Source organism: Cornus florida, unplaced genomic scaffold (genome assembly GCF_030987335.1).
Source record: "Cornus florida cultivar Cherokee Brave unplaced genomic scaffold, ASM3098733v1 CherokeeBrave_3.0.0_Hap2_Chr06, whole genome shotgun sequence".
NCBI lineage: Eukaryota > Viridiplantae > Streptophyta > Magnoliopsida > Cornales > Cornaceae > Cornus > Cornus florida.
Genome location: NW_026775576.1, coordinates 23358738 through 23430654, shown reverse-complemented (window position 1 = coordinate 23430654; position 71917 = coordinate 23358738). Strand labels below are relative to the sequence as shown.

Here is a 71917-nt window from a genome sequence, read left to right as displayed (position 1 = left end):
AGCTAAAGATTATCAAGCCCTTAATTAAATGATGAGAGCACACAAAGTTAAGAATCAAGTATAAACCATCAAAGGGCATCCTAAGCAATGATTTATCAAAGTTCTCAAACTCCATGCCATTAAAACCATTCTATGATCTAACTTCCATTGTCACTATGGAAATGCAAGCAATATGATTAGGAAGAGAAACCATCTAAGACAAGATGAATAGCTCAAAATAATCATGTATAGACATTAGAATTCATTATAACACATATGATGCTCTAGATCATAAAATCACCAACAATAATACATTGAAATCCCAAAAGTAAAATCTACACTAGAACATGCTTACAAGGGAGGGGCTTCATCACCTCCCTAGAGAAGATTTAGTTACCCATAGGAGCAATGGAAGAAGAAGAAGCTTGAAGACCTCCTCCATTTTCGTGCTCCCTTCTTCAAGCTTGAAGAACTCTATCTCCTTGCTCTCTTCTCTCCCCAAAATCTGATCAAAACTTGCTTAATGATATGTGTGGCCTTGCTTCCCTTCTCTTGTATAGATAAGGCTCTAAAAACCCCCACCAACCAACATCTCCAACCAACCATTAAAGAGAGAAATTAGAATTGAGGAACCCAAGATGCAAGTGGCTAAAAATGGGCCATTTCCGGATGCAATTCTGCCCTAATTTCGAGCACTCGAAATAAGGGCTCGAGCACTCGAAATTGGAGCAGAATGCTCCATTCTTGCCTTGCTCCGCCCGGACCTACTTTGATGAAATGGCCATAACTTTGCGCTCCAAACTCCGAATGACGAACCGTTTGAATATTTGGAGAGATAATTCAGAGTTTTAAATACTTCATGTTTTGGTAGAGATCCAATTCTCAAGGATGGTTGGTCAAAAATGAAGATCAATGCAGAATTTCATTACTGTCAGGCAGTTCTGCACACCTCTGGTAACAAGGCCATAACTCTCTGCTCCGAGCTCCGAATGATAAACCGTTTGAAGATTTAGAAAGTTAATTCAGAGCTATAAATCTTTCATGTTATGATGGAAGTCCAGTTCTTGAGTTTGCTAGGTCGAAAATGGCGACAAAAGTCAGGTTCCACTGCTGCCAGAAATTCAGCCTTGTGCCTTTTGATGGCCAAAACTCTACAAAGCCTTGATTTTGCTCCTTTTTTTGCAAATGGACCTGAAAATATATACATACACACAAATGAAGATATTCTACTAAAATAATCAAATGATGGACTTAACTAATGCAATTTAGGGCGCTTGAATATACAATATTCGGCGCTTATCAAGTGTGTACATGAGTGCACTCCTTACAATGTATTCAACATGTATAAGATGAGGCCGGAGGCCAATGTCATGTATTTTGTATCCTATGAGACTTATGATTTCATGACATATTATGAAAATATTGAAAAATGCCAAGTAATAGTTTCACCATGTTTGCATCGGGTGTGGGAATTCCATTTTTATTCTTTCATAAGGTCTCATTAATCATGTATGAAGTGTGGCCAAGGGCCAAGTGGTCATTTGAAGTCATTTGTTGATTTTGGTTTTCAAAGTTTCCATTTTAAGTTCATTTTTGCCTTTTTGGCCGTCGGGGGTTTGGATTTTGACTCGGCCATTTTAGGGAGCCGTGGACCATTCCCGCGAGCTCAAAATCACTATTTACATTTGCGTGAATGATTGTTTTCATAAAAAAAAAACCCTTTCGTTTGTGTTTTGAGCCTCCTATGGACTCATTTCACCTTTTTGTTGAAAAATTCAGCTTAAGGGCATTTTGGGAATTTTCTTTGGGAAATAAATTCCGTTCTTGACTCTATCACATAGAAAATGTCATTTTAGGGGGAGTCTCTTCACAATATTTTTCCTAAAAATGTTATCTTGACCTCGAAAATCGTGTCGTAAACTCATTTTTCTGTTAAAACACTATTTCTACTGCATTTTGGGTGTTCTGTTCAAGTTGAACCGGTTCAAGAATAGTTGAACCGGTTCAAGGTGTCATTTTGGTTCAGCTTGGGCGTACTGCCGATGTTGAACCGGTTCAAGTCTTCCAGAGTTTTCAGTTTTGGACTTCCAACTTCAAACTAATGTAACTTCTTCGTTTTAACTTCAAATTGGTCCGTTCTTGAGTCTAAACTAACCGTGTCAAAATACGCTTTCCAATGGTATGAATTTCAATTTGAGATTCTTTTCCTAGGTCATGATATCCTCGTTTTAGTGAGAGGGTGTCGGATTTGGTTCAAACCGAGATAGGGTTCTTCTAGGATTTCATTTCCTTTGGCCTTGAAACTTCATGTGAAGTTACCAAAGGATGTTTTTGGATGTTTTTTTATCTCATTTGACTTGTTGAAAGTTAAATTCCTTCCTCTTAGGGTAAAATGACCATTTTACCCCTGGCTCCTCTCTTGTAGGGTTTTGATGCCCTTCTCATCATTTTGTTTCTGTTGAGTCTCGAAACTCTTTGAGAGTCCATTCTTGTGCTCTAGGGATGATGTACATCTCTAAGGACTTGTCTTTGTTTTGCTTTCGCACTTTATTCATTTAAATTCCGTGGCTTCATAGGGAGTCATCGTGTTGCCTAGGGATGGCATACACCTCTTAAGGCCATTTTGCTTCTTTTACTTCCGCATCTTGGATCTGGTTCGGGTCACAACAGGATACACTGGGTTAAAAAATCCAGGGTCATCACAGGTGGTATCAGAGCTCCTAGGTTTGAATACCTTGGACGACGGGTTTTGGGTGCATATCATACTTATGTTGTCATGCTTTATGTGCTTATATGCTTCATGATAACATGTTTTAGTTTGATAACATGTTTATGTGCTTATGTGCTAGATGTGGTATGCTAACTGTATAGCTTGCTTGGATTCCATTGAAAAGAGTATGACATATGATGTATGCTAGATTAGATTTGTATATGCATAACTGTGTTGCATATTTGGCATGACACGGGTTTGGTCATTGAGGCACGAGTTGAGGTTGATGGTGATTGTAGTCACAGTTTCGTGGTAGTGTAGGTTATTGTCGACCTAGCATTGGTTTTGAGGTAGGATGTGAGACACCTTTTGTTTAGGCTCTCGTGAGGTGAGTCATTTGGCGTTGCTGTAGCACTGGATTTGTTGGTTTTGGGCCATGATGAGGTTATGGACCTCTTAGGATCCCTGATTGTTTAGGATGATTCCTCTGGGATTGCGTTTTTCGTGGGCGGGTACGTTGTGGACGGGTGTATGGCACTGTCATGCTACCGTACTGGCTAGCTAGAAATACAGTTCGAATGGAATTGATGTTGGTTTTGTTTTGATAGGCGCTGTCCTTTTGATCGATGATAATGATAGTTGTTTTGAGGATCAGTCGTGATGATTGATTTGGTTGTTGTTGGTTTGGCTATAGTTGCCCTTTTCTTTGAGAAGTCCTTGCGTGATGACACTTTTGGGATCAGGTCGATTGATTGATGTTTCAGGTAGAGAGAGCATTGCATTGTTAGTGTCACTTGTAGTGATACTCTAGATTCGGAGATGGATTGTTAGAGTCTTACCATTGTGGTAAAGGCTCACGTTTATTTTGAGATTGGTTGTTGTCACATTGGTTTTGGAGTCAGTTTATGGCTAGGACTGGTCTTCCTTTTACCTAGACACTCTAGGACATGATGTCCATAGGGTTCATTGTTGCATCATTTTTATTTTATGCAGTTTCGTTTACTACTATGTTGGTAGTATGATGTATGATATTGTGATGCATGAGTAGGTGGAAGTGTATCCACATTTGTCTTTTTGTTGAGTGGCATTAGCATATTTTCTTTATATGCTTAGAGATGCCATGTTGTACTGTGTTTTAATGACATATTTTTGTGCTTACGTGGAGACGTGCTACATGTACCCTTGATTTCATCTATGTGAGTAGATTTGCCTTCATGGTAGTTGCATTTCCTTATTATTTGCATGACTTCCATGTTTTATTTTCCCTTTTTGCTCCATTTTCCTATGTGTCGTGTTAACATTTGTGTGAGAATAGGGTTCATTCTCTTTTTTGGTTCGAGTAAGGGATTTCACAAGGAGTGAGTCTCTTCTCTTCGTTGCAGTATGTACAGTTTTGGGGTTGGTTGGTCCGTGAGGATCACCATTGTTGTTTTGAGTCCTTGGTGAGGATTTGGTTGATTTTGGTCGACTTACTTCCATGCAGGGGGTGAAGTTTTTGACCTTGTTGTCTCTCATTTTGGAGATGGAGTCTTGGTGTTGTCCTTCTTAGGACTGGTGATTCCCTTTCTTTCGTGTCTTCCCTTGGGGAGTTTTGCCATGGTTGTTGATGGAGTTGTGGTGCTCAGAATGAGTGGATTGGTGTGAGATCATTTTACGAGGACTTGTGTCCATTTCATCGAGGATTTGTTTGATTCATAAGGTGAGCTTGATGCTTTTTTGAGAATGTCTTTTGGAGACCTGGATATGGTTGACTCTTAGGAGGAGTTTTAAAAGATCGTTGTTGGATCTGGCTTGTTTGTGGAGTTTTCCCATCCTAGTTATGACTAGGCGTGGTTTTGAGGAATCGTAGTTCCAGTAGTTGTTTATGGATCGATGGAAATTGAGCAATTTTGATTTAGATTGGTTGTCAGGGTTTTGATGTATGTGCCACTTAGTAGACTTATATTTCGAGGATTTAGTTATCCATGATAGGGATATGGATCCGATGTTTGATTACGGTGTGATTTTGTAATTGATCTGTTTCAGGGATATATGAAGGACTTTCGATGAAATGCCTTGTAATGAGATTCATTTTGGTTTCTGGATGTTTTGACTTGTTTTTCAAGCTTGGGACTCTTGATTGATGTTATTATAGAAGTATTTTGAAACATTGGAATTGTCAGCTTTGTTGTATTGAGGATTTAAGGCCTCAAGCGTAGCGGTACCTATGGCATTGTTGTCAGAGTTTGGGATTGGCCAAGATGGTCCGGCCGGACATCTTTGGACCATATCTCAACTCTCATAAAATATTGGTCTCCGTAGTGCTTTTGGTAATGATCATTTTTGACATTGATGTCATTGGTATCAAGAGGTTTCATGGGTAGACCTAGTGGGGGGCAGGTTATGAACTAGTGCCTTATACCGTCATGCTACAGTACAAAGTTATGTGTTGTGGGCGAGTGCTAGTTACCATCGATGCTACCTTACTGACGAGTAAGTGTGGGCGGGCACTAGGTACTGTCATTGCTACCACATATTTGAGTACGTCGTGGGTTCTGGTCGCTATTTGTACTGCCATATCATCTTTGTTCAGTACCTTGAATTGATACGTAGATATCTTGGAGTTCTTTTGGTGGTTGTTTTCAGATCCGTATGATGGTTCATCAAGAAGGATACTTACGGTTGTGGCCTTTCGTTCCTTTGTTTGACCTTGGGTTCTGTGTCTGAGTTTCGACTTGTGGTGTGGCCATGTAGTCACTTTTTCTTTGGGAGGTTGTCTTTTCATGAGCACGTGGGTGCAAATGACACTGGGTTGTGGGGTTCCTTTCAGCTTTGAGGTTGCTGGTGTAACGTGTTTAGGGATGGCAATGGGGCAGTTTGGGGCGGGTTTTCCGTTCCCCATCCCCGCCCCCGTTTAATTTTGGTACCCCCAAAACCGCCCCATAACCGTTTAAGTTTTTGCTTCTAATCCCCATAACCGCCCCCGCCCCTGCCCTATAACCGGTTAAATTTAAAAATTCCAATTTTTTTGATTTTTTGATTCTACACAAGTTCTGCAGAACCACATAAATCTGAGAAAGAAAATGGAAATAGATTCACATCATCGTCGTATCAATCTGCAGAACCACATCATCGTCGTATCAATCTGCAGAACCACATCATCATCGTATCAATCCCACAATAAAATCAGCCATAAAATAAATAAATTAAAAAAAGAAACCCCTAAGTTGTCATAGATTGAGAAAGAAAATGGAAATAGATTCATAAAATGGAAACAATATTCAGAAACCCCAACTTATCGAGAAAAAAAAGGAATGTTCTATCAGACTATTTTAGATAGAGATATCAAGAAGAAGATGCAAACATATTTAATATATATATAGAACTATTGGATCTCTGTGTATAGAGAGAGAAAGATATACGCAATAGCTAGATGAAGACAATATCTAACCTTAACCCAAGTATCTCTTTAAATCCTCCAGACAAAGGTGGAAAACACTGAATCAAACCAATTAAATCCATGTAGGTGAGTTCAATCTTTATTATATAAACAGATCAAAAAATGAGAGAGACAGAAATTCTATGTATAAAAATTACCAATCTATGAAGCCAAAACCTAAAAAGAGTAGCAAATCTGAGAGGATCTTAGAGGAATACCTTTTGGGATAAGCTTCGACCACTAAGAAACCATAGATACTGGGATTTTGTGAAGAATCGAATCAATCGATGGTCAGATCTATCAGTGCCGACTGCCGCCTCACTAGTGAAGTCTGAAACTAGAAGTGAAATCTAGGGTTTCAATATATATATATATATATATATATATATATGGTGAAGGTTAATTTTGTAAATATATTAACATGGAAATGTATACTAGTAATTTAGTATATTAATCGGGGCCGGTTTTGGGCGGATGCGGGGCGGGGATCTGAGTCCCCCACAACCGCCCCAAAACCAGCAGGTTTTTTTCTTTTAACCCCCATCCCCACCCCATTTAAGTAAACGGTTCTCCAAACCCGCTTTAAATGGGGCGGGGGCGAGGCGGTTCCCCACCGGGTTGGGGATTTTTGCCACCCCTAAGCGTGTTGTGTGGGATACTTGGAGATGTACTCTGTAGTTTTCCTGATTTCGCCTTTTGTTGGTTAGGGCTGAATTTTGGGGACGAAATTCCTTTAAGGTGGGAAGGTTGTAATAACCCGGTCATTTTCATTCCTTTCCTTTTCTCAGATTTTCACGGATATTTTTTTTTTCCGTTGATCTTTTCCTTTCTGAGTTCGGTTTCTCATCACTTAATGTCATCTTAAGTGCTCGGGGATGGTTTCAGAGACTCTTTTCCTTGGATTAACGACTTCCTTTGAGGACCGAGTCATTTTCACATTTCCACTTTTGTGACACTATTTACTTTTCGTCTTTTTCTCGGTTATCACTTTGTTGGCATCACTTCACTTTTCGTGTTCGGATTTGATTCCGGTTTTGCATGCATCCACGATATTTAAATTCCATACTATGTGTATTTTCACTTTCGTAGAAAAACATGCTAAGTGCTTACTTTTCTTGTAAAGGGTATAGACGCATAACCTTTTTGTAATATTCTAAACTTTTGGGGTTTTTGTTTAATTACTATAAAGTAATTATTTTTCGTCTTAGAAACCATTTTGCAATTTTATTTGGAAGATATTTTCAAAAATGACCTTTTTGCAATTTTTGGAAAGTGTAACAAGTGTCACACTCTCATGGAGCCACTTGTTGGCATTGAGGTGGAGGGACTTGGAGGCATCATCTTGTGACATTTGGAGGGTGGAGATTCACCCACTTTTTGGCCTAAGATTGGTGCACTTGTTGGTTTGGATGGTTGACAAGTGTAGGTATGGGATTAAGTCTTGTAAATTACTTTTGGGACACTTTGGGATTATAGTTTTAAGGAAGGGTTTTTGTGCAATTGACCATAGTTGTGTGTGTTGACTATGGTGTAGGAACACATAGTGAGTGGAGGATTTCTATTTCCTCCACTCACCCATTTTTCACCTTATGTCATTTTCTTTCTCATCACAAACCCTAGCCTCTATGGATGGAGCTTGAAACCTTAGGCCTTGACATTGATTTTTGATGGACTTCCACTCACCTTAGACCTTGAAGCTTGGAACACATTTTGTTCCCCTCATCCTCCTCTACATAACCCTAGAAGGGTTTGCCATTTTGTGTTGATTTGCCTTAGATTCTAGAGAAACTCTTCTCTAGTGAGGTAGGGGATGTTATAGGGTTATATTTTTGTTTCTTGCATGCTATTGATGCTTTTATAAATTGTATGCATGTCTTTTGTTAATTTGAGAAATTAGTGATTTATCATATCTTGCATATAACTCATTTTAGACTTGGTAAATGGCCATGAGTTGATCTTTGATATATATTAATTTGGGTTGATTTAGATGAATTTTCAATTCTAGAGATAAAATAGATTTAATTTGATTTAAATTCTAGTAAATTATATTTTACTTGTATTCTATTTTAGACTTGAGATATGGTATGACCAAGATTTGGTGCTTGATATATGTTAATTAAGGATCATTTGAATAACTTTTGAAATCTAGAGATTTGATTAATTTAAATTAATTAAATTCTATATGATGCTATCTTGCTCATTTGACACTTTTGATTTGATATATGTAATGAGCATGTTATGTTGTTTAACATATATTAATTTAAGGTTATTCGAATTTGATTTGAAATCTAAAGAATTTGATTATCTTGTTTAATTAAATTCTATCTAATGGCTCCATGGATCTATTGGTATTTTAGAAGTTGTTTCTATATTCAAATCATGGACTTGAACTTGTTATGTATTCACTTTGTGGTGTTTTAAGCATTGGACAACTTTGTTGTTATATTTATATTCATGAGAACATGTTTTCTTTATGGAATATATTGATGTCATGTGTAATGAATTGCACACTTTGTAATTGACATTATATATGCCATTTTAGAATTGAAACTCTAAGGCATGGATTGTGTGGTTTCAACCTACTTGTGCATAGAAGGTGGTTTTCGTGCATTATATAAATTATGTATAAGCTGTGAACTTATTTGATTATTTTGGAGTCTTGGGATATTGTTACAAGTGACATGACTAGAGTTTGGCTCTAGTGCGGAAGGTATGAGTTCTCCCTAATTGAGATAGTGCGCACTAGGGTGGTCTTCCCAACAGGTCAATGCCCGAAATAACCATTTAGTTCTCGGCGGAAATCCGAGACGTGATGTCCAAGTCTTCCACTCTTTAATTTCGCATTCAATTCCAAGTTGACAATCATGTTTAATTGTGACTTGTGGTTTTGGCTATTGGCGATTGATGTTGTTAAGTACATCCATACTAAATTGTTATAACTTAGATTTCAAGTTGACAACTTAGAGAATCTATGTCTTGATGTATGGTATTTGAAATTCTAATTGTACTAAATTGTTATATTTAATTGTTATTGCATTTTAGATTTCAAGATGGTAACCTTGAGAATCTATATCTTGATATTTGTGTAGCATGCTTCTATGTTGGTTAATTGTGTAGATATTGTGATTTGTGCTTTGTTGTTCAAATGTGACTTTAGAATGATCATATAGATTCATTTGGAACCTAGACTTTAGGTGGCATGATCTACTATAATTGTTTTAGCATTTTAGATTTCAAGTTAGTGACCTTGAGAATCTACATCTTGTTGCTTTGTATAGCATGCTCCCATGTTACTTGAATTGCATGAATGATGTGATTTGTGCTAGAAATGATCTTTGGTAGTTTAGGATGCTCCCTGGGTCACATTTTGACATAGACGTTAGGTGGCATGAGCCCCTTTAACATGTTTCACCTTAAGGTGATAAAATTGTAAAAAGTTAGGTCGTGCATGCTCATCTCCCACGAGTAACTTTATGTTACTCACCGACGTTGTGGGGACATTTTTCAGGTACAGGAATTAAAGTTGAGACTCTCATTATGCTTGGATGGTTTGTGGACTTGAAGTTTTCCATCTTTGTGAAGGTTGGCTTGGAATGCCATTTGTAACCTTATTTGTCAAAATGTGTATATTTGATTCCATATATGTAGTGTGTACATGAATATACTCCTTACAATGTATTCAACATGTATAAGATGAGGCCGGAGGCTAATGTCATGTATTTTGTATCCTATGAGACTTATGATTTCATGACATATTATGAAAATATTGAAAAATGCCAAGTAATAGTTTCACCATGTTTGCATCGGGTGTGGGAATTCTATTTTTATTCTTTCATAAGGTCTCATTAATCATGTACGAAGTATGGCCAAGGGCCAAGCGGTCATTTGAAGTCATTTGTTGATTTTGGTTTTCAAAGTTTCCATTTTAAGTTTATTTTCGCATTTTTGGCCATCGGGGGGTCGGATTTTGACTCGGCCATTTTTGGGAGCCACGGACGATTCCCGCGAGCTCAAAATCACTATTTACGTCTGCGTGAATGATCGTTTTCACGATAACCCCTTTCGTTTGTGTTTTGAGCCTCCTATGGACTCATTTCACCTTTTTTGTTGAAAAATTCAGCTTAAGGGCATTTTGGGAATTTTTTTGGGAAATAAGTTCCGTTCTTAACTCCGTCACATAGAAAATGTGATTTTAGGGGGAGTTTCTTCATGACATTTTTTCGAAAAATGTCATTTTGACCTCGAAAACCGTGTCACAAACTCATTTTTCTGCTAAAACACAGTTTCTGCTGCATTTTGGGTGTTCTGTTCAAGTTGAACTGGTTCAAGGTGTCATTTTGGTTCAGCTTAGGCATACTGCCAATGTTGAACCGGTTCAAGTCTTCCAGAGTTTTCAGTTTTGGACTTCCAACTTCAAACTGATGTAACTTCTTCGTTTTAACTCCGAATTGGTCCGTTCTTCAATCTAAACTAACCGCGTCGAAATAAGATTTCTAATGGTATGAATTTTAGTTTTAGATTCTTTTCCTAGCTCATGATATCCTCGTTTTAGTGAGAGGGTGTCGGATTTTGTTCGAACCGGGATAGGGTTCTTCTGGGATTTCATTTCCTTTAGCCTTGAGACTTCATGTGAAGTTACCAAAGGATGTTTTTGGATGTTTTTGATCTCATTTGACTTGTTGAAAGTTAAATTCCTTCCTCTTAGGGTAAAATGACCATTTTACCCCTGGCTCTTCTCTTGTAGGGTTTTGATGCCCTTCTCATCATTTTGTTTCCGTTGAGTCTCGAAACTCTTTGAGAGTCCATTCTTGTGCTCTAGGGATGATGTACATCTCTAATGACTTGTCTTTATTTTGCTTCTGCACTTTATTCATTTGAATTCCGTGGCTTCATAGGGAGTCATCGTGGTGCCTAAGGATGGCGTATATCTCTTGAGGCCATTTTGCTTCTTTTACTTCCGCATCTTGGATTCATTTCGGGTCATCACAGGACACACTGGGTTGAAAAATCCAGGGTCGTCACAGGCTCTATCTTTTTCCCCTTGGTCTTCTTGGTAGAAACCCTAGAGATGTTCATGTTCTTGCTTCTTTTCTTCACAAAACCCTAATTCTAGAGAGAGAGAAACTATGTAATTAAAAGCTAACTAGATGCAATAATGGCCAACAATAAGAGTGCAAAACAAGTCAGAAAAATGAGCCCTAAATGATTTAATCTCATAGCCACTTGGTAGGTGAAGTTCAGGTGAAGCCGGGAATAAAACAGCTCATTGCCAGTAGAGTTATGATTGATCGTGGGATTCTACGATCGGTCGTGGATAACTGCGATCGAACGTAGCCGACATGGTAGTCTCATCTTGACACTGGCTGCCTTATCTGTTGAGCTGGCGCTGACGTGACACTACGAACGATCGCACTTTGTCTAGGATCGATCGTGAATTGAATGAATGATGATGTGGCAGCCTTATTCAATGCTGATGTGGTTACGAATGATGACGTGGCTTGCAATCAATCGTGAAGAATTTGCGATCGATCGTGAATGTTCCAGGGCAATTTTCTGAACTTTTTTCGGATTTTCTACTTGACTCCAAAAAGGCTTTAATAGACTGTTTTTAGTCCGTATAAACCTTATTGACCTAAAATAGACAAAAACACGAATTAGAACTAAAACGAGAAAGTAAGATAGATAAAGGGACTAAACTACCCTAACTTAGGTGTTAAAATGTGCAACATTTGAGCACTTATCACTTACCTACAACTGGTGATGAAGAACCAGAGGAGGAAGTTCAGCCAGTGCAGACTGGAAGTTCTAATCCTGGCCCTGAAGAATCAGGAGTATGTGTTGAGATGCAATCGCTGGTTGCACCATTGGCCAAGGCATTGGGTAGATTGACTGCCCACCTTAATGACATAGAACATAAAATCTCTTAGAATTACTCTCAACTATTAGCCATTGTTTATAATCGAACGGCTCAAGCTAAAAGTTCAAATGCTCAAAAATCAGTACCCCAATCGATTCCCAGTACTCCACTAGTGGTGTCTGGTCAGCCAATTCCTACGGTGAGTCTTCCACAAAACTTGCCAGCAGTTTCGCCAGAACTTCCACTATTTCCATAGCCACCAGTGGCTACTCAGCCGATCCATCAACTTCTACAAGCAATAACTTTCTAACCACTTCCAATGGCAAGTTTTTCACAAAATTTGCCAATAACTTGGCCTGAAGTTTCACTGCAATATACAATTATGCCGTTCCAGCATCTATTGGTGAAACCACCTCCTACGCAGCTACTGTATTAGCTATGTGGGCCACTAACACGGCTACATGTATTTCTTCAAAATGTATTTGGGAGGGAACCTCTCGACCCATGGGGCAATCAAGTTAGGTGGAAAAACAATCAACTCTTTGCCCAAACGCCGTAACTTGCGGTACTCAAGAGGCAATCAATGACCAATCTTCCACAAGCTTAGCCAAAAAACCATCAATCACCTGTGGCAAATCAGCCGCCAGTGATAAATCAGACACCATAACATAGTCGGTTCTTACCAAATTTTCTGCCAAATCAATCAAAGATTTGGGAAGAAATCACCAGCATAGCATTTTAAACGTCATAACTTTCATGGCCGTAGAAAATTCTTACACAGGTAATTCAGACTTCATCACAACCAAGTCTTCCACAACCAGTCGTTCAAGTTGTATCACAAGTTCCTCTTCCAGATAAACCTCCTGGTCAAGTTAGATGTAAGGATCCAAATTCTTTTTATGACCCTACACCACATCATATGTTGTTAAGGGGGAAGGACTGACCAATACACCAAATTGGTCTGAATTTAGTCCTCAACCATAAGTTCATTAGCTAGACCATCAAGTTGTACTTTATCAGAAAACATTGGCTACTATCTTCAGACAAGAATTTAAGAAGAAGCTGAAAGTTATGGTTGATATTAGTAATTCATTTTCAACCACGATGAGTAAAAATGATGTTGGATATTCTTCCAATCATCCTATAGAGCAAATGGGTTCAGAAGAAAACATATATGCGAATGAAAGAAAGCAAGAGAGTCTACAAGAAATACCATCTGCCAATCAAGGCAGGAAGATAATGGAAGAACTTCATAAGCAGTTTAGAGAAGTTCAACTCGCTTTCAATCAACATGGTTGCTGCCTTGAATATAAAGGAACTAACTAAGGTAAATAATGGCCTAAGTACCAGAAAACTTGGCTGAGAGTGATATCTAATTCTCAGCCAAGACAATCATTGGCTGAAAAGATTCTTCTTAGTCATCATCCTTAACCTTATTGTAGAAAAAGAACACAAAAGAGGAAACGGCCATGGAAAATGGCTAAAGTGAAAGAAAAAGTTAAGAGGCTTGACAAATCAAAAAGAACCAATTCTAGATTAGTTGATGACCACAAACAAGAAGAAACTAGCTTAACCAGAGATATGATGGAACTTTTAGTTTCTTCCAAAGGAGAGTTTTCTTTTCAGAAGGAAAATATTGACCAACCAAAGAGCATATTTTTGGAGATTCAGAGTTCTTCTGAACAAAAAGGGATTAGTGGAAATATCCCTTATGAGTTTGCAAAGCAAGATCCAGTTTATGAAGTCATAGGAATCGACAGTGGTCCTTTTTCGACCATTGTCGCCAGTAACATGATCAACCTTAGGAAAGCTGATATTGGGGAAGAAAAGAAGGATTTCAAAGATTCAGAAATTACACCATCAACCAATCCTGATATTCAGATGGTGAAAGAATTGGAAAGAAAATTATGAGAGGCTCAGATAGCTCTCATTAATCACTGTTATTGTCCAAACTGTAGGAGCCGTGATATCAGAAAAAACGACCACTTCCATAGGAGAAATTTTCACTATTTCCAAAGAAGTGTTCATGATAGAGTGACCTTTCAACAAGGTCCAGTAAACAATCAGTAAAGATCAAATTAGCCGAAAGGAGTGACAATTATACACATTGAAAGACAAGCAACATAAAAGATTCTTCCAAAGAAATGCACACAACATAACTTCAAAAGAAGGCCTAAAATAGAATCTAAAGTCTGGATCTCGAAGGAAAATATTTTACACAAATTTAAAATGGTGAGACCACCAGTTACTCCATATGAGAAATAGAGGAGATTTGAACATCTGAAATTTCTGAAAGAAAGATACTCGACCAGGTATACACTCACTCAGACCTAGAAAAGAATATTACAATGCAAAAAAGCTGAGTCAAGGAAGAAAGAAAAATCTCAAAACAACTGTTCTCAATCAGCCGAATGTAAGGATAGAAAGATGAAGAATCAACCGGAGGATATGAACATAGATATTTTTTTCGGTAATGATGAGGCCGTACTCGAGGGGCAAGACAAAGACACAGATGTGGATTCAAAGCATGCTCCTAAGTATAAATTTTGCTTTGGAAGTTTTCCCGATGAATTTGTTTGCAATATGGCCTTTGTGTTACTGGCTATCTTTGGGGATACTGCTCGTCATCCAATGACTTTGGAAGAATGCTTCAAGATGGAAGAGCCGCCTAAAGCCACAAATGAAGACATAATAGTAGTTGAAATGGCGGCTGAGAAGATATACCCAGCTAAGTGGGGATGGATTACAACAAAAGGGACGTATGATATTGATAAAGTGGTATTTGATAAACTGTCTTTGGCCATGACCCAACAACTAAGGCCATCATATGCAAAAGTGTGGGTGGAAGGCCAACCAGTCAACAGGGTGCTGGAAGATAAAGAATCAGCCATCAACACCATTCCTGTCATAACATTGAGGTTACTAGGCCAAACTTGGATCCATCTAAATTTTTATACTTTTTCTATTCTTCATCAATTATCAATATTTTTTTTTATGGAGATGAAGTTAAGTCTATTGAAGAAATTACATCGGCCATCCAGTGAAAAGTCTCATATAGCCAATGTAACTCTCTATGGTGAGAATCATAAGTTTATAAAGTTCATGGACATAAATGAAATGAGGCGACCAACTTCCGCCACTATGAAAAGAAGTATGGTTGATCCGGACTTTACCGAGTTTCTCAAAGAAGTTTCATGGTAGATGATAAAACTTCCACGACCAGTTATTGAAATCCAAACAGTTGATGATGGAGGAAGAACCTAATAAAGAATTAATGAGGGAGTAGGCCTTCCTGGCGGCTTCCATTAAGCTAAAAGCTTGCTCGGTTGAGAAACAATTGGCCATTAGAGAAATTCTATTGCAAATTTTTTCTGTCGATATGGCTGAAATTATTAAAGAAGATGAAACTCCAAAGACTTGGCATGAATTGCTATCAAAAGCTTTATGGGCACACAGAAATTTAAGAAGACCAGGCACTGAAATAACTCCATACTGGCACGATGTCATTCTTCCAGTAGAGATTACAATACGATCGGCCAGAATGACGCTACATAACAACTTGATTCCAGTCGATCATGATCATGCCTTATTAGTAGTGTTTGAAAGATTTGATGTTGAAGTCCATCATGGGTTCACAAATAGCTAATATCTTTATCGGCCAAATTTATTGGAAGTTATGGAAAAACCTTGATCGGCCAGTGCAGTAGGCTGATATGGAATAAAGACTATCTTAGTGGTGGTTCAAAATAAAGGAAGTTCATGATTGCTTGGAGTTCGTTTATTTACCATTTTATTCCTACTATTAGTTCAACCATTCTTATGAAAATTCCCTTACTTATATTTTAAATTTCAAAAATCTTATCAGCTTAGATAACTGTAAGACTTTGAAATTTGGGGGGCGTTGACACACAAAAATGGCAGCCATTTTGGCATCCACGTGAACAAATGAAAGAGAGACAAGCGGACCAAATTATGGTCCAATAGTGTGGTGACACATGGCATTTGTTGGAGGATTACACCTTGTAGAATTGAAATAGGGACAGCTGGCCATTTTAATTCAGCTGAATAATGGGTACAACTAGCCATTTTTATTCAGCCATGTAACATGCCTTGTGTGGCCCGAAAAAGGTCAGAATATGAATAATGGATAAGGTAGGTGCTATAATTAAGGAGGTGAGTGTGATATATAGATACATACAAAAACCTCGTAATTACGTGGCCATCAAATTGCTATAAAGAAGGAGGAGGTTATTTGATTTGCTAAAAACTTGGAAGGAGGGAAGTTAATTTGGGACACTTGTCATGTGTTGGTTTTAAAAGGAAATTTCATAAATGAACGAGGACAAGGAACATGGCTACATTTATTATAACTGGAACACATACATATATATACTGATGAATATATGACATCTTCATATTCAAATTGAAAAATTGAACGTTGGTTGAGAACGTGGGACACATGGCATTGCTGGAAGAAGATTGTAGTTCGTGGGTCTAGAAGTCGAGCTTCTGTCGGAGATGATGAAAGGGAAGGTGTTGGCCTAAAGATTTTATCTAAAGGTCAATCTTATGTTTTGATGATTACAAACCATTAATGATGTTTAAGTACTAATGTTTTAATTGAGTGATATATAGTTGATCAACATTCAATCCTCAATGATGAGCTAGAAGATCCATTCCAAGCATTCCAAAGCATTCCAAACATTCAAGCAATGGATTCAAGGAAGCATCAAAGTTGCAAGAAATCAAAGAAAAACTTGGACTTCAAAGATCACACAAAGTATTTCAAAGAAAGAAAGCAAGTCTTCATCAAGCCTAAATGATCATGGTCAAAGAATGAAGAAAAGGGTAGATAGGATGGTGAGAGCTTAAGATTCAATGTCAAAGTATATTTGAATATTTTTTGAAGCTCAAAATTATAGGACCATGCATATCATATATCATTCATATGCTCCTATGACCATTAGCAATAGACTATGAACTTCATTTATATATATTGTCATATGAAATCTTTACTAAGAAAGAGTTAGTTCAAGTTTGATAAGCTTTGAAAGAACTCATTTTTTAAGCTAGAAATTCTAGGACCATGCACATTAATCATTATATTTATTTTGGTCTCTAAAAAGAAAAGGAAAAGGCATTGAATTAATTTTTCATCTTTAAAGCCTTTGTTGCCAAAATTTGGTAAATAACTCTTGGACACAATGCACTTGAAATTTATCATCTTCATATGTCCCAAGACTCTTAAAAATAGGCCTTGAACTTAATTGAATCATTCATCAAAGTCCTAGGTGCTAGAAAGATGGATATCTCAAAAGAAGCTATTTTCAGCTTAGAAAATTTCAGACCAGCTTGCACTAAAACTGCTATAACTATTTGTGTAGTTGGAATTTTTACACAAGGCCAGTGGTATTGGAAAGCTGACTTCGAGCCCTTGAGTTTAGACTCAAATTTCACCTAAATTGGATTTAAAATGACTGAGATATGAGCTTCACAAAACACCTGATTCTGCTCTGCGAAAATTCTGACCAGGTTGCACTTAAACAGCCATAACTTTTTCTATGGTTGGAATTTTTGAGCAAGGCCAATGGCTTTAGATAGCTGACTTCAAGACAATAAATTTAGACTCAAATTTCACCTCATTTGGAGTTTCATGGACTGAGTTATATCTATTTGAAGTCATGCACTTTTTTCTGTCCAATTTAGCAGCAGCCTTCATGAAGCAAGAGCAGCCTCTATAAGAAATAGAGCCAGCTCTCTCAAAGGCTAGAGAAGGCTCTACAAATTTAGAGACGGCTTAGAAAAGTAGAGAATGCTCAATGAAAAACTAGAGAGGGCTCTACCAAAAAGTAGAGAAGGCTCTAAAAATCTAGAGAAGGCTCCACTTTTCCATTGAGCCGTCTCCTTTTCAGAAAAAGAGCCTGTTCCACTTTTCTAATGGAGACGCCTCCATTTGAAATTGAGCCGCCTCCACTTTTGCAAAGAGCCGGCTCCTTTGAGGGTTTTGAATTACAACGGCAATTTTTCTGCATTTATTTCCTCTAACCACTTCTAACAGCTATATTGAGCTATGAATTTCTTTATATATACAGAGGGTTTGTCTGAAAAGAAAATACGATTTTAAGAGACATCATATTACATTGCAAAGAGAGCTTTTGTTCTCAATCTTCTCATCATCTCTCTCATTTTCACTCTTATTCTATCTTGAGAGATTCCAGTTAAGATTAAAAGGGCTGTTGCTCTTGTGTTAATCTTCATAGAGTTTTTTCTCTATTATACTACTTGAGAGAGCATTCAAGAACATTCATTCAAGTGCATCAAAGAGAGCTTTTGGCTCTACCATTATACAGAGCTTTTATTCTAGTTATACTCACTCATAGAGCCTCTGTTCAGACATCGATCTTTATCTCATATACAAGCTTCCATAGTTGAATCAGAGTGAACTTCAGAGAGCATTTAGTGAGCCTTTGCTGAACTTTTGTTCTAGTATTTCATCAGAGCTTTTGTTCTGTATTTTCCTCATCATCTCTCATACATTTCATACTTAGAGTTTGAGCTTCACTTCATTTCATATATACTCTATTGTGAGGTTTGATTTGTATCAGTTCTTGAGAGGATTTCTTGTACTGCAAATTCTATCTACAAATCTGCTGTAAGCCTAGGAGGAAGAGTTTCTCTTAGCAAAGAAATTGTAAGGGCTGGTGTGGCCTATGTAAAACTAAGAGAGGTGGTCTCTTAGTAAGGATACTGTAAAGGGTTGGTGTGACCCAAAAGGAAGCCTAGGAGAAGGGTGTTCTCCTAGCAAGAAAGAGAAGCAAGGTCTTGCTTCAATTAAAGGTTTGCTCTCCACCATTAAAGAGAAGCTCTAAGGAATTTGGAAAGTCTCAAGAGGGATCTTGAGCCGAGGAGTAGGAGTTTCCGAACCTCGCAAAAATTGCTGTGTTATTGTTTGCAATCTTTCTTCCCTTATCTCTTTTACAATTGTGCTAAATTGATTACTTTCATATCTTGTTTATTACATAATTGGTTATACTGTTGATTAGAAATTGTATTTCTATAATTTGTGAAAATTGGCCATTGACTCTATTCACCCCCTCTAGAGTCAATTCTTGGGTAGGGACAATTTGTGATAGGACATGTGTCCTTCTTGTAAGGCTTGTAATGCTTATAAATAGTGTATGCAAGACTACATTTAAATCTCTCTCAACGACATCCAACAACTTCAATACATTGTAGTTCAATTCCTGCAATTTCGATGCAAGTACTTTATTTTCATGCACTTACTTTTTATTATTGCAATTCAATTCCTTAGTTTAGTCTTATCAAAGTCCTTTCATGGAAGGCAAATCAGAATCCTTCACAATGGCCTGATTGTTCCAAAATGATTTCTTTTTGTTTCAATCATCTCTAAATCTTTAGAGATTCTGGCACGCCAGCGCATTTCCAATGTTCCAATTTTGTGCAAACAATAGGCGAGGCCAACATGTGTACCTCTGTTTGCCCTACCATTAAAACATATATGGATCTATACATTAAAACATATATATATATATATATATATATATATATATATATAGATAATAAAATAAAATGATACATATGACAGTAGTACATTCACACATTGGCAGAGTAAATCGAAACCGGTAATGAGTTGAAGATGGCCAGCTTCTTCAATTACACAGTGTTCATATTCTCGCTTCTGTGTTCGATACATCTCTGCAATGTGAATGCCTCAAGTTCGTCTTCATCTTCCTCCTCTTCAGCAACCACAATTCACACCAACAATTGGGCTGTTTTAGTCTGCACATCCCGTTTCTGGTCAGTTCAATTTGATTTACTTCCCCCACACCCTTTTCTAAAATATATAACCTCTGTTTGGATACCGGGAAAACGAAGGAAAATAGATTGATTTGTTATAAATCAATTTGTATTTAGGGCATTCTGAGAAGCATATCATATAATCTAGAACCCGTTACTTCGAATTTAATATATTGTTTAGGAGATTCTAAAATCGAGGTGTGTTTGATGCAGAAAAAATGCGCTCGAAGGCGTGATTTTATATATACTGCTTTGATTTTTTAAAATTTATTTTCATTTGATTTATAGAAAACCCTCAACAACTGGTTATCATTTGGTTTGTTATGTATGTTTTTGAGATAGTGCAGATGTTTAATTTCGGACTAGGTTTTCTGTAATATTGTAATAAACCAATCTGATAGTTCATGTATATTCTTCTTCGTCTTGTTCTTCTTTTTACTTATTTTTTATTTTGTGATGAAAACTAAATTTTACCTGTTTTATTGTTCTAATGAATGCATTTCTTATTTTCTTGTAGTTGTTATTTATTTTCTAAATTATTCATTACTTTTGTTCTATTCATTGCCAAAATATATTTTATCAACTTTGGATTATTTGCTTATAAATTTGGAGAAGAAAACAAAGTCAATTTCAATGACTAGATTTTTTTATTACAATAATAAAGAAATGCTAAATTTTGTTGGGAGAATATAGAACCGTCTTATGTATGGCCTCTAGATTTCATGTTATATATTACCTTGCAGTTAAATTGATACTCTTGTTGTTCGTGTTTAGGTTTAATTATCGGCATATGGCCAATACTTTATCTCTATATAGGTAAGCATGCTGTTCTTTATATTATTGATTTAAGTTTATTTTGTATCTTTAGGTCCTCCATGTAATTCTTTCAATTACTAAATTATTTTCATTTTTTGGCCTTTTTTCCTTTTCAAATTTAGGACGGTTAAACGGTTAGGAATACCTGACGAGAGGATAATACTTATGTTGGCTGACGATATGGCTTGCAATGCTCGGAACAAGTACCCTGCGCAAGTCTTCAACAATGAAAACCACAGACTTAACTTGTATGGAGATAATGTTGAGGCAAGTTTTGTTTCATCTCTTATACTTCTGACTCTTATTTATTTTTATTTTTTGATAAGTGACATCTGACTCTTATTTTGAAGAGTAAACATTAGAGTGAAGTTCAAATGTGGTCCAGTAAACATCAAAAATAAGGTTAAACCTTGAACCAGATAAGAAATGGTATCTTCAAAAATATGTCTTCAGTTTAAGTTCCCTTTTGCTGTGCGGACTTGTCCCTTACCAATTTTTACAGATTTGTAGGTTTTACAAAGTATTATTATTTACAGATTTGAATGAGTAGCAGGGAGTCAAGGAATTTAGGCCAAAATACCAAATGAAAGTGGATCAAATTTTATTTTTTATTTTTTTTATTTTTTTATTTTTTTATTTTTATTTATTCCCGAGGAAGTGCATATCTTACCCGGAGGAGTATTTTCCAAATATTAGCCATTATTGGCAAGATCATGATCTAATAACTACAGCCATCAAATTTTCATTTAAAATAAATTCAACTGCTAGCAGAAGAAAGTCTTGGTATTCATTTACAGAGTGCTCAACCACTATTTCTCCTTCTCTTCTTTAGCTGCTATGGGATGAGTTGTTCTTCCAAAATAATGAACCCTTGTACTGGATGAGATTGTCTTCTTCTTTCTTTTTCTTTTTTCTTGGTCAAAATTTTATCAACTACTGTGCTATTTTTCAAGTCATATTTCTTTGAGTAATAACACTAAACTCCTGCTAGTATTGATTATCATCTTGATATTCTTTGTGGCAGGCATATATTTGAATGTGACTTATATGGAAAACCATTTTTTAGTTTGCTTTACTAATTAAAATGTTAAAAACAAATATGCTACACAATGTTTGAAAGAGAAGACTGCATATTAATCCCCACTTTTGATGTATCATTTGTTTATCAGTATACTCTAATAGAAGAATTGTCATACATATAAAATTCAGACATTGCATATGTGACATATTATTATTATTAATTCACAAGAATTGTGAAAATATACATGTGGCTTTACTGAATTTATTGCCTTTGATAGAACAGAATGCAAACAAGATGCTTGTAGCCGATCCCAGATAGTAGGGACAAAGTTTTTTTTGAGTTGATTCTGTATTCTAGATAGCTCTCTGATTATACGGTGCTCCATGCCAGGTAGATTATCGAGGTTATGAAGTGACAGTTGAAAACTTTTTGCGAGTTTTAACAGGGCGTCATGAGAGTGCTGTGCCAAGGTCAAAGCGTCTTTTGAGTGATGAAGGAAGCCACATAATTCTTTACATGACAGGACATGGAGGAGATGAATTTCTAAAATTTCAAGACTCAGAGGAGCTTCAGAGTCATGATTTAGCTGATGCAGTGAAACAAATGAAAGAAAAGCATAGGTGAGAGTAATGTCTTACATCTGTTTGTGTTCACAAGTTGATTTTTTATTTTTTATTTCAATATATAACTGTGAAACTGAAAGACAATGGTAATGACAATACAATACACATGCCATCTTTATAATAGTGGCTGCCATTAATTTGACCTTTTGAAAGGGCTGGTATACAAATTTGTCTTATGTGTAAGATTCTGAAAAGCTATTTATGAATAATGGGTTTCTTGTTGACTGTTGAGTATATCAAAAAAATTTCAAGCACTCAGATACTTAGTTTCATGATCATTCCCACTTAATGAATTCTGTTCTCCATTTTGTTCGACTTTCAGATTCAAAGAGCTTTTGATAATGGTAGACACTTGCCAAGCTGCCACTCTCTTTTCTCAGGTTTGAGATTCTATTTCTTAATGATGTGATTATTCTAGAAAGATAATATTCAAAAAAACTCTTAATCAACTTTTTGATTCAGTTTATGGGCTGCAAGTCATGTGATTCATTTGTCAGTGAGTTTGAACTCTTCTTTACTGAAAAATAAAACCCAGTCCACATTTCACGGGCCCTGTTTGGAGATTAAATGAAGTGGACCAGTCTAGGACAATATTTAAGGATGGTAAGCGAAGGGGTTGGACAGGGATTCTCCTTTCTCAACACTCCCCGGTAAGGAAAAAAAAATTCTTGCCAACTCTGACACTAGCATGTCGAGGCAAGAAAGTAATTCAATGAATGCATGGCACTAAAGTATACATGATGCAGAATTGAGAAAGAAAGGAGAGAAGTATTAGTGGGAAGAAAATTCACTGTATCAATATGCTCGATGTTCAATAGTCATGAAAAAGTGCCAAACTAAATGCAACAAGACATATATAGGCACTAAACAAAGCTCTAATAGAACTCTACTACCAAAAATTAAAATCCTAAAGAAATAAGAAAAATCTCGATAATAATAAAATATAAAATAAATCCTAAAATCATCCTCCATTATAAGTAACATAGACTGAATGACACATGAAGCCGTCATGATCTCCATCCCTACGAACATACACTGGTTGTTTCAACTCACAATGCACACCATGTTGCCAAAGCTTCTTGTTGGAAGATCTTTGGTATTCTTGGCATCAATCTTGATGATTTTGAGGAGTTGTAGGTTTACTTGTGTTAGTTTTTCTATTATGTTCTCTTCTTATTGGAAGTGGAGTTTTTCCATCTTCCTTAATGTAGTGTGAGAGTTTGCCCTCTATATTAACATATACTTTCATTCAATTTTAAAAATGAAACTTCCACATTTAGGGGAAAGAAAGAAAGAAAAAACTTTTGAACTTGAGACGTTCAAGGTGACATCTCTTCTTAAAAATGTAGTTTGCCCATGTTATGTCAAAACTCTTGATCATATTTGAAGTGGGACCCTTGTATTAAAAAAGAAAAGAAAAAAGAGATATACTCTTAAATTTTTTAAGGTTATATTATTGGGACAGTGTGGAGATCTTGTTGCTCCCGAACCCCAATCGGGTTATATAGTTCTTATCCCAATTTGTGGATACTCCAGCTAGAACCTTCCCCACTGCATCCGGATATGGGTGGGACGAGGTAGGTTTATAATGATCCAATATTATCTCAAGATCACCACATTAATTGAAACATTTTCTAACTATCCATCTAATGTAATGAATTAATATATCCTTAAAAATGTCTTACAATCTAAGCACTCAAATCATGAGCAGGAGTGAAAAAGTGACAAATCTAAAATTTAGTCAGAGTGGGAGCACCTCCAGAGTGCTTGTAAACTTCTATGCGGGTGCTTGTTAAAATACTTTCAATATGTACATATGTTGCAGGCCATTACTTAGTGCAATAATAGAAATGTATGAAGAAATGTGTTTGAGATACGAGTAATGCATTATTTCTTTTTTGTTAACGATATTTTTTATTTTGAAGAGAATGCAAGCTAAGAAACCTATTCATTTATTTTAATATTTTAAAGAGAGATTTAAATTTTTATACAAGAATGGAATACTTTAAGAAATTATAAAATAGCAAGCATCTTAATTGAATTAAATAAAAACTAGTGTCTATATAATTTATTTCCAAACATATGCACATAAACTTTATACTTCTAGATACTATATTCTTTTAAGAACTTGTTGGAATAACTCTTGTAAGTAGGACATTTATCTATAAATAATAAAAACAAAAACTGGTCAATATGAAGCTGAAGACAAGAATCAAGATGGCAAGGATTGTGAGTTGTGGCCATGCTTACTTATAATAATAAAAAAAAGTGAGTTGTGTCCATGCGGAAAAGGATTGTGGAGTATATCTTAGTGTAGGAAGACCTAGAGGAGGGTGAGTAGCTCTAGTTTGTTCTTTTGCTTGTTTTTAGATGTTTCCAATTTTATAGATTTTAAAGCACGATAAACAAGTCAACACACAATCACTAAGTAGAAAGAGCAAGCAAAGTAAAAGAAAAAGAGAGAGAGAGAGATCACACAAGGGACATTTTACGTGAAAACCTTAGCGAGAAAAATCATGGAGACTAGTTGTCTCCGGCCTATCAATCCAGTTTAATCAAGAAAGAGTACAAGTTTCGGTACTTTTGGAAGTACTCTCTACTTGTCGATTCTATAAGAGTACAACGAGTTTCGGTACTTTTGGAAGTACTCTTTACTCATCGATTCAACTGCCTTCACAAACGGTCAGTGCTCTCTGACTCCAGGGCCTTCAGAATCACTAGCAACACTAATCCATGCCAACCGCAATTACCTCACGATGATTTGCTTCTCATAGCAATCGATTGCTTTCTTCCATAAACGAGCAAAGAAGAAGATTGAATATGCTACTCTGATCGCTTCGAATATACTCGGTGGTATAGCTCAAATTCATATGATCAGGATGAACAACACACTAAAAACACTCTTCTGTAAAAGTGTGTCTAAATTGAAAGAAAACAAACTTAGGAAATCTCAGCCAGTTTTTCTACCAAAATGCTCTATAATTTTCAATAATTTCTCTCATGTGTTTAACAAGTCTTTACCTGAGTGTTTATATATAGTCTTCTTTTTAGCTGAAAAAGTCATCCCAAATAATTAGAAGATGTGTCTAGGAGATCAGATACAAATTGGAAGTTAAACCTGATCAAAACTCAAAATTCTAGTTGAAGTTGGTAAGGTTCTACCTACCAGAACAATAAATTTTATTTCAGAAGTTTGTTCTACCGGTACAACTAGAAAGCTCTACTGGTACAGCAGCTTCATGGACCAAAGCATTATTCCAACAGAATCACATTTTACCACTACAAGGAATACTACTACTTGTAGAATAGCTCTTTGGAATTTCAATATGTTGGTCTAGTTACATATTCAACCTGTGCAAGTAAAAATAAACCATTGTAACTTTACACTATTGTTAACACTGCAATTTTTTCACAAAAACAATTCAACTAACTTTCACACAATATCCTCAATATTCACTTACTTACCTAAGTGTTGTTCAAATTAAGTTCTTCGGATATGAATTCTTAATGATCAATCTGCACTTTGTTTTTTAACACTTCAAACCGAAGACTTAATATAAAAAAAATTGCAACTCAAAAAAACAGGTTTTGGTGCCAACACGTAAGTATGTTTCTAACAAGGATTGTTACCCCTTTCTTAATTAATGTTATAGGTTTGTTCTTAGTTGTGCATCTTGCAGTCTAAATACATATTGCATATGGCTGTCTATCATTCAAGGAATGAGGAATTGTTAAGATTTCGAGTATTCACAAGATTAAATATGAGAATTAACAATTTTAATTCCTGTTTTAAATTTGAATTTGATTTGTTAGCGCCAATTCGAGCTCGTAGCGTGAAAGTAGCACTCTTTTAAAAAGGATTATGTTACTTAGCTTACAACCATTGTATGCAAATGTTTGACCATTGTATTGTCTTGCTGAAGGTTACTAGGCTACGTGGAAACTGGGCTGATTGAAGTTATTTTACCTAGGGCTTCTTCTTCTCCCATGCTTTTTTCTTCTGGCTTCGAGCTCGTAGCATGAAAGTAACACTCTTTTAAAAAGGATTATGTTACTTAGCTTACAACCATTGTATGCAAATGTTTGACCATTGTATTGTCTTGCTGAATCAAACAGTAGTAAGTGCCTGGAGGCTGGAGCATCCAATAAATAGGCCATCTAAATTTTGTCTCTTTTGGAGATTAAAGACTTTTTCTCTCAAAACTTGAGGGAAAAAAAAGAGAGAGAAAAGAACCTAGCATTTTAAAGTTGAAAAATTGGAATAAGCATGAAAACAGAAAGAAAAAAAAAAAAATTCAATTTTTGTGTATACAATTGAGGATAATCCTTATTCACATGTGACTTCTTAAGTTAATAGAAATAAATATTACTTAACTCAACTCAATATATCCTTTTTCTTTTTTTTCTTTTCTTAGTTGGTACTCACACACCCATGTCTCCATTGAGGCTTGAACCCCTGACCTCCCTTTGAGAAGTAAAGGCTTGGTACCGTTGGGCCACTGGCCCATTAGTCCTTTTTCCATCTACGTGGGGATACATAAATCCTATTTCCATCTTGCTCTATCTAATGCCGCAACCTCAGTTAAACCACATGCTATAAAAGTTTGGTACAAGTACATGGAAATGCTTTTGCAGATTTAAATGCATTATATATTATACAATGGTATAACACAAGATTTAGTTGTTCTTCAATGTCAAGGTTATTACAATGTGGATCCTAAATTGGATCAATTGGGGGTCCTCAAAATTGGATTGTAGGATCAGGTCAATAATTGTAAGAACAGAATTGAATATATGAAATTTAACTTTAGTAAATCCAAAAATAAAAAAAAGGTATGCAGTGAAGATTGATGATCTAGATATACCAAGTAGTGGACATTTTCGTGATTTAGGCTCAATTATTCACAATGAAGGAGATTTTTTATTTATTTATTTATTTATTATTATTATTATGAAGGAGAAATCTTTTGCATCATCAATGAAGGGGAAATTCGAGAGGATGTTAATCCTACAATCAAATAGGGATGGGTTTAATAGAGGAGTGCGTCTAGAATATTGTGTGATCAATGCATCCCTTTAAGATTGAAATGAAAGTTCTATAAAACAACTTTTAGATTAGCCTTCTTTATGTGACCAAATGTTGGGCGACTAAGAGACAACAGGCACATAAAATAAGCATGACGAAAATGCGAATGTTTCGATGGACGTGTTGTAAGACAAGGACAAAATTAGAAATGAAATCACTAGTGAAATGGTTGAAGTAAACATCAGTTGGAGATAAAACCACTAAGTGCACTAATTAGGAAAAGTAACATGGCCCCCAATGATGGTATTCCTAGAGATAGGAAAGACCACAATTAACATTAAAAAGAAAAAGGGTGCATTACCCAACAGGCATGGACCTACCATGTTGGCAGTGGGGGCAATTGCCCCCACTGATTTTTTTTTTTTTAGTATATATAGTAGTGATTTTTTCCTTTTTAAAATTATATACCTATGAAATTTTAATATTTCCTCCCCTAAAATTACAAAAAAAAAAATCCCCCTATTGCCCCACCTCACGCAATTTCCTGGGTCCATCCCTATTACCATGTATCTGTCTCACTTACTTGGGGGTGCTAGGAGTCAAAGACTAGAGGCAAATTAAATATTTGGTGAATTCAGCACAAAGTGACTACGCTAAAACTCTATAATTTTGCACAAATTGAGAATGACAATACTTAATAATATTTGTCCACCTTAAAAATTTCTAAATATACATTATGTTGGAAGAGAGAGAGAGAGAGAGAGAGAGAGAGAGAGAGAGAGAGAGAATATATGAAAACGTATATGTTATTGAGTGAGTAATACAATAATACAATGGTGTTTATATAGGAGAAGTTACGGGAATAGGTGAGTGGAGAACAAGTAAACCTTTATACATGGTAATTCTATATATGGTAATGAGGGGTAGGTGGCACTCATACAATACTGTACAACACTCCCCTTCAAGCTGGAGAGTAAATGTCAATAACTCAAAGCTTGCTACATATGGAATCAATAGAGTTCTTGGGAAGCGCCTTAGTGAAGATGTCTGCCAGCTGTCTACCAGAAGGAACAAAAGGTGTAACAATCTCATTCGAGTCTACTTTAGATCGAATGAAATGGCAATCTACTTCAATGTGTTTAGTCCTCTCATGGAAGACTGGATTGCTAGCAATATGAATAGTTGTTTAATTGTCACAATGGAGAGGAAATGGGTACTGGACTGAAATCCTAAGTTCCTGTAAAAGAGTTTTCAACGAAGTAAGTTCACAGGCAGTGTGTGCCATGGCACGATACTCTGCTTCAGCACTAGAACGAGCCACAACTGACTGTTTCTTACTCCTCCAAATTACTAGATTTTCTCCTATAAAGGTGCAGTAATCCGTGGTGGACCATTGATCAGAAGGAGAACCAACTCAATCTGCATCTGTGTATCCCTCAATCCGAAGATGTCCAGAAGATCGATAAAGCAAACCACGTCCTGGAGCACCCTTGAGATACTTCAAGATGTGTACAACTGCCTCCATGTGAGGTACCCGAGGACTAGTTATGAATTGGCTCACAGCACTGACTGCATAGGAGATGTTTGAACAAGTGATTGTGAGGTAAATAAGTTTACCTACAAGTCTCCGATACATCTCTGGATCATCAAGTGGGTCACCATCATCCACCTTAAGTTTTACATTAGTCTCCATGGGTGTAGCTACAAGTTTCAGACCAAGATATCTAGTATCCTGTAAGAGATCAAGAGTATACATCTGCTGAGAAAGACTAATGCCATGCTTCGACCGAGCCACCTCAATTCTTAGAAAATACCGAAGTTTGCCCAAATCCTTAGTAAGGAAGCTAGAACTCAAGTGATGGATTATAACTTGTATCCCATCTTTGTCATTATCGGTGATAACGATATCATCTACATACACCATAAGAATCGCAATACCACGTTTCGTTTTCTTAAAAAAGAGAGAGTGGTCAACCTGGCTTCTGATCATACCATGAGCTACCACTGCTTTACTGAATTTATCAAACCATGCATGAGGGGACTGTTTGAGGCTATAGATAGACTTCTTGAGATGACACACACACTCCTCCTTATACTCAAACCCAGGTGGTTGAGTGATATAGACTGTCCCAGTAAAATCACCGGGCAGAAAGGCATTTTTAACATCAAGTTGATGAAGTGGCCAGTCTAGATTAGCTGCAAGAGAGATTATCACACGAACATAATTCAGTTTGGCCATATGAGAGAACGTCTCAGTATAATCAAGGCCATAAGTCTGAGTGTAGCCTTTAGCAACAAGTCGAGCTTTGAGACGGTCAACAGTACCGTTAGGCTTCTGTTTAATAGTAAAAACCCAACGACAACCAACAACCTGAGTATCAACAGGCTTAGGAACAAGGTCCCAAGTATGATTCAATTTTAAAGCATTTATTTCTTCTTCTATAGCTTTCCCTAGATGAGAAAGTGCCTCCTTATAGGACTTAGGAAGAGTAATAGAGGATAATAACAAAGAAAAAGCTTGATTAGTACAAGATCGTTTACCTTTTTGAACAGCAATAGGTTAATCAAGATCAGAGTCTGCATAGATGGAAGAATCTCTAGACGTTGAAGCGACTGGTGGAAGTGGCAAGGCTGGGTTTACTACTTCAGTTGTTAGAACATAATGAACTACTCTTTTCAGCGACGAGCATAGATCCAAAGAGCTGGTTGGATGTCAGAATCAAAAACTGGAGTTGGAAGAACAGACTCTTGAGGAACAGAGTCCTCCTGCCTTCCTGGGAATAATAAGGAACATCCTCAAAGAAAGTTACATCTGCACACACAAATTGTTTACGAAGAGTTGGACTGTAACATTTATATCCCTTTTGAGTGCAAGAATAACCTATGAAAATACATTTGTGAGCACGAGGATCAAGTTTGTCTCATCCCGGACTTAGATTATGAACAAAACAGACACACCTAAACACCTTTGGAGGAATGGAAAAAGGGTTTTTGTCAAAAAACATTATTTGGAAGGGTGATTTTCCTTGAAGGACCCTAGAAGGCATGCGGTTTAAAAGATAAGCAGCAACCAGAACTGCATCTGCCCGAAAATGTTTTGGAACATGCATTTGAATTATTAAGGCACGAGCAATAGCTAGGAGTGGGCCATTCTTCCTTTTAGCAACTTTATTTTGTTGAGGGGTATCAACACAAGATGTTTGATGGATGATGCCTACTCAAGAAACTTTTGAAAAACATTAAGTTTATATTCAAGGGCATTGCCAGTTATAAGAACAAGTAATTTTGCATCAAACTGATTTTGAATTTCAGCATAAAAGGATTGAGAAACAGAGAATACTTGAGATATATCTTTAAGAGTATAGACCCAAGTTAAACATGAATAATCATCAATAAATGACACAAAATAACGGGTACCAAATAAACCAGTAGTACGAGCTGGTCCCCAAACATCCGAATGTACTAACTCAAAAGGTTTTAAACTTTTATTATCAAAACGAGACTTAAAAATAGCCCGATGATGTTTACTAAGTTCGCAAGTAGTACAATTTAACTTAGAAAAATCAACTAAAGAAGGGACCAAGGCTCGAAGACTATTTGAAGAGGGATGTCCAAGGTGGCAATGCCATTGGTAAGCTGAAGAGGAGGTGGAATAGCTGTCGGAGCAGTAGTTAGCTGGAAGTAGTAAAGACCATCCTTGTTAAACCCCCCTACCAATTGTCTTCTTTGTCTTTAGATCCTGAAAGACACAACAGGAAGGAGAAAAAGTAACTGAGCAATTTAAATCTAATATGATTTTGCGAACTGACAATAAATTGAATGAGGATATATAAAACTGATGAAAAAGTGAGACTCGAATTGCGGAGGGTACCAATTCAATGAATAGGTGATTTGGCACCATTCGCTATAGTAACAACCGATGGTGAGAAAACATGAGAAATATTAGAAAGAAGATATGGGTTACTTGTCATGTGATCGGTTGCCCCTGAATCAATAATCCAAGGTGTAGAAGATGAAGCTTGGAGACACGTATTACTTGAAGTAACGATAGTAGCGGTGGAGGAGGGCTGATTTGCACACTCACGCTTTACCAGTTTGGTGCGAACAAATGAGATATAGTAGCGAGTGGGAGCCGAGATAAGAGAACCAAGATCTAGCCGAGACGAACCCGAGAGAAATTACCGAGGAGAGAGCCTAGGAGGGATCCGAGAGAGATTACCGAGACAAGAACTGAGATCACCGAGGAGAGATCGCCGAGAAGAGATTGAGAGAAAGCCGAGATGGAATTAAGATTGGAGTCTAAATATGACTAAAATAAAAAAAATATAAAAAATAAAAATAAAGAGGGATCGATTTCCGCTCTGATACCATGTTGGAAAAGAGAGAGAGAGAGAGAGAGAGAGAGAGAGAATGTTGGAAATCATATCTATAAGTTGACTCAACGATTATGACAAATTTATTGGGTCTTCAATATAGGCTAATTTTTAAGAATTTTATTTTTATTCTGATTTGATTTTATTCTTTTTATTTTGATTTGATTTTATTCTCTTTTCCATATTTGTAATTTTCCGCTTGTATATAATGATAGTCATGCTCTCAAATTGAGTACGCCAATTTTACCAAGTTACTTTTTGATATCAGAGCCTCAAACCTACGCCTCCCCCATCTCTCTCTCTTTCACCGCCTCTTTTAATATCTCTCTCTATCTCATTACAGCCCCTTCCCTATTTTTTTTTTTTCACGGACCTTCTCTCTTTTTCAGGTCGTTGTTGCGACAATCCTAGGGGGAGTCAATCTCCTCTAGGTTCGACCCCTGTAGGGGTATTCCCTTAGTCTTTTTCATGCACTAAGGGTCAGAAGACGTGTTTGTAATTTTTTTGGGGCTGTCGGGATATTCGGCAGCATTTTCGGATCAGACCGTCGTGTCTCCGGCTTCTTGGTTTGATCAAAATCAGGTTTATTCCTCCTTTATTTGAAATTATTGGTAATCTGTTGAATTGATCTATTTAATACTATGGTCGTAATTTTGCATCCTGGGCTCGTTCTCTCCGCCTCTATGTTGGTGGAAAAGGCAAATCAGGGTGGATTTTGGGTACTGAAAATAGGCCAGATATTAAAGATCCTAAATATGCTCAGTGGGATATGGACAATTGCACCATTTTAGGATGGATGTTTAATTCTATGGAGGAACGCATTTATAATATATTCATGTTTTATGACTCTGTTAATGACTTGTGGACTGCTTTGAATCAAATGTATGCTCATTCTAGGAATGATGCTCATATTTTTGAATTATATCAAGATATTGCTAAGGCCTCGCAGGAAGGCCTGAATTTGTCTGTAACTGATTATTTTGGGTATTTGAGATCTCGTTGGGAGGAACTAGCTCAATATGAGCCTCTCAGTGAATTTCCTTCTGAGGCAGCCTTTCTTCTTGTCAAACGTCTTGATCGTCAGCATACCTATCAGTTTTTGATGGGATTACGCCCAGAATTTGAATCACTAAAGTCTCAGATCTTGAATGCATCACCAATGCCATCCCTGTTGGAAGCCTTTGCTACTGTTGATGGTGAAGCACGCAGGCACCGTTTAATTCAGCCCTCAATTGTTCCTATACCAGTGTCTGAGCCTGCTGGGGATAGTATGGCTTTTGCAGCCAACTTTGGATCACGAGCTTCTGGAGGTCAGATTATTTGTCACCATTGTGGAGGGGTTGGACATGTTAAGGCTCGTTGCTTCAAACTTCATCCTGAACTAAAGCAAAAATTTTCTAGGAACCGTTTATCTGGAACTGGTTCTTCTTGTACTACGGCTGTTGCAGAAACTCCTGTTACTACTGGTGGATCTACTGTATTTCCTAGACTGAGCCAGCTTCAGTCTCAGATTGGGCATCCAAGACCAGCTTGGCTCCCTTGCTTCTAGAGTTAGTGCTCCTTCAACTGCTCCCAATGCAACTATTGCTACAGGTACTCCTACTGCATTTCATGTTAAGGCCAAGCAGCCTACTTGGGTTCTGGATTCTGGGGCCAATGATCACATGACTGGTGAGTTATCAGTTTTTTCTTCCAATGTCATACCTGTTGCCCAATCTGTGTATCTTACGGATGGCTCTACATCTTACATTCACAGTAAGGGTGATGTTTGTCTGTCTCCTGATATTACTCTTTCATCTGTCCTTCATGTACCTAAATTTGCCTTTAACCTTTTATCTGTTAGTCGGCTTGCAAAAAACCTCCAATGTGCAGTTATATTCTTACCAGATCACTGTTTGTTGCAGGACCTTTGTTCGAAGAAGATTTTTGGCAGGGGTTATGAGCGTGATGGGCTTTACTACTTTGGGGAACCACCAGGAACGAGTCTTCAAGCTTCTGTCCTACCTACTTCTAGTGTTTATGATGTTTCTTTTCGCACTTTTAGTCTGTGGCATGCACGTTTGGGGCATGTAAACTTTCAATATCTATGTCTATTGTTTCCTTCGTTAAATAAAGCATGTAAGGACCATAAGTTTCAATGTGAAGTTTGTGAGCTTTCTAAACATACTAGAACTAGCTATATTTCTCATATGAGTCGTGCTCCCAGTATGTTTGATCTTATTCATTCTGATGTCTGGGGCCTTCCCCAGTTACTGCTTTCTCTGGACATCGATATTATTGATGATTATTCTCGTTGTACTTGGGTTTATTTATTGAAAAAGAAATCTGATGTGTTTCTTTTATTTACCCAGTTTCTTCAAATGATCAAAACCCAGTATAACACTGTTGTCCGTAATATTCGTCCTGATAATGGACGAGAATATGTTTCGAATGAGTTCCGGTCTGAACTTAATAAAAACGGGATTTTACATCAACTCACTTGCCCCTATACTCCTGAGCAAAATGGCGTGGCTGAACACAAAAACCGTCATCTTTTGTCCGTGGTCCAATGTCTTCTGAGTGGTATGCATGTGCCTAAATTCTATTGGCACATAGCTGTTCTTACAGCTGCTTTTCTGATTAATCGTACTCCCAGTCGAGTTTTGGGTGGTAAGGCACCACTTCAGATTCTCCCTGATTATACATTGTTTCACCTTCTGCCTTGTGTTTTTGGCTATACTTGTTTTGTTCATAACCGTGGTCCTTCTCGTCATAAACTTGATGATAAATCTATTAGGTGTATTTTCTCGGGGTATTCTGTTATGTCAAAGGGCTATCGTTGTTATGATCCTGTGACCAAACATATGTATCATTCTCTTGATGTGACATTTCATGAAACTGTTCCTTTTTATAGTACTAATTCTGTGGTACAGGATTCTCTCTTTTGTGATCTGGAGAAGGAGATTTTTCCTATTGCCCGTCCTGTTCCTCTCTTTGAAAATCACACTGTCCTGGAATCTCCTTCTCCATCCATGCAGGGTTCCCCTCCACCTTTGCAGGTCTACTCTCGTCGCCATCGCACTCAACCTCCCCTGCCAGAATCATCTTCAGAACCAGGTCCAGGTAACTCTCCTTCTCCTATTGCTCCTACAATTCCTGAGTGTACCTCCCGTTATCCTACCCGTGATCGTCATCCTCCTAATTGGTATGGTTTTTCTAGTAGCACTAACCACCCTATTTCCTAGTATGTCTCCTATGATGGTCTTTCAGGTGCATATAAATCCTTCTTGGGCAAGATTGGGACCGTTTCTATTCCTCGATCTGTGTCAGAAGCCCTCCAGGATCCCAATTGGGTGTCTGCCATGACAACAGAAATGGATGCTTTACACCATAATAATACATGGGAACTTGTTGCTTTACCTTCTGGGGAGAAAACGGTCGGCTGCAAGTGGGTCTTTAATGTGAAGTACTTAGCCGATGGTTCTATTGATCGGTATAAGGCTCGGTTGGTGGGAAAAGGCTTTACTCAGATTCCGGGCAAAGACTTTAGTGCTACCTTTGCTCCTGTGGCTAAGTTGACGTCTGTGCGACTGCTGGTCTCCTTGTCTGCTGCCCATTCTTGGCCTCTGCATCAGTTAGATGTCAAGAATGCATTTCTTAATGGAGACTTACTTGAGACTATATATATGGATCCACCCCCTGGATTTTGGGCTGAAGGGGAGTATGCTGGGAAAGTCTGTAGGCTACGGAAGTCTCTTTATGGTCTGAAGCAATCTTCTAGAGCTTGATTTAGTCGTTTCAGCAGTGTTGTTTTATCCATGGGCTTTGTGCGCTGCCACTCAGACCATACTTGTTTTATTCGACGTCGCTCTGATGGTCATTGCATTATGTTATTAATATATGTGGATGATATCATTATCACAGGTGATGATGCTTCAGGGATTGCTCAGGCGAAACTTCATCTTCAAAAGTCCTTTGATGTGAAGGACTTAGGTCCTCTTCGATATTTTCTTGGAATTGAGGTTGCTAAATCCCGTCGTGGAATTTCTTTATCTCAAAGAAAATATGTTTTGGATCTTCTTCAAGATACTGGCATGCGTGGGTGTCGACCCACTTCCACTCTTATGGACCCCAATCTTAAACTCTCTGTTGAGTCAGGGGAATTACTTCCAGATCCATCCGTGTATCAACGTTTAGTAGGTCGTCTTATCTACTTGACTAACACAAGGCCCAATTTGACATTTGCTGTCAGTGTGATTAGTCAATTCATGCATGCCCCTCGCTCAGCTCATATGGATGTTGTCTACCATATTTTAAGGTATCTTAAGTCGTGCCCTGGTCTTGGTCTGTTCTATGCCTCAGGTTATCAGTCTGGACTCTCATGCTTTACTGATGCAGACTATGCTGGATGTAAGACAGATAGACGTTCTACCTCTGACTTCTGTACTTTCTATGGTAATCATCTCATATCATGGAAGAGTAAGAAGCAGGCTGTTGTTTCTAGATCCTCTGCTGAAGTTGAATACCGAGCTATGGTTCAAGGTACTTGTGAGCTCCTTTGGCTTCAATCAATTTTGGGAGAGTTGGGTCTTGTACAGAAAGATTCTTCAAGGCTGTTTTGTGACAATAAATCAGCCATTATGCTTGCTTCTGATTCTGTTTTACATGAAAGGTCGAAACATATTGAGGTAGGCATTCACTTTATTCTAGAGAAGGTTCGATCGGGTATTATTAATCCTATTTTTGTTCCTTCTTCAGAACAGACTGCAGATGTGTTCACAAAGTCTGTTGGGCCTTCTCTTCTCTAGTCTTCCATCGTCAAGCTGGGCTTAGTCAACATATTTGCTCCAGCTTGAGGGGGAGTGTTGGAAATCTTATCTATAAGTTGATTCAACGATTATGGCAGATTTATTGGGTCTTCAATATAGGCTAATTTTTAGGGATTTTATTTTTATTCTGATTTGATTTGATTTGATTTTATTCTCTTTATTTTGATTTGATTTTATTCTCTTTTCCATATTTGTAATTTTCCGCTTGTATATAATGATAGTCAGGCTCTCAAATTGAGTACGCCAATTTTACCAAGTTACTTTTGAGAATATAAGAAAATGTATATGTTATTGAGTGAGTAATACAATAATACAATGGTGTTTATATAGGAGAAGCTATGGGAGTAGGTGAGTGTGATAATGAGGGGTAGGTGACAACTCATACAATACTGTACAGCACATTATAAAAACCAAAAACTCGGGGGGAAATATGAAGTGAGACTCCATTAAGATTAATTTGCTACAACCTAACTTGCTAATGAACCCCTTGATATTTTGTTAGTTGAGATTTGAACTCATATGATTTTTTGCCCCTCAAAATGCATGCACTTTGCATTCATATGGCTCCTCTTTTTTTGAAAGTAAGATCATGTTATCACCACCATGTTTCATTAGAATTGTTTGATGAATGATACTAGGCAATAAACTATTTAGCCCCCTATCTTGTTGTATAAGAATTATTATTATTAATATTTTTTATTTTTTATTTGTTCACAATTGTATGAGAATAAGATATGCTTTATTTGAGCATTACTCGTGATGTGGAAGGTAATATCATGACTTGTTTTGTAGCTTCGTTCACCTGGTGTTTTGGCTATTGGAAGTAGTATGAAAGGAGAAAACTCTTATTCACATCACTTGGACTCTGATGTAAGTGTGAATTTAGTAGCAGTTCCACTGTTCAATTTGTAATTGATTGGATATTGATATGTCAAGGATGCTATACTTCTTACACTATACTTGTTGTCTCCAAATTCACTCTCAAGTCTTTGGTATCATTTTTTATTTACATTTTTCTTTGATGTAGGTTGGTGTCTCCGTTGTCGATCGTTTCACATTTTATACCCTTGCTTTCTTTGAGAGGCTGAGTATTTATGACAATGCTTCATTGAGCAGGTATGTGGAAACATCGTCATCTTCATCATCCTTGCCTTATTACCTTACAAAATGTTTCACTTTAGTGGCTAGTGCTTCCAATCAGCTTGTTTTGATTATTAATACTATTTGTTTACAAATTTAGGCTTTCCCTTCATTTTACTTTTGTGGGTTACAATTATGTAGGAAGGTATGCAGATATTCCCTTTATAATTGCGGTACCCATGGTGCCTAGGGCTGCATTTTGTGTGGGTTGGGTTGAATTGAAGTTCAACTAAGACTCAAGCTGAGTTGTAGTATGCTAGTAGCATTTATTGGAACCCAACCAAGCCTCAGCTCCAACTTGAGCTTGACCAGCAGTAAATTTATGAGCTTGTATTTAGCTCGGGTTGAATGGCTTAGGTTGGTTGGGTTCTAAAACAAAATTCAGCAGATCTTTTATTTTCTGTTTTTTATTGTTCTCTCATTCTTGAAGAATATAAAAAAAATAGTGCATGATTGCTGTAGTCAAATAATTGTTTTCAAGACCCCAAGAAAATATAAAAACTGTGCAAGAGTATTGTAAAACGAGAAAAAAATAAAGTGTCTCAGAGTAGAGAGAGAGAGGAAAATATAAAAACTGTGCAAGAGTATTGTAAAACGAAAAAAAAAAAATATATATATATATATATAGAGAGAGAGAGAGAGAGAGAGAAGAAGAAGAAGAAGAAGAAATCTAACTTGTTGAGAGTCTTGAGACTGAATGTCTGACTTGAGAGAAAGGTTAACACTCTGATTCTTGTTTGAGATGAGGAGATATGCAGAACACAAACTGGACAGAAAGAAGTGTTGTGAGGAGGTATGGTGGCTAGGTCTAGGACTCGTAGAGAATGGCTAGTAAAAACTACGTGAATAGATCAAAATTTGGGTATTCAAAGGGGGGGAAAAATGGAACATGATCAAATCATGTCAGCCAAAAAGAAAAGTAAAAGACAAACGGAAAGTCATATGCTTTATAACAATGTCATCTATATATTATACATATTGTTGTTACATATATTCATATTTGAGGTTTAGTTGGACTGCGTAAGAGTTCTGCCCAAAACCAATCTGAAATAAGGTCAAGTTGATTTTATTTTTAACCCAAGCACAAGCTGAACTATGAAAAATTTCTCAATCCTGACCAAGATTCGTTTTGGTCATGGACCCCCATGGTGTTGCAGCCCAGTAGTGTCGAGTTGCAGCCCTAGTGGTGTATTTTTATTTTTATTTTTAATAAGTAAAGCACAAAGTCAATGGGTGGGGGCTCAGGTCAGAGTTTTTTGGAGGGTGATCCCTTTTTGTATTTGGTGGAGCCTTTGGAGAGAGCGTAATGGAAGATCTTTTGAGAGAAAGGAATCCTCCATTGGGGTGTTAAAATTTTCTATCATTTGTAATTTGTTTTGTTGGGGTCAGGGGAGAGACTACTCCTCTCTTGAGGAGATTGTTGATTTTATGAGCTGTTTGAATTCATAGGCTCCGTTTTGTCTTTGTATAGTTTGGGACGCGTTCCCCTTTTGAACGCTTTTAATACAATTTACTTATCAAAAAAAAAAAAAAAGTAAAGCACAAAGTCCCACTTTATCCTAATTGGGGGTGAAGTAGATACCACCCAAGCTAAAGTCTTGTTGTAGTGTCTGCCAAAGTTGCTCCACATGTGACATGTTGACCTATTTGAGGTGGCAAAATGTTAGGTTATTGTGTAGTGCTCTCTCTCTCTCTCTCTCTCTCTGGGTTTCTCCACTTACAAAATTAGTGAATGCAAAAAAAAAAAACCAAAATCTTGTGTTATGAGTATTTGGGATTGGGATGTATCGGGCATCTCATTGATGTGTCCGAAGTAAATGAAATTTATTTTTGAATTATAGACATGTCACAGAGATGCCAGATACTTGTCTTGGAGTGTCCGTGAAGTTTTGGTGTACAACATGTGTCCAACACGAACACAATACCTTAATTGGAGTTTTCATGCTTCTTAGAAAATCCATGGTCCATAATAGAGGGCACTGTAATCATTTCCAAGCTTGCCAACCAAGAAGATCTGAAAATGTTGTTGTCCATGACTGGTATTTTTATATATTCCTAATACACCTTAATTATTCATGATCATCCTTGCCTTTATCCCAAACGAATGGGTCGGCCACATGAATTCCCTTTTTTTCAATTCTATTCTATTATATGCCATGTCTCCTCTTATATATTTTAATTTTGTAAAGCCATTTGTAATTACTTCATCCCAACTTATTTTTTTTCGGCATTGTTGTCTCTTACCTTCTATGTAAACTAAGCTTCCTTTCTCACTGGTGCATTTATGGGTTGCTATGATTTTAAATTTACCAATAGAAAGAAAGGAATAAATTGACATAGTTCTGGGGATCAATTCTTTTTCCTATTAATTTATAGAGAAACTACTGGCTGGCAGATGTTTGGAAGTCCCAGGAGTCACTCTGACCTTTTCAGATGGATTGAAAATAATACCCACATGCTTCAACTGATTGACAAGAATTTGAGGACAGTCCCTGATTGATCAAATCTTCAGGATCTTAAAAGCCAGAGGAAATTTAAAATAAAAATAAATAAAAAAAGAAAAACTAACTGAAAAGGCGAACCAAGACTGAAACAGTTGGCTTTTGTTGACCAAGTGACGTAAGTATCCTCCAGATTACGATTTCATGCTAAACAAATTAGAGAGAGAAGGAAAAAAAAATAGCAATGGGATAAAACAGAAAAATACTCTTGGATGGGACTTCTTTTTTTGATGCTTTTCTCCATCGAAGAATAAATGCATACTCAGCATTAATTTATGTTCTTTCAGTCATTGGCTCAATAATGTGGATCTGGAGGCTTATTCCTGTCCACCTACTGACAATCATTCTTTTTAATCTATTTGAAGCTTGGAACATGATTTGTAAATTCTGTGTTTATTTTGCAGTCTTTTCAATTCCTATAATCCAAGCATGCTGTTCTCAACTGCATATTATCGAACAGATCTATACAAACGACAGTTAGAAGAGGTATGGAGTTCTAGGTCTGTGTCTGTGTTATTGATCTTTGCTTACTTTGCGGTAAACCTCTCCTTCACCCCCTTCTCAGAATAAATAAATAAATAAAGTAAATAAAATAAAATAAAAAGGGAAAGAGGAAAGATTATGAGTTTTTTGTATACATATTCTTACACTCTTTTTGTATTATATAGGCAGTCAAACCATGCCACTTTTCATAAGTAAAAGCTTCCTTTAGGTTTTGCTGGCATCTCATTTGTATAAAGAAACCTCTGCAACCTCTATTTTTGTTTCTTCCAAAGATAAGTTTCTTCTGGGAACTTAACAATGACAAGCCATTCATATTCTTTAGGGTTGCTTTCAACTTGTGCCATTTCTTGTTTACTAAAAAATTCAACCTCAGTAATTGAAATCTGTAGTTTGCCTTCCACATGCTATAACCTGACATTCAGTTTCTTCCGCTTACTTTTGTCTGTCTTCTTCTGCCAAATCTTTTTATTGACAACAAATCCAACCTAAATTGAATTTTATAGTGCTGCGTTTGGTATGCATGGGAATGGAATGGAATGCTCCATTCTCATTCTCATTATATTGTTCGGTTGCACATATGAAATGTGTAGGAATTAAATAATAATAATCATTTTTGTTTTTTGTTTGGACTAATTTTAAATTTAGAATGAAATGAATTTCAATTTGAATTCTCCAAAATACCCCTCTTATGTAAAATAAATTAAATTAAAAAAAAAAAATTACATTTTTCTGTAATTTTAAAAGAAATGGTGGTGGCGGTGGATGGCGGCGACAATGGTGGTGGAAGGCTACAGTGGTGTTGGTGGAAGGCGGTGGCAATGATGGAAGCAGTGGTGGTAGTGGTGGAAGGCATCAGTGGCGTAAGTGATGACGGTAGGAGGTAGTGGCAATAATGGCTGTGGGAGAAGTGGTGGAAGGCGTCAGTGGTATAAGTAATGATGGTGGGACGCAGTGACGGCGTGGTGGTGGTGGAAGGTGGCGGTGATAGAAGGCAATGGAGGTGTCGGTGGTGGAAAGTGATGGTGTAGGTGGAATGCAACGGTAGTAATGGCAGGAACATTAACGGTGGTGGTAGTGGAAGGCAGTGGAGGTGGCGATGGTGGAAGTTGACGTTGGTGGCGGTGGTGGAACGCGATAGTGGTGTAGTTGGCGGTGGTGAAAGGCAATAGAGGTGGCGGTGGTGGAAAGTAGTAGTGGTGACGGTGACAACAGTGGTGGCGGTAATGGTGATTGGTAAAAGGCAGTGGAGGTGGCGATGGTCAAAGGTGGTAGTCGTGGAAGGCGATGGCAATGGTGGTGGGGGCGGTGGCGGTGATGGAGGTGGCGGTAGCGGTGGTCATAGGTGGTAGTGATGGAAGTTGATGGTGGTGGTGGAGGTGGCAGTGGTCGTAGGTGGTAGTGGTGGGGACTGGTGAAAGGTAGTGGAGGTGGCAATGGTGGAAGGTGGTAGCAGTGGCGATAGTGGTGGCGGCGGCGGTGGTGGCGGCGGCGGCGATAGAGGTGGAAGGTGGTGGAAGTCGATGGTGGTGGCTGCGGTGGTGGATGTGGCGGTGGTCGTAGGTGGTAGTGGTGGAAGGTGGTGGTGACTGGTGAAAGGCAGTGGAGGTGGCGGTGATGGTTGAAGGTGGTAGTGGTGGAAGGCGGTGGCAATGGTAGCGGTGGCGATGGAGGTGACGGTAGCGGTGGTCGTAGGTGGTAGTGGTGGAAGGTTGTGGAAGTCAGTGGTGGTGGCGGCGGCGGCGGTGGATGTGGCGGTGGTCGTAGGTGGAAGGTGGTGGAAGTCGGTGGTGGTAGCGGCGGTGGTTGTAGGTGGTAGTGGTGGAAGGGGGTGGCAGTGGTGGAAGTCAATGGCAGCGGCTGCGGCTGCGGCGGTGGTTGTAGGTGGTAGTGGTGGAAGTCGATGGTGGTGGTGGCGACAGTGGAGGTGGCGGTGGTGGAAGGCAATGGAGACGGCAGTAGTGTGGTTATTGAAGGCGACCATAGTGGTGGCGGTGACAGCGACAGTGACGGTGGTGGAAGGCAATGAAGGTGGTGGTGGTGAGAGGCGGCGGTGGTTGTGTTGGAAGGTGGCGGTGGAAGGCAGTGGCGGTAATGGTGGTGGTGTTTGGACTTGAAATATGAGGGTTTTCTGAGAAATTAATTTTTTTAAAAAAATTTACTTGGGAATGGGATGACCATTCCATAGGTTTAGTTGTGAAATGGATTTTTATTCCCTAGATTATCTTTTCAATGGAATGACCATTCTCACTTTAAATTGCATACCAAACAAAGGAATGGTTGTAATGTGCATTCCATTCCTGCACATCAAATATAGCATAAGTTGCTTCACACAAGCCATAATCATATGTCCACTTTATCATAAGTTATGTTAAACAGTGTGTGATTTTTTTTGCTGTGACCTGAGTTTAGCACTTCCGAACTGAGATTGACCAATTCTGCAGAAATAAATTGATCAGATTGAATACTAATAATATGCTCATTCTTACCTCATCATTAGGTACCTGTAACAAACTTCTTTGGTTCAGTCATGGAAACAATTCACACTGATTCAGCTTATAGAGGCCACACAGGCAAAGACTCCAGCAAGGCTAAAATCAAGATATCAATTGATCAACCAGTCAGCCTGGACAAGCGAAGAGCTCTAAGTTCAAACATACAGCAACAAATTAGTGATTCAAACCCGAAGGTGAGAGTTCTGTCAAATTCCCTGCTGCTAGAAATGGTCTTCTGGCAAGTTTCCAGTTATTTTATAAACCTTTTAAAAAATCACGGAAGATGATTTAAAAGAAAGTAATGGACTTATTTTGCAGGATCAACCGGTCTCTTGTCCTTTTACACGAATGTGGAGTAATTTTCAGGACAAGATGGTTAAAATTAAAGACGTTGATACCTTCGTGAACTATGGTTTTTTAGTAATGCTATCACTGGTTGCAGTTTCCACTTGGTTATCATGGTGAAGGAGCCTTTCCTATGTAATTTTTCTCTTGCATATTATTCTCCTTGTTCACACAAAGACACTGAAAAAGAAAAAAGAAAAGAAAAAAAGAAAAGAAAAGAAAAGAAACCGATAACATGTTCTCCAATTTTATTTCAGATTCCTAGAGTATATTTGGCCTGATTGTGATCTCCTGTGTATGCATATCTTTCCCTCCCCTTGATGTTCTTCATTTTTGTAGCAAAGAAGAAATATGAAAATGTGCATACTTATTTTTCTTTGGTACTCCTTTACACATAACCTTTTAGAATCAGAAGTTTTAATGTTAAATGTACTTCAACACAAGGCTCCGAAGCCCACAAAGAAACTGTCGCTAGACCCCCGATCAAGACGACTTGTGACCTTGACTCATCCTTTGAAGGAATCAAGGAATGGGTGGCAATTCCAAACCACCTAAGAAACACTATTTTACCCTTGAATTCGGATGTCGCAAAAAAGTTGACACCATCATCCTTTTAGACCGTAACCTTACACCAGTTTATTCCTTTTCAAATCACCAGAAAAACAAATTTCATAACCAAATCTTATTACATCCACCTTAGTCAAGTATTATATGCTAGAAAGCCCAATTCTCATCAAGGTCCACAGTACACCACCACAATGGGTAAAAAAGCACTCATAGTAGGTCAACACAGAATCTACATCAATTCTGAGCTGATCGAAGTTCAGAACCAGATGAGGTATACTCCATGTCTAAATGTCTTCAAAAAAAAATATTGAACCAGCTACACTAGTGTATTATAAAGCATGGTGACAGCTGCACCCTAGCTTAAACACAAGCTTTAGACTGGTTGACCATAACATTAATATGGAAATATATATCACAACCAGACTGCCTTATGTCATAAAAAATCCTCTTGAAATAGAATATTCAGCTGATGTCACCGCGGTAATTGCAAAAGAATATGAGCACATTGAAGGACTTTTTGCCCGGACGGATCCGGACGATGCACACAACTATTCGGTCGACAACATTGAAGGCCATAACATAGCTAATATGGTAGAAGGATAATCGAGCAACGTACAATACAAAAAAATAGAAAAAATCACAATCAGGCTTCAACACTTAAAAAAATAAAAATAAAAATTCAATAGTCTTATAGTCCCAAAAGATTGTCCTTCAGAGGTTTTAGAAACCTTCAAGTCGTCTAAAATGAAGACATCACCCTAGAACAGAGCCATTGGTACCAAAATTACATGCTAGAAAGCTGGACACAGTACACCACCAGCATGGGTAAAAATTGGGGCAGCCATATTAGGTCAACACAGAATTTACATCAATTCTGAGCCAATCGAAGTTCAGAACCAGATGAGGTATACTTCATGTCTAAATGATCAATGAAGAAAAAACCACAATCAGGCTTCAACGCTTAAATAAATAAGTGAATTATATCACAGAATTCCTCAATCAACAGTCACCGTCTGAGACAGAAGCTTTATCATAAAGGAGGTATGCAGTAGAATCCCTCGGTCAACGGTCACCATCTGAAACGGAAGCCTTATCACAAGATGCATGCAACAAGACACGTGGAAGGCATACAGCAAGATAGAGCCATGCAAGTGTTGTTAAAGGCGCCTCCAGGCGCCTTGAATGCCTTAAGGCGACTGTGTTGTACTAGGAGATCGCCTTTTAGACAAAGGCGCAAGGCACCTTGGCGCCTTGAATGCCTTAAGGCGACTGTGTTGTACTAGATGATTGCCTTTTAGACAAAGGCGCAAGGCTACAAGTGCGCCTGCTTGAAAAATAGTTTTTTTTTTTTTTTTTATAATTATTTTGTTATTATTTTGGTTGTGTATGGTTTATTATTTGTTTATTGTTAGTTTTTATTTGTTTATTACAAAACCTATACAAGACTTACAAGTTACAAAAAAAAAAAAAAAAAAAAAAAAAAAAAAAAAAAAAAAAAAAAAAAAAAGGGAAAATTACGTATAAATGGAGTTAAAGTTCCATATTTACTTAGAGGCTGAGTCAAAGTTCTATATTTCTCTAAAATGGATTGCTGAGGTGGCACATGGTTTTTTACTGTTTAGAAATTGTGATGCCTAAAATACCCTTCCACGAAGGTACTATTTTTTCTTCGAATGTACTACTTTTTTGAACTGAAGGTACTACTTTTTGGCGTCCAGGTACCATGTTTTTTAAACACTCGCGAAGGTACTACTTTTTTGAATTGAAGGTACTACTTTTTTGAATTGAAGGTACTACTTTTTTGAACTGAAGGTACTATTTTTTTATTAGGGAAGGGCATTTTAGGCACCACAATTTTTTAAACAGTAAAAAATCATGTGCCACCTCAGCAATCCATTTTAGAGAAATATGGAACTTTGACTCAATCTTTAAGTAAATATGAAACTTTGACTCCATTTATATGTAATTTTCCCAAAAAAAGAAGAAGAAGAAGAAGAAGACAAAGAAGTACACGAGTGATGAGCGTCACGAGCCTGATTTGCGAAGCTTGGACTCTCGAATCTGCCTGATCTGCATCTGCCGTTCTCCTCCCCTCTCTTCTCTTCTCTTCTTCTTGCTTCTTCTTCTCTTCTTGGATCTGCCAGAGGCCCAGATCTCTCCGTCTCAGATTTTTTTATTTTATTTATTATTATTATTATTTTTTTTTTCTTTCAGTTCTTCTTCTTCTTCTCTATGCTCTTGCTCTTCTTTTATTTTTTTGTTTTTTTTTTTCTCTATTTTTTTATTTTTATTTTATTCTTCTTCTTCTTCTCTCGGCTCTTCTTTTATTTTTATTTTTTCTCTATTCTTCTTCTCTTGCCTCTCTCTGCTCTTCTTTTATTTATTTATTTATTTTTTAGGTTGGTCCTCTGTTTTTATTTATGTTGGTCCTCTTCTATTTTTTTTTTTTTTGGTTGTTGTTGTTGTTGTCGTCTAGATTAGTGCCTTGCATGTGTTTGAACTTTGATGATCAATTTGTTTCTGTTTTTATGCTTGTCTCTGTTACTGCCGGTAATTATTTTTATGCTCGTCTCTGTTTCTGTTGATTTTGTTTACTCCTTATTAATCTGTTTAATAGAAATCAATTAATCACTTACCCAAAAATGAAAAATAGAATCAATCATTCATGGTGCTTACTGCTTATAGAAAATTAGATTGATTTAATTTGAAAATATAGCACATCCTTATGGTTTTTGCAAGATAAATTCATAATTTCTATTTAATGCATCCAAACATGGGTTTTGTTTTTTTGTTTTTTTTGTTTTCAGTCGGGCACGCGCCTCGCCTTGTGCCTCAGGTTCCGGGAGGCATTTGCGCTTTTGTGCGCCTTGAGCCTTTAATAACTATACCGAGATTATTATGAGGTGGTAGAGAGAAGCCATCATAGCTCACAATCTGTATATCAAGTAGAGAGTTTTCGTTTGTAATCACAGAGTACCATTATCTGTAGAGTGTTTTCATTTGTAATCCTTGGGTGTCGTATATAATATTGTGAGAAGTATGTTTGTATCCATATACAAAGTTTTCCTTCAACAAAATTCTACCTTGTTCTATAGTTTCTTTCTTCCTTTATTCTCTTAGTTTTCTCTGATTTTTCGGGCAACGACTTCAGCTCGGCGTAAAAAGTCAGTGAGCTATATATTTCCTTCAGCAAAATAGTAGATCTTGGTTTCTTTTGAAAGGCATTCGTGTAGACCAGCTCAATATTCAACAATTCACGTGAATTTGGCTCGAACTGTTGGCTCATTGGCCCATTGGTGTAGGGAGTTTTTCGAAACAGATTGGGAGTTTATAATCAAATTTTTAAAGTAGTGGATATTTTTTGAAATTAGTCCTTTTATTTTATCCTCATAAATTAAAATGACTCAAAACTAGGCTGTAACTCGGGCGAGTTGGGCTGGTTTGAGGTATAACTTGAGCCCAACCCGTCATATAAAATACTAAACCCAAGTCCAACCTTAACCCTATCGTCAATCTTAATTACTTAACCCAAACTCAACCCATTCTTATCCTTTTAAATTCAGACTTGCAACTCAGGATTAGATTCCGGGTAAAAAGTTAAGATTAATTCGAGTTACTCATATGGCTAATCCTTATACCGAAAATTTAATATGATCTTGAATTAGTTTTAGATTAAACTACACTTAAACAAAAAAAAAGTTTAAAGAATTTTTGGTAGATTTTTAATAAATTATAACAAATTTTTTAAAAATTAATTATCCTAAATATTAACATAAAATAAGTTAAGATTTAACAAAAGAAGTTCAAAAAAAAAAAAAAAAAAAAAAAGAAAAAGAAAAAGAAATGATCATACTTTAAATATTATATATAATGTATTTAGAAGTATATATATATAGCATTAGAATGCGGGTTCAGGTTGGCTTGAGTTGCTAGCACTTCAATCCCAGCCTAACCTTAATTAAATACTGGTTGAGATTTTTCAACCCAAACTCAACCTTAATTAAATACTGGTTGAGATTTTTCAATCCAAATACAACCCTAATTGAAAAAATAATTATCTAAACTCATAAAAATATTGGGCTGAACTCAGGTTAGTTTGGATTATCCAACCCAAATTGCACTTCGGGCTCATTGGTTCGTGGAGCTCGAGATAATACTAACTAGGATACGGCACATGAACACACTACCAAGTTTTAACGAGCATGTAGACATTGTTTAACCCCTTTCCTTGTTTTTTGTTTTTTTGTTTTTTACTTTTTCTATTATTATTATTATTATTATTATTATTTATTTGCCCTCACAATAATCTATTTTGTAAGATGATTCCTACAATAAAAATCACAAAAGTAGCGTGAGCAGGAAGTACCATTGTCGTTATCTCGCATCTTCGATCCATCCGGCGCACGTTACCAATTCTTTGATTATATATTACCAAAGTCCGTTGACGTTCTCATCTCCGGCCGGCCTCTTCGATTTCTATTTCCGATCACGAGTTGGTAAGCTCTAGAACCTCACGCGCGCGCGCGCGCACACGTACACACACATACATGCATATATATACACACACACACACATATCCGTATGTGTATGTGTTCACGCATCATGATCAAATTGGCTTCTCTTGAATTCGATCTACGATGTATCTGATACCTTTTTAGACTATATATTTTTTAATGTTGTGTAATCAGAGGTAGTTTGTGGAGAATTAGACCGATCTGTATTAATTCAATGACTAAAGTGGAAAAATTTGCAATCTGTGGATTGAATTTTTTTTTTCTTTTTTCATTCAAGCCTTTTTTTTGTTGGTTTATTAGAATATTTCAAGAAAGAAAATCACATGCCATTTTTCTGTTAATGACATTTAGTTCGAAACCCAGATTGTGTTGAAAGGCAATTAGGAATTTAGGAAAGGGATCAGTTGGCTTAATGTTGTTGAGTATTTTCATACTTCAAAGTATGTAACAGTGCCAACATGTAAGACTTCAAATTGGTTTCTTCTAGTTTCCTTTGCTTTCTCAGCAACCAAACAGGGTTTTAATGAATTACGGATATAAAGAAGAAGGAACTCACAGAAAGAAAAGAAATAAACATTGTAAAGACATTTAGAGACATACATGAAACAGACACATGAACACACTACATGGGATTTTTTCCCCTCTTTCTTTATAAATATTTCTAGTTCTACGAAGATTATTGTGAAATTTGATTGTATTTCCTAATTACTAGTTGCAATAGGATACTGGACGAGGTGAGATCGGGGTATTCCACGTGCTCAAAAGAAAAGATGACGGAACAGAGGAAAGTTCCATGTTTGCTTGATCTTTGTGTTCAAACAGCAGTAGATAATGTTAGGTATCTTGGGGATGTTGGGGAAACAGATATACATCTCCTTGGGCGCATTTTACCACACTGTACATTTGATCAGTTGATGCATGTCGAGAATTCGACAGAAGTAAGACAAACTATCTTCTTCATTAATCATTAAATTGGTATAACATGGTTGAAATGTTCTCGGAATTTTTAATTACATTTTTATTTGAAATGCAGGGAAGAGATCTTAGCCCAGTAACTAATAAACTGTGGAAGAAGTTTTATGAGAAACAATTCGGTGCTAAGAGTACCGATCTTGTAGTTGAGAGGATGAAACAGAGGAAAGTGTCATTTAAATGGAAACAATTGTATGAGGTAATCATTTTTTTTGTTATTTCCCTTTATCTGAAGTTATCCACAGTTCTAATCTTTTCTATTTCTTGATTGTATTTAGGTAATTGCATTTTCAATTCACTAAGAATTTTTAGATGTGAGTTTGATTGTAAATGAACTGTTTTTTAACAATTGGGTGATTTACTTCCAGGCAAAGACAAAAGCCTTGGAGGTGGCTCAACAAAAGTCATTTGATCGAATCAAGGAACTATATAAGAAGGAGGATGCTCGTAAGATCTTTATAATCTAATTTAGTTATTTCCTTAGAAACCTTAAATGCACACGTCAGATTACCATTTACTTTTTTTTTTTTTTTGATAAGTCAGATTACCATTTACTTTAACTGAGAAATAACAGGAAGGGCGTGATTTGATCAATTTAATAGTGATATTACAAGGAGGTTTTGTGAATTTAACCCTATTTTATTCTTTTATCGCATTGTATGATACAATTGTATAATAGAAGACCTTCTTTCTGTGCAAAGCTTTCAGTTCTATACAATTTGTTTAATTTCCAAATAATGACCTGCTGGAATTTCTGAGCTGTTACTGATTTAGTGTTTGGAGCATTTAGATTAAGGCTTAAAGGTAGAGAAGAAGTTTCACTGTTATGAATGAAGGGCTTATTTGACAGAATAAAGGGAAAGAAAACTACTTGTGGATTAAAAAACAAATATATTACTGGAAATAGAAGTAAAGAAGAATCTATGAGAGGTAACAGACTTACAAGAAGCATGGACACTTTTATTAAGGAGCCGTATCATTGTTAGACATGTGTCTGTGAGACACTTTAGGACCCGTGTTTGACACATCTTGGCCATCTCCATAGAACACGTGTTTGTTGGTGTGCCTTGTATTAATACAAATTTTTGTCCAGTCATATTCCTTTGATAAAATTATCAGTCTCCCATTTAATTAACAAAATGCTCTCCGGATCATATTCTACTATCACTTCATGGTCTCAGATGCTGTTTCTTCAAATAGATTCAAAGTTTTGGTGCCTTGTTTATATTGAAATTCTTACCAATTGCTTAATTCTTGCAGGGAAGCAAAGTCGTCAAGTTCAGATTTGCACAAAGGTTCCACCTTCAAGCAGTAAAAGAAGCTTCTATGGAGGTATACTTTTTGTATCCTGTTGAGTCCCTTAGTTCATTGGAGTCCGGTGATCCATTATATGAATTTAGACAATTAACAGCACCTTGCATAGGCTAAGACACTGAAGTGGATGCATTTTGTATTTGGTCTTTAATTGTTTTACATTTAAAAAATGTTGGTAGGTGGACCTGGTAGCAATATCTCCAATACGAAGAGCAACATGATGAAGAAGGCAAAACTGGAATTTCTCAATAGGTAAAAAGTTCTACAAAGATGAAGTTTTAATGTTGAGATGTCTTTTTTCACTTACGATTTAAAATTCAGGAGGACCTTTAATTTATTCCTTCTTACAATTGTACTTCCATATAAAACATTATAGCTAACATCCTAGGTTTATTTGGTAAAATATTAGGGAGGGCCTAACAAGTGTCAGCCATGTATTTGAGATTAAAAAAAATATTGTTTAATTGTTCAACACGTCCAAGATGTGTCTTACACATCTGGGAGTGTTTGGGAGTGTTTGAGAAGTGTGGTTGCCCCTAACTTGTACGATCAGAAGTGTCTGCTTCTTAGCTCCCAAATATATCAACCTTGTAAAAGAATGTGGTGGTATAATATGACTTAAAAGACCTTTAATCATTCTATCAGAATGATCTTTCATTTTAAATTTTGCTACATGCATATGTGCTGCTGGGACTTGCATATTGTTTGGTCCTTGTGCTCACCTGAATGCCAAATGTAGAAGAAACTACTACTTGGTAGTTAACCAATTTTATTCTCTTTTTTTCTTTTTAAACAGTCGAGAGGTGAAGAATTTAGCAGCTATGAAGAACAACTCCTTGCAAAGGAATCACTGGTAAAGTTGTTTATTCTCCATATTTGTCCGTATATCTGGAGAGTTATATGTATATGCATTTTGTCAGTCATTGAATCTTGCTTCTTGTTACAGTGTCTCTTCTATGAGGAAGCCAGGTGGTTTTTCTGGGACAAGTTGTGCTTCTACTTCCAAACTTACTAAGCCGATTGGGAGGAGAGTCTAGAAGACCTTTTGTCAATATTGGGCGTTGCCGTTGGTTCTAAAGTTCAATTTTCAATATTCAGTGTATCCTTGTTGTCTTCATTCCAAGAAGATGATTAAATGTTGTTGTTATCTGTGTTTTTCACGTTTGATTTTAATATAATTTCAAATTGGCGACACATTCACATGTACGTTGACAATGATTGTTGTAATCTAGCCATTCAGTTTTGATTCAAACTATCACTCTAGGTTGTTGATGCCACACTGCAGCATACAAAAGAACGGGTGTTTTTTTGGGCAAAAATTAAAAATAGATTTTTATGCAATTTGCCCATAAAAAATAAAATAATATAAAAAATAATGCGATGGGGGGTAACATGGACAATATGAACTAATGCTGCGTTTTGGTGTGAATGGAATGCTCATTCCAATTATTCCTTTATTTGATATGCAATTTAAAGTGAGAATGAGCATACCATTGGAATTAAAATTTATTTCACAACTAAACTTATAGAATGATTATTCAATTCTCAAGTAAATTTTTTTTAACAAAATAACTTTCCAAAAAACCTTCCAATTCGAAAAACCAGCACCATCACCACCAACACAACCACCTCCGCATTTCACCACCGCCACTATTACCACCACCATTGTTGCCACCTTCAACTGCCACACTATCGCCGCCTCCATTGCCTTCCACCACTACACCTTCGACCACCACGACCGTCATTGCCACCACCCGTGTGTCACCATTACCGCCTACATCATCATCATTGCCACCACCACCGCCACCACCTATATCATTGCCACCTTCCACCCTTGCCACAACTATCACTATGCCACAACCACCACTGTCATCGCCTTCAACCACTACCACATCGCCGCCGCCTCCATAACCTTCCACCGCCACCTCCACAACCTTCCACCGCCACCTCCATCAATATCGCCACTGCCACCGCCATTAACTTCCATTACCGCCCCTGCCACCGCCACCGACTTTCACCACCGCCTTCCACATTCCACCACCATCGCCACCACCTTCCACCACCACTGCCGCCGCCTTCTACCACCACCATTGCCACCTCCACTGCCTTCCACCACCACCGCCACCACCTTCCAACATCGCCGTCTTTGATGATCGTGGAATGTTGCACAAAGTTATATATCTTAGCTCTTTAGTAATGCTTATGTATTTATACTTACATCATTTACTTGGTTTCGGCTATTTTCAGGTATTCATCGTCAAAACCGGTCAATTCTACCTAATTCAAGCCTTTTGTGGTGTTTCCAAAGATCAGGGTGTGTTCGGGAATGATATCAAGCTTCAAAGAATGAAAAAGGTCAAAAATGCATGTGAAGCTACGATCGATCGTAGCTTCCCTAAGATTGATCCGAATGACTCCAGTGCTTAATTTAGCAAATTACAAGTTTGCCAAAGGCAATCATCCCTCTGCCAAGGTTACGATCGATCGTAGCCTTGGTACGATCGATTGCATCGGAGCATAGGATTGATTGCAGGTTACTTACGATCGATCCTAAACATATGAGACTTAAATCCTATTTGATGTGGGATTTGGATAATTCACTCATTTCTTACCTTATACGGGCCGGACTTCATCAAAAGCTTATGGAATACATTCAAGGCCTGTTCTGGAGCTTATTTAGGGTATGATTACCACAATTGAAAAAACCTTTTGGAAGATTAGTGATCTAGAGAGAGATTGGTGGCTTGAGGCTTTTCTCCATTGAAAAAGGTGTTCCGATCAAAATTGGCAGTCCTTGGAGATGGCATTCAGCACATCATTGAAGATTTCTTCCTTCTCCATGAGTAGCTAAATTTCCTATTAGGGCATTGATGTAACCCTAGCCAAGTAATATATGTTAATTGCTTAAATTGCTTAAATTTTTGGGGATCATTTCTGGATTATGTATATTGATTGCATGGTTAAGAGAAATTGAATTAATAGTACTAAGCAATTGAGTTTTAATGATTATAATCAGTTTTTGATGAAATCTATATCTTGTCTTAGAATTGATTTTACTTTAATTGAATTCAAACTTCTTTTATTGTGAGAGATTGGCGGCTAAAAGCTTCTCTTAATGGTAGGAGTAGTTATCATGCAACGGTGCTTAAATGAATATGTGAGTGAATAGTTTGATAGTTCATGCCTAGGGAAGGCGGGTTGTACTGCAAAATAGATTAGAGTAGTTAGGTGAACAGGTCGTGCCAACCAAAGATGAATTATGCTTAGTGTTTGTTTACATATATCTTTCTTTATTTGAATTGGAAATGAGGGTGAGGCCACTCGATTCGCGAATATACATGAATTATGCTTAGTGTTTGTTTACATATATCTTTCTTTATTTGAATCGGAAATGAGCGTGAGGCCACTTGATTCGCAAATATACATAAATACGAATTTCCCCAGAAAATACTACAATTGACCGCTTTATGAGGCCAGTGGTGAAGTCAATTCTTAAGTTTTCCCCTTCTCTTAATACATATTCTATTTGAGCTTAGTTTAATTTTAGTTTTTAGAAATAGAAAACTTATCAGAATTCTTCTCTTGGATTAAATATAGAATTGGTTTTACACTTAATAATACCCCTCAATCCTTAAGGTTCGACACCTTCTATATAGTCTTATCATGCAAGGTCGTTCTATTGTGAGTGGTTTATCATTGATAACACGACACATCACCATTTCACCACCACCGCCTTCCACCACCACCACCACCATCCACGATAACTGTTGCCATCGCCTTCCACCACCAATACCTTACATCACTGCTGCCACTGACTTTCACCACCGCCACCTCCTTCCACCACCACCACCGTCGCCGCCACCGCCACCGCCACCGCCACCGCCACCTTCCACCACACTACTACCACCGCCACTACCTTCCACCATCGCCACTGCTGCCTTACAACACCACTACCGCTTTCCACTTCCACCACCATCGTCTCCGCCATCCACCACCACTGCCATTTCTTTTAAAAAAATTTAGAATAGCGTTATTTTGTTAATTTAATTTATTTGTCAATAAGAGAGGTATTTTAAAGAATTAAATTTGAAATTAATTTCATTCTAAATTTTAAATTGGTCCAACTAAACACTAGAATGATTACTATTATTCCGTTTCATGTTGACCAAATTTTAAAGAATGGTGGTGGAATCATTTTTGACCAAAGGGGGACAAGGTACCAAAGGTTGGGTTTTGCATTTTTGTTCACAGTTACTATTCACTAGAATGTTTTGGTTTGTACGACCGGTTGCCAAAATCTATGACCGGTAGTAGCTTGCCATGTGCAATCACTAGCATGCGCGTAGTGTGTGCTCATGAGTATCTGGGTTCTGGACTACCGGTAGTCCATATTGGCTATTGGTCGTCCATTTGTTTTTCTGTTAGACAACTTTTTCATCTGAACTTGAAATAGTCATAACTTGCTCATTTTAAATCCAAATTAGATCATTCTTGAGTCGAAATTCAAGGATTTTGAGTCATCTTTCTAATGGTACCAATTAAAATTTCAAATTCCATTCCTACTGAGAGATATACTTTTTTTAGTGGGACAGTATCGGAAAATCACTTGACCGAGAGGGGGTATCTGTAGGAAACCATAACTAAAGACCTCAAAACCTCTTGGAATGTTATGAAATGATTACAATGAATTGAGTTCATCTCATTTAACTTGTTTAGAGTCAAATTTCCTCCTCATTGGGTAAAATGACCATTTTACCCCTAGTTCCACATTATGTTAGTTTTGACCTTTGCTTGACCATTTTACCCCTAGTTCCACATTATGTTAGTTTTGACCTTTGCTTCCGCATTTGCATTCGATTTGAGTCTTGTGATTGCTTATGAGGTTTTTTTTGTCATCCTAGAGGTGGTGCTTACCTTTAGTGACCTTTTCCATTATTTTTCCTTCCGCATTTCAGATTTGATATCAGGTCGAGTTTTAGTCTTCTTGGTTAATGCACCTGATCACGGGATTCGGGGCGTTACAAAGTAGCTGCTTGAAATAGGTTAATGCTTCCTCCTTGATCTCATCATTTGAGGTACGTGTGGTACCTGCAACATTAACCAAACTTACAATTTTCTTGCTATTGTATCTGGATAGCAAAAGCCTCGTGGAAATATGAGGTGTTCTGGTCTTCTAACTGCAGCCATGTAATTCTTGATTTTTGCTTAGTAATACTCTCCTCTGCTAGTAGCATTTGAGTTTAGGCAACTTAGAGAGCTCAAAGTCAATAGAGGATAAGAAAAGAGGGTGAGAGGACCAAGCATTAAAGTATTTGAAGGGAATTGTTTTCCTTTGAGCTAGCATGGGATGGATTTTGACAAATATGGGACTATGGTTAGAGATGCTAGGTGGGAAGAATTTGTATTCTAATTGGGGAAAACAAGTGTGCCATCGACAATTGATAAGTGCTCTATCAATCTTCCTTGTTATGTCGATACTAGATTCATTAGATGTATAATAAACATACAACTAACATGCACGTATTTTTCGGAGGATTCTTAAGCACATCGCGCCTAACAAATATTGAACATTTTTTTTTTTGGGTTCAACTTCCCCAAAATTAGTATAATTGCTGTGTTCTTTCCTTCTGTGAATAAGGTACCACTTCCTCTCGCCACTCTAAATTAAAATTTTGTGTCTTTTGTTACATGGATCATATGAGAAAGGGAAAGTCAAGTACAAAAAATATTGGGTAAGAATTGTTAGGAGAAATTTGTGACAAATTGAAATTATTTGAGGAAAACATCACTCTCAATATCACTTCTGACGATCTCAGAGAAGGCATTCAGTGGTGTAAACAGAATCTTATTGGTAAACTATTCAAGGATAATGGTGTTAATGTGGGAGGTCTTCGAGACACCCTTGACATGGTCTGGCTCTGCAATTCTTCGCTTAAAGTTTTACACATATCAGACAATTTTTTCCAGTTTATCTTAAAAAATAGTTCTATTCAGCAAAGTGTCCTGTCTACAGGTCCATGGCATTTCGACAATCATCTCCTTATTTTGATCCCATGGAGTCCTAATCTTATTGTCTCTGACAACCTTTTTCGTACAGTTGATTTGTGGGTGTATCCCTCTAATCTGCCTCTAGAAGGTTATAATGCTTGTGTTGGTCATTGGATCGCCGCTTCCTTCATTAAGGCTATGGCAGTGGAGGTCCGAGAGAATTCTAAAGCTGGTGGACGTTTTATCCGATTGCGGGTTTCGGTGGACATCTCTCGTCCTCTGTGAAGGGGTATTTGATTTGCCATCGATGGCACTCCAAGGTGGGTCCCATTCAAGTATGAGCGGTTACCTTCTTTTTACTATTTTTGTGGCTGTCTGGGGCATACCATAAAGAGGTGCAAAGCAGAAGAGTTTACTTCTATTAATCGGCCCACCACCAATCTCCCCTTTGGCCTTGATTTGAGATATGATGGCCCCTCTGGTGTGCTGGTATCATCTACCGACCCATCCTATGCTTCTTCTCTATCTTTTTCGGTCGGATCCATGACTTTCCGGCTCAGACGGTTGTCCAATCACCAATGAACAGGGGTCGTCCTCTCGTGATGGCATCAATGACGTAGGTCATTTACAGTCCTCAGTACATACTCTTCCTACTCAAGTCTCCTCCATCACGTCAGTTGCTAGTTCATCCATAGTGATGCCAACAGCTGGCCTTGCTTCAACAAGTTATGGTTTTATCCTTTTCTCATCTAATTTAAACCCCAGTGAGCTGTTTATTGATACTTTTTTGGAATTAACAAGCAAGTTGGGCCATTCTCCAGCCTGTTCTACTTCCTCTCATTGGGCCACTCACCCTTTTAAGGCCCGCATCAGTGTGAGTGATTTGTTGGGCCACTTAATGACCGCGGGTCCTATCTTGGTCCAAGGCATTGGCTCAGATGTTTGCATCTTAGTCAATTTTCCCTATGCAGTGGCCCAAGCCCCTGCTGGAAGGGAGGTTTCTCAAATTATTGATCAGGAAGATACGGTGAAAAAGGGGCGCACCGAGGCTTTCTCTCTCTCTACTTCCATGCAACGGGATAGTCAACTTCCCATTTCGAAAGGGTTCTCAGTTCAACATTACTGGAAGAGGAAAGCTAAAGTTGTAATTCCCTCTTCCCCTCTCACGTCTAGTATAAAGGTGGAAAAATGGAAACTCTTTGATATGGGTTCGAGCTTGGATCACGACAATCTTAATCTGAAGAGGCAGTGCCAAGCTTTGGAGGATGGTGGTTCAATTTGCAAAGGCTCTAGTCTGGTTGACAGGTCTTTTGAATAGGTAGAGGTGACTAACCCTAATTGGTCCCCATGAAAGTTATGGTGTGGAATTGCCAGGGTGTGGGGAAACCCCTGACAATTTCCCAGTTGAGGAGGCTCATCCACTTCCATTCCCCTCAAATTTTCTGTCTTTTAGAAACTAAAAATCAAAATGAAAAGATTGATAGCATCCATAGGCTTTTGGGCAATTTTGATGTGTTTACTATTCCCCCTCGCTGGACGGCAGGAAGTCTAGCCCTTTTATACTCTAGTGGCCTTGATGTCTCAGTTATAGACTATTCTGATTTCCAAGTTTCCTGTGTGGTTGACATGGGCCTCTCTGCACAGTCTTGGGTTTTTACTGCAGTCTATGCGTTGTGTGATGATTCCATAAGGGCCAATCAGTGACGTTATCTCCAATGTCTTCAATCTCGCCTTTGTTCTAGGTGGTTATTGCTTGAGGATTTTAACGCTATGCTTCATCCTCAGGAGAAGTGGGGAGGCACATTTTCTCAGGCTTGGACCCTGCGTGATTTTCGTCAGTTTTTATCGAATTGTAACCTTTTGGATACAGGTTTTAAGGGTTCCCGTATACTTGGTGTAATCATAGGGAGCGTCTTCACACTATATGGACCAAGATCGATAGAGGTCTTTGCTCTCAGGATTGGTTAAGTGCTTTCCCTCATTATTCCCTCTTTCACCTCCCAACTCCGGTTTAGACTATGCAACCCTTTTGCTAGTTTTTAATGTTCAAACTTATCATGGGTCGCGACAATTCTTTTTTGATGCTCGCTGGCTCAAATTCCCAGAATGCTCTACTATAGTTAAAGATTCATGGGATTCTCCTTTTCAGGGATCCATCCTCTTTAAAATAAAAGAGAAACTTAAAATTTGCAAAGCTAATCTCAAGAGCTGGAACAGGGGACGTAATCACAACTCCCATCACCGTATTCAGCAAATTCAAGACCAACTTGCTACCTTAAAATCTAATTGTAATCTATTTGATCGCTCCGCAATCTTTCGGCTTGAAAGAGAGTTGGCAGAGGAATGGCGAAATGAGGAAATCTTTTGGAAGCAAAAGTCTCGCCTAACGTGGCTTAATCTTGGGGATAAAAACACGGCTTTCTTTCATCGCAAAACTTTTATTCGCCGTCGAAAGAAGGAGATTTCTGGCATTGAAGATGAGTAGGGCATTTGGCAAGACTCCAAAGACGTGGTTCGTGGCATTACTAAGTAGTACTTTCAAAACCTCTTCCAATCAGTCTCATCTAATCCAGGTGATGATTTTTGGACTCTTATCCCTTCTCTCATTTCGGCCGAGATGAACAATGAGATTATTAAAAGAGGTATAGAGGAAGAATTAAAGTTAGCTTTATCTTCCATGGGCCCTTCAAAGCTCCCGGCCCTGATGGATTCACCCTTCTTTTTTTCAACGCCATTGGGATGTTTTTAAAGTTGATTTTCTTAACGGTTTCAATGTTTTCCTTAAATCAGGTCACGTGCTTCACAACATTAATCATACAAATCTAGTTCTTATCCCCAAAGTCAAGCATCCCACTAAAATGTCTCATTTTCGGCCTATTAGCCTCTACAATGTTATTTATAAAAAAATTTCCAAAGCTCTAGCTAACCGCCTACGCCCACGCCTTCTCATGAAGCACCTCATCTCTGATCATCAATCTACCTTCGTGCTTAACAGAATTATTCACGAGAATATCCTTCTGGTCCACGAATTTCTGCATTATCTCAAATTCAAGTCAGGTGGAAAGAGGGATTTTCTAGCTTTCAAGTTGGATATGGAAAAAGCCTATGATCGCATTGAATGGAGTTTCCTCGAAGGAATGCTTCACGGGTTTGGTTTCCACCCTATTTGGTGCTCTGTGATTATGTCCTATATTTCCTCGATCTCCTTCTCTATTGTTATTAATGGTGAGGCTGGTAGGTGTTTTCAGCCTTCTCGGGGTCTACGCCAAGGAGATCCTTTATCTCCATTCCTTTTTCTTCTTTGTGCAAAGGGCCTAAGCTTATTGTTAAAGCATGCTGAAAGCACTTATTCGATTCACGGAGTTCAGATTGGCCAATCAGTCACCAAAGTTAGCCATATGCTTTTTGTGGATGACGCTATCCTGTTTTGTAGGGCTGAAGCTACTGAGGTTACCAAGCTCATGGACATTCTCGACCTGTTTTCTTCTCTTTCAGGCCAGCGTGTTAATTTCTCCAAATCTGGTGCTTTTTTTAGCAAGAACACTGACCATTCCCTGCGCCTTTCTCTATGTAGAATTATGCGCATCCAACTTTCTAATTAGGCTAACAAATATTTAGGTTTCCCATCTCTCATTCATCATTCTAAAACAGAAGCCTTTAAATTTTTGAAAGAGCGATTGGAGGCCAAGGTAAAATCTATGAAAGGTCACTTTCTGTCTCGGCAGGCCAGGAGATGATGCTTAAATCAGTGCTTGTTACTCTTCCTATTTATGCTCTCCAATGCTATAGAATTCCCTCATACATTGCTGAAGAAATTACTTGTAAGTTCCGTCTATTTTGGTGGTCCGACAAAGACGAAGGTAATCCAATTAATTGGATTAAATGGGCTGATTTATGTCATTCTAAAAATAATGGTGGGCTGGGTTTTAGAGACTTGGAAGATTTCAATCTTGCCCTTTTAGCCAAGTTCGGTTGGTGTCTGGAAATGGGTGACAGTTTGAATGATCAATCCCTGTTTTTTACTGTCTTCAAACAAAAGGATTTTCGTGATAAATCCTTTCTCAATTCGTCTTGTCCAGCCAATGCTTCTTGGGGCTGGCGCGGTATCTCAACTACCAAAAACCTTATTAGAAAAGGTATTGCATGGAGGGTGGGAGACGGTGCTGATATTAATATTCGGGACGATAATTGGCTACTAGACCTCTCCAAACCTGTTATTTCTACTCCTTATGTTCATCCCTCATTACAGAAGGTTGAAGCCCTCATTGATCATCATACTCGTTCTTGGAATCATGTTTTGATCCGTCAGCACTTCAACGTCAGAGATTCTAACCTTATTTTTCAGATCCTTCCTGGGATGTCAGGTGGTTCGGATCGTCGGTATTGGTTCCTCTCTTCAGATGGAAATTTTTTTGTTAAGTCAACTTATCGGTTTGCCCGGTCTCTCCACGAGGTCGACAGCTCTCATCTCCCCTCTTCTAGTCATTCGTAATCAAAGTTATCCCTGTGGAATGCCATTTGGAAAATTAAAGTTCCCCGTAAATTTCTTTTCTTCCTTTGGCAATGTTGTCATGAGCAGATTCCCACCCTTTCCAAGCTTCATTTTCTTAAGGTGGTGGCTGACTTAACTTGTCCCAGGTGCGGTCTTTTTGAGGAATCTGTTTCGCACCTTATTTTCACTTGCCTTTTTTCTCGCTTAGTGTGGAAAGCCTCTCCGCTTCGAGCGGTCTTCCCGGATTCTGAAAACAGGTCATGGTCCCAAATTTAGCTTTCTCTTGTGACTAATTGGAAGCATAGCCATCTTTTCAATGATTTTTGTAGTTTGGGGAGTTCCATATGTTGGCATCTTTGGAAGGCTTGGAATGACCTTCATTTTAAGCAACTTCAATATGACGTTTTAGAGGTGGTCCACAAGGCCATCTCATCTTTTCAAGAGTTTGCCGAGGTTGTGTCTCAGCAGGTTCTGCTTTCACCTCAGTTGGTTCCTCGCTTCCAGGCTCCGTCTCGGTGGTTTCCTCCTGCTATGGGGCGTCTTAAGTTAAATTGTGATGCTTCTTTCTTAGCTGGTTGTGGGGACTGTGGTGGGGATCTCATCCTTCGGGATTCTTCTGGATTTCCCATTAAAGTTGCATCATTTTTTAAGCCTTTCATTAGTTCAGCTGAAATGGCAGAAACAGTTATTCTCAAGGATGGTCTCTCCTTTTTGCACAACTGGGGATATGATAATGTGGATATTGAGGGCGACTGTTTGTCAGTTATGTCCCTTTCTCCTCAGTCTTCTTCTCTTTGGCCTGTGATTGAAGATATTAAAACTTTATTGGGCCTTTTGGTGGATTGCTCTCTACTTTGGGCTCCTCGCTCTTGTCATGGAGCGGCTCATGCCATCAGTCGATCTCCCTTCGCTCTCACTCTTCGGATCTGTCTTGGGATGTTTGGCCTGGCTGGCTCTTTTCTATTGTGGAGAAGGACCTTCCTCCTCTTCGTGGATGAAGTGTTTTGCTCCTTTGGCTTGTTTTGTGCTTGGGCTTTTGCCCTCTCTTTCCTTATTCTGGTAAAAAAATAATAATAAATAAATAAATTGCACCTATTTCAAATATATGTGGAGACAACTCACTGATCTAAACCCGAAATCCACAAAAATAAGTTACGGGTAATACTTCAATGAGTTTGTAAAATAAGTTACAATAATACTGTGAATTAGACCGAACATTACAATATTTTTAGTATAGGAACGACACCAAACATTATTTCACTATATAGGATTTGGATCCGCTGAAAAAAAAAAAAAAAAAAAAAAATGAAAAAAAAGGGTCCCCACAGCTCTTTCTAGTAATATGATGCAAGTCACAATGTCACATCATGTGACTAGGGGTGGCAAAAATCCCCAATCCGGTGGGGAACCGCCCCGCCCCCGCCCCATTTAAAGCGGGTTTGGAGAACCATTTACTTAAATGGGGTGGGGATGAGGGTTAAAAAAAAACCCGGCCGATTGGGGGGGCGGGGGCGGGGGACTAAGATCCCTGCCCCATAACCGCCCCGTTTAATATTTTAAATTACTAATTTATCCTACCATGTTAATATATTTACCAAATTAACTTTCACACACACACTCTCTCTCTATATATATATTGGAAACCCTACACTTAACACTTCTATATATATATATATATATATATATATATATATATATGTATATATATGTGTATATGTGCTATGATTGTGTTTAAATATAATCGGTTATGGGGTGGGGGCGGGGGTGGTTATGGGGATTAGAGGTAAAAAATTAACCGGTTATGGGGCGATTTTGGGGGCACCTAAATTAAACGGGGGCGGGAATGGGGAATGTGAAACTCGCCCCAAACCGCCTCATTGTCATCTCTACATGTGACTACAAGATTTGGAAGTAGTTATTTGTCGTCGAAAACACACACACACACACACAAAAAAAAAAAAAAAAAAAAAAAAAAACTAATATGATTTGGGTCGGCTAAAAACCAAATAAATAAAATAAAAATTAAAAAAAATATGAACTGTCCCCACAGCTCTTTCTACTAATATGGTGGCGAGTCACAGTGTCACATCATGTGATGTGACTTCAAGACTTGGAAGCAGTTATTTGTGATGCGGAAATAACCCGTCGAAAAAACACAAAAACTAATTTTCCATTTTTTTAAAAAAATTTAATTTAATGTTATTTTATTTTTCTCGCTAAGAAGAAACCAAAAAAACCAATACTGCTAGTTCTTGAAAGAGTAGTGTACCATCATCATCAAGAAGCCCTGATCTGTTGTGTTGTGGGATCACATTCCGATCCACCTTCTCGTTGCTGTGTTGTGAGATCACAGGTCTGCGCCATCAAAACAATCCAAAGCCAAATTGGGTTTGTATCTCTCCCTCGAACTCTTTGGGATCTCATATCCATATCTCGCTTCCTTTCGCAGTCGTTTTTGTTTATCATTTGATTGTTCTGCTCCTTTTTTGGATTTCAAATCATTTTTTTTCCTTCAATTTTTTGATTATTTGCTGTTCTTTTTGCTTGTTTTGGGCAACATTAAACACACATATATGTGTGTGTGTAAGAATGTATGTATATATATTTTCCCAAAAAGCAGCAAACCCACTTGTATAATGTCAATGCTCCTTTTTTGGATTTCAAATCATTTTTTTTCCTTCAATTTTTTTGATTATTTGCTGTTCTTTTTGCTTGTTTTGGGCAACATTACACACACAGATATATATGTGTGTGTTAGAATGTATGTATATATATTTTCCCAAAAAGCAGCAAACCCACTTGTAAAATGTCAATCAATAAAGAGTCCCTGAGTAAATAGCTTGATGAACTAACTCCTATGAATTTCATTTGATAGATTAAGTTACAATTAGTTGTTAGTTCTGCTAATACAAGTCTTATTTAGCATTAAATAATAAATTAAAATTGAGTTTAAATTAAGGGTTTCTTGCTTTTTAGCATATGGTGTAAAAATTATATCTTGGATCTATGTAAGAGTCTTTTAAAATAGCAAAAGTAGTTCTAACTAGATTAGCAGTTTAGGCTATGATTTGATTAATGCAAGCTTGTCATTTGGAGTTGGTATCCAATTATTGTTCTGTTAATTTTTGTGGAAATTAAAATTGAGTTCAGTCTTGAGGGTCTTTAGATTTTTGTGCGTTATACAGAAATTAGAAAGCAGGTTTTGAAGCAGACTAAAATGTTTCTCACTAATTATATTCCGGGGATGTTTGATTACCCACTATTAAATGTTGAAAATCAAGTACTTTTCAATGGTTTTCTATTAAGCTCATTCGATACAATTATAAGAGGTCTGGATTTTCTGGTACAGAAGCTTGACTTTTAGTTATCACTTGACAAACTAGCGGAATTTAAACTTTTGTTAATGTTATTTTTATGCATGAGAAATGATTTTATTTTCAATGCATGGGGATGATTGTTGAATCATGAATTTTGTGCATAGAACTTTTGTGTATTTACTTGAAATAAACTCTCTTGGCTATTGAAAAATATGGTACTACATGTTGAGTATTTCTGTGCAAAAATGTATGCCAATTTGATGATTTGGTAAGTGAAATGAAAATGAGGCATGTTGAATGCCATTAATTTTGGTCGAATGCATAATGTGGTGTAATACCAATTGGGTGTAATGATTTCCACCTCTGGAGGGCCACTAATTAGGGTAGCAACAATCTTGGAGTGGGTGGCAATGCATTGGGAGTTGTCACAACTCCAAATGTGTTGTGGTGTTTAATATATGGTCCCATTTGTTTTGCTATTTCAAAATTTGGCATACTTGTTCGTCAAATTGTTTTTTTTTTCCTAGTTGATACTCACTACCCCCACCACCCCCAAGGAATTTTTTTGCACCCAAGAGGATTCCAACCTTAGACCTGATACTTCTTGAGGCACTAGGACCAAGTTCTTACCCACTTAAGTCCCTTGGGGTTTGTTCATCAAATTGTTATTTCGATGACAAAACTTGGCACTAATTTTACTAAAAACGTGTTCATATAAATGTGTGTTGTTTTCTTAAGATTTAATCTTTAGTGCCATGGCTTTCCTATATTATGCCTAATATGTCATGTATATTAGCGAGTGGACGGTGCACACGGATGGGGGATTGAGGTTCTAAGCCAGATTTTATGTTCCTAAAGCTGATTAGTTGAGGAGTGATGTTCTTTGTGTGTCACGCTTTACTATCCACTTTGGACTATGAGGATGTACCATAACTGAAGATTTCAGTTCTGATGGAATGTATGAAAAAGGATTTTGGTAGTTTTGTGTCAAGATGCCTTGACATGTGAAATCTGAACATCAGCTACATGTGAATTTCCTACAACAATTGCCTGCTGTAGAATGGAGGTGGGAACACAACACTATGGACTTTCTGTCAGGTTTCTCAAGGATTCAATGAGAATATAATTCATTATGGGTGACTCGTGGATAAGCTTACTACGTCGGCACACTTCTTGTCAATACGGACAACTAATTCCTTAGACACACTCAGCTGATTATAGTTACTCATCTACGCTAGCTGTATTTTTATTTTTTTACTTTTTTTAGTTACTCTAGCTGTATTTTTAGTTCAGAAAGTTCAGTCGGCTTCATATGACATGGTGCGATGGAGATGGGAGACGTACTTGTACAACAGGTATAGGTGCAATCCCCTCTTATTTTTTATTTTATTTTTAAATTGGGAAGAAACACACACTCACACACCCACTTGGTCCCATGGTTACACGAACCCTCAACCTTCTACTTTGGAAGGTGAGGATGTTCTGCTTGGCTGTAGCCTTTGGTGGTGCTATCCCCTCTTGTATTCTCAGAAATTTCTGCCTTCCCAAATCATGTGGGATCCTGCACACCACACTCTGCTCACATGTGTCCTCATGTGCGTGGCTCGAGATGTTGACCCACCTGCACGGCTCAATTTCTCACACTTCAGTTGGGATTAGCTCGTATAGCATCTGCCATACTCCACCACTATAGTCAACAATGTTGTCCGTCATGGGTTTCCCTCACAACTTCAAAATTTGCCATTAACAACCAATGTGGGATCCCATCCACAGGTGCAATCCCCTATTATATTCTCAGCAATTTCTGCCTTCCTGGGATCCCATCCACCACGCTTCCGCTCACGTGATGTATCTTTGCAGTGTCCAGAAGCTACCTCAATAAATTCCTCCTTGAAGTTTTCACAAAGTAAAGACACCATGCGATGCCCAAAGCAGTCGCCGTATCCTTTCCCACACTTCTAAACTGGATTAATTCTTTTTGAGGAAACCTAAAAGAGAAGCTTGCTTCCTGTTCAACTAATCTGAGTTTATGAGATGAGTCTTCCTCTGCTTATCCCTAGCCTTTATTTAACTGAAAGAATAAAGACGACATGCCCCGAGTTGTAAGAAGGGTGTGCAGCTCAAGACGCTGGGCCACCTGCACAGCTCAAGTCCACACACTCTTGGTTGGGCATTGGCACTAATACCATCTGCCATAATCCTTTACTATAGTAAACAATGTTGTCGGTTTTGGGTTTCCCTTACAACTTTAAAACGTGTAATTAACATACCATTCTTATATGCTTAGCAATTGTTGTCTTTCCAAACGATGTGGGATCACATCCACAGGTGTATAGGAAATCTTAATGTTAGTATATGGTGTAGATTCTTTTATAGGGTCTTAGATTTAGTAGTTGTTTGTATGTTTTAGTTACTAGATATGTCATATATGAGAAGCATGTTAGGAACTTCACAGTACAGGTGAATTAGATGAACTTACGGAATTACGGTCCCAAAATACCGATATGAAGAAATACATGTTTATTTAGGTCAATTAATTACTGGAATTGAGGTGGACTTTCATCATCTTTAGGTCAAAATAAGATGTATATATTTTGGAATCCTTTCTTAAATGTTAGAAATTTTTATTTATCTGCAAAAGTTTTACATTCTTGTGCATTGGTAGGAGAAGTTCTTCAAGAATTTGAATAAGGTAATGATTTAGCATTAGTGTTACCATAGTTATATTTTCATTTATGAACTACAAAGACCATAAATTGTATTTTATTCTCTTTTTCCGTTCTAATAGAATTTGACAATATATTAAAATTGAGTATTTTCTTTTCAGATTATTTTTGACAAAATGTCCGGCCAAAGCCAGCGCTTGAATGTTGTTCCTACTGTCACAATGCTTGGAATTATGAAAGCTCGCCTTGTTGGTGCCACAAGAGGTCATGCTCTTCTCAAGAAGAAGAGTGACGCTTTAACTGTGCAGTTCCGGCAGATTCTCAAGAAAATTGTCTCAACAAAAGAATCAATGGGAGATATCATGAAAACATCCTCCTTCGCCCTAACTGAAGCCAAATATGTTGCTGGCGAGAACATCAAGCACATTGTACTTGAAAATGTCCACAATGCATCCCTTAAAGTTCGATCCCGGCAAGAAAATGTTGCAGGTGTCAAGCTCCCCAAGTTTGAGTATTTCACTGAAGGCGAGACAAAGAATGCCCTGACTGGATTAGCTAGAGGTGGGCAGCAGGTGCAAGCCTGCCGTGCTGCTTATGTGAAAGCGATCGAGGTTCTGGTCGACCTTGCTTCTCTCCAAACGTCATTCTTGACACTCGATGAGGCAATCAAGACTACAAATCGTAGGGTCAACGCGTTGGAGAATGTTGTGAAGCCGAGGTTGGAGAACACAGTAACTTACATCAAGGGGGAGCTAGATGAGCTGGAAAGGGAGGATTTCTTCAGACTGAAGAAGATACAAGGTTATAAGAAGAGGGAGATAGAGAGACAGCTTGAAGCTTCCAGGCAATTTGCGGAGGAGCAGATTGCAGAGAATATTTCTTTGCAGAAAGGGATTTCAATTAATTCAGCCCATAGCTTCTTGTCTGATGCAATGCAGAAAGATGAGGACATTATTTTCTGATGTGGAGGTTATTTTTCATTTGCTTTCTATTATGTTGTTTTGCTTTGGCTCCGCTATTTGTTATTTATTGAATTAGGTGGATGAGAGATTTATTTTGAATAAAAGCTGCATGTATGTCCCATTGATTAAATCAAAGTATGCATAGCCAATTTTGAAGTTTGAGGTTTGTCCCACATCTTGTAACAATCAATATTGAAGTGAGACCCAGTTCTTGACTGATGTCATGCTAAGCGCCTAATCAGAACGTATTTGGGCACCACTCGGGTAGGCTTTGATTTGATATCACGTCAAGCCAATGTGTTTGGACCCTTACCGGGGTTAGCAGAGTGGTTCGAGTCGTAATGAGGGCATCACAAGTTTGGACAAGGGAGAATGTTAAAGATTTGTCCCACACTGGATCCGAATGTGAAATGTTATGGGTATAAATGAGCTGGGTATACATCGGGCCAAAAAGTTGTCCGGGCTCCCACTCGAGTAGACCTTGATCCGATACCATGCCAAGCGCCCTGCCGGAGCGTGTCCAGGCCCCCCACCTGGATAGGCAGGGTGTCTCGAGCCACAACGAGGACGTTGTAAGTTTGATTGAGAGAAAGTATTAGATGTTTATCTTACATTGGATCCAGATGTGAAATGTAATAGGTATAAATGAGTTAGGTGTATATCGGATCCATATGTGTATAAATATCTCATATGTTGGCTCCCTCCAAATTTTATGCATTAGTTAGTGGGATTAAAAGGCTTTATTTATTTATTTATTATTATTATTTATTTATTTTTCATTTTTTCAGTTACATATTTTCACGCGTGAGCTTATTAGGTGTCTTAATACAAGGGGCGGAGGGAGAGGTGGGCCGGGGGGCCATGGCCCGCCCAAAATGTTGTGGAAACTCTATTAATGCTACGGAGTACTTATTTATGACTCTTAATAATAATTTTGAATAGAAAAAATAAGTTTGACCCCTTCAAATTATTTACAAAATTCTTTTTGTGGTTACTTATTATGGTTTGAATGAACATTTCTATGGTTATTAAGGGTGGTTTGAATTAGCCCTTTTAGTATTGCATTTAAAATTTTAAATCTAGTAAAAATCATAATAATTGTTATTGTAATACATTTTTTTTTTTGTTAAAAGGGTAAGCTTATTATTGTAATACTTGCTAGCTACAACATATTAGAATACTATTTATATACTTTTTCTTATATATCTTTTCATATACATTACATTTTTTTTTTTTTTTTCATTGCTTTATTTGTTATGAATTGAATGAGAAGGAAAACATACTTTACACTTGACAACCTCTTTTATCGTTACTCAATTATTCTTCTCTTCATTTTTTTCTTCATCTTACTCAATTTTTGGTTTTTTTTTTTTTTTTTTAAGACAATGTTTGCGTTTTATCGAGAAAAAAAAAAAAGAAAAGAAAAAGAAAAGGGTTAATGTTTGAAATAAAGGATTGAAAAAATATTGTGTTGTATTGTACTAATGAATATTATATGGAGGTATTATATATAAGAGAAGGTTTGGGTAGTAGGTAAGTGATGAACAAGTAACCTATAGATAGTAATATGGTAGGTATAATCATGTATGGTAATATGTAGTATGCAAGAAATCTGTATGGTATGTAAATGGGTAAACTTGTAATCTAACATCCACTTTAAGGTGACCAATGACGAAGGGAATGAAGGGGTAGGGGGGGCACGTGCCCCCGGACAGATACAACAAAAAAAAAAAAAAAAAAAAAAAAAAAAAAAATTTATAATAATAATAATAAAACTCCAAAAATAAATAAATAAATAAATAAACCCTAAAATTTTTCTACACTCAATTGCCAATCATGGCAAGTGCCCAGTGGGCTACCACAATTATTCTATGTCCCCCAATAAATATATCACAATAATTTAATAGTAATTTTTTTTTTTTCAAATATTTGTGTGATTAAATTACTTAAATTAGAATCTTAAATAAATAAGAGGAATACAAATTCTATTGATATGTATCATACGATGTTATTGTTGGCTGAATTTTGCTATGTAACTAACATCTTGTTGTAAGTTTTTTTTTTTTTTTTTTTTTTGGACAAATGACAATAAATGACTTAGAATTTTCTTTAGCATATAAACCTTTAAACAATTCTGTTTGTTAGTCTCATTGTCTCATATTAGATTAAATATTTGAATTCATAATTTTAGAGGAATTTATTAACTTTACTATATATGCAAATTTTTATTTTATTTTTTTAAAAAATTAAGTATATTATAGTTGCTAGTTACAGTTAGCCACCCAATGTTTTTATTTGTCTTTAAGTTAGGTTTTATATTCTGATTTGCAGGTTATTGAGCTCATCAGCTCACTCTTTTTCTCTTCATATTCATTCCTATAGAACAATTGGAGGTTTCCTGTTCCAAAAGTGTAGGACTTTGGCTTCAACAAGGTACACCTTGCTGACTTGCTTTCTCTTTTTCTTTTCTTTTTTTTTTTTTTTTTTTTTAATCTATTTTGACTTCTTCATTATTCACATTTTTTTTTTTAACCAATGTTATGCACTTTAATGACTTAATAATAAGTGTATAACCTATTACTTAATTATGTTGAGCACTTAAGAGGGCCATTGATAATTTATTTTCTAGACATGGATTGAGCATTTCTAGACTGCGTAGTCAAGGTTATAATGGGCCTAGCAATATGCAAGGCGAGTTTAACGATCTCAAAGCGCTTATTCTAAAAGCGAAATGAATTTGCTTTTTATGTTCGTTGTTTTGCTCACCAACTTCAGTTGGTTCTTGTGGGTGTGGCAAAGAAACATTCTTAGATTTTAACTCTGTACATGTTACTTGGTAATGTGGTGAATGTAGTTGGAGCCTTATGTAAATGTCGTGATATGCTTCGAGAGAACAAGTTGCCGAAGTTATTGAGGGAATTAACAGAGGTGAGCTTTCAAATGGGCGAGGCCTAAATCAGAGCATTTCCCTTATACGTCCTGGAGACACTCGTTGGGGTTCATATTATGGTACTTTAACTAGCTTGATTACGATGTTTCCATCTGTAATTGGTGTTCTTGAGAATATCGAAGAGGATGGATTGAGTTCCGATCAAATAAATGAAGCAAATATTCTGCTTGAGTCAATGCAATGCTTTAGTTTCGTATTTAGTATCTATTTAATGAAGACAATATTGGAAATTGCAAATGAATTATCAAAAGCACTACAAAGGAAATATCAAGATATTGTGAATGCCACGTCCTTAGTCAAAGTATGTAAGCAACGATTGCAAATTATGAGGGAGGATGGATGTGATTCTTTACTTGATCAAGTTTCTTCTTTTTGTAAGAGACATGAGATTGATGTTCCCAACATGGATGATATAGCTCGAGGACGATCACGCCATAAAGCTCAAGAAATGGCAAACTTGCATCACTATCGTGTTGATTTATTTTATTCTATTATAGACATGCAACTTCAAGAGCTAAATAATCGTTTCAATAAGGCAAATACTGAGTTACTTCTTTGTGTGACACGTTTATGTCCAGATGATGCATTCATTGCTTTTGACAAGCAAATTAATTCACCTTGCTAAATTTTATCCAAAAGAATTTTCTGCACTTCAGCTCATAGATCTTGATGGTTAACTTGAGACTTATATTTTTGATGTACGCTCTGATGGTAGCTTTGAAGGTTTGAAAGGAATTCTTGCTT

At 37.4% G+C, this 71917-nt stretch overlaps 4 protein-coding genes across 7 annotated transcripts; 3 read left to right on the top strand and 1 right to left on the bottom strand.

Annotated features, from left to right (window-relative positions):
• Positions 1-19170: 19170 nt before the first annotated feature.
• Positions 19171-43814, top strand: LOC132311195 (uncharacterized). 3 transcript variants are annotated; one of them, XM_059808988.1, is made up of 11 exons: positions 19171-19221; positions 19593-19782; positions 20557-20598; positions 20721-20865; positions 22010-22239; positions 22565-22622; positions 37242-37319; positions 37477-37565; positions 40495-40576; positions 43092-43280; positions 43405-43814. In XM_059808988.1, exons 2-11 carry the CDS (start codon positions 19622-19624, stop codon positions 43549-43551), a joined length of 1221 nt encoding a protein of 406 aa, XP_059664971.1. In that variant the 5' UTR covers positions 19171-19221; positions 19593-19621; the 3' UTR covers positions 43552-43814. The 3 variants fall into 3 exon arrangements, with proteins under 3 accessions (XP_059664971.1, XP_059664972.1, XP_059664970.1); XM_059808987.1 differs by lacking the exon at positions 19171-19221 and having other exon boundaries at positions 19244-19782; XM_059808989.1 differs by lacking the exons at positions 19171-19221; positions 20557-20598 and having other exon boundaries at positions 19243-19782.
• Positions 43815-48321: 4507 nt separating this feature from the next.
• LOC132311194 (uncharacterized) lies at positions 48322-51992 on the top strand. 2 transcript variants are annotated; one of them, XM_059808986.1, is made up of 8 exons: positions 48322-48494; positions 49234-49450; positions 49546-49683; positions 49853-49931; positions 50745-50816; positions 50978-51050; positions 51595-51651; positions 51745-51992. In XM_059808986.1, exons 2-8 carry the CDS (start codon positions 49283-49285, stop codon positions 51833-51835), a joined length of 678 nt encoding a protein of 225 aa, XP_059664969.1. In that variant the 5' UTR covers positions 48322-48494; positions 49234-49282; the 3' UTR covers positions 51836-51992. The 2 variants fall into 2 exon arrangements, with proteins under 2 accessions (XP_059664969.1, XP_059664968.1); XM_059808985.1 differs by having other exon boundaries at positions 49225-49450.
• A 416-nt stretch (positions 51993-52408) lies between these two features.
• Positions 52409-54802, bottom strand: LOC132313876 (uncharacterized). Its single transcript, XM_059812813.1, has 2 exons — positions 54753-54802; positions 52409-52745 (listed from the first exon to the last, which is right to left on the bottom strand). The coding sequence occupies exons 1-2, from the start codon at positions 54800-54802 to the stop codon at positions 52409-52411; spliced, it is 387 nt and encodes a 128-aa protein (XP_059668796.1).
• Positions 54803-63460: 8658 nt separating this feature from the next.
• Positions 63461-68371, top strand: LOC132314817 (V-type proton ATPase subunit D-like). The gene is made up of 2 exons (XM_059813627.1): positions 63461-63666; positions 67423-68371. Exon 2 carries the CDS (start codon positions 67438-67440, stop codon positions 68221-68223), a length of 786 nt encoding a protein of 261 aa, XP_059669610.1. The 5' UTR covers positions 63461-63666; positions 67423-67437; the 3' UTR covers positions 68224-68371.
• Positions 68372-71917: the final 3546 nt, after the last annotated feature.

Coding starts and splice junctions, on each gene's coding strand:
- LOC132311195 (XM_059808988.1), top strand. CDS start 19,622: ATGGCCAGCTTCTTCAATTACACAGTGTTCATATTCTCGCTTCTGTGT. Junction 20,599..20,720: donor AATACTTTATCTCTATATAG/GTAAGCATGCTG, acceptor TTTCAAATTTAG/GACGGTTAAACGGTTAGGAA. Junction 37,566..40,494: donor GACAATGCTTCATTGAGCAG/GTATGTGGAAAC, acceptor TTTATTTTGCAG/TCTTTTCAATTCCTATAATC.
- LOC132311194 (XM_059808986.1), top strand. CDS start 49,283: ATGACGGAACAGAGGAAAGTTCCATGTTTGCTTGATCTTTGTGTTCAA. Junction 49,684..49,852: donor AATGGAAACAATTGTATGAG/GTAATCATTTTT, acceptor ATTTACTTCCAG/GCAAAGACAAAAGCCTTGGA. Junction 51,652..51,744: donor TCCTTGCAAAGGAATCACTG/GTAAAGTTGTTT, acceptor TTCTTGTTACAG/TGTCTCTTCTATGAGGAAGC.
- LOC132314817 (XM_059813627.1), top strand. CDS start 67,438: ATGTCCGGCCAAAGCCAGCGCTTGAATGTTGTTCCTACTGTCACAATG.
- LOC132313876 (XM_059812813.1), bottom strand. CDS start 54,802: ATGGCAGTGGTGGTGGATGGCGGAGACGATGGTGGTGGAAGTGGAAAG. Junction 52,746..54,752: donor GGTGGTGGAAGTGGAAAGCG/GTAGTGGTGTTG, acceptor ATATTGATGGAG/GTGGCGGTGGAAGGTTGTGG.